This window comes from Pristiophorus japonicus, chromosome 3, assembly GCF_044704955.1.
Source record: "Pristiophorus japonicus isolate sPriJap1 chromosome 3, sPriJap1.hap1, whole genome shotgun sequence".
In the NCBI taxonomy this organism is placed as follows: domain Eukaryota; kingdom Metazoa; phylum Chordata; class Chondrichthyes; family Pristiophoridae; genus Pristiophorus; species Pristiophorus japonicus.
In genome coordinates, this window is record NC_091979.1 from 266,125,581 (window position 1) to 266,197,669 (window position 72,089).

At 42.3% G+C, this 72,089-nt stretch overlaps 1 protein-coding gene across 3 annotated transcripts; it reads right to left on the minus strand.

Annotated features, from left to right (window-relative positions):
* Positions 1–3,740: 3,740 nt before the first annotated feature.
* tial1 (TIA1 cytotoxic granule-associated RNA binding protein-like 1) lies at positions 3,741–39,744 on the minus strand. 3 transcript variants are annotated; one of them, XM_070876658.1, is made up of 13 exons: positions 39,636–39,744; positions 37,986–38,082; positions 32,641–32,760; positions 32,242–32,391; positions 30,739–30,793; positions 26,795–26,882; positions 19,546–19,621; positions 15,039–15,147; positions 11,464–11,559; positions 11,281–11,365; positions 6,974–7,097; positions 6,735–6,877; positions 3,741–5,470 (listed from the first exon to the last, which is right to left on the minus strand). In XM_070876658.1, the coding sequence occupies exons 1-13, from the start codon at positions 39,662–39,664 to the stop codon at positions 5,350–5,352; spliced, it is 1,293 nt and encodes a 430-aa protein (XP_070732759.1). In that variant the 5' UTR covers positions 39,665–39,744; the 3' UTR covers positions 3,741–5,349. The 3 variants fall into 3 exon arrangements, with proteins under 3 accessions (XP_070732759.1, XP_070732760.1, XP_070732761.1); XM_070876659.1 differs by lacking the exon at positions 32,641–32,760; XM_070876660.1 differs by lacking the exons at positions 26,795–26,882; positions 30,739–30,793; positions 32,242–32,391; ... (1 more) ...; positions 37,986–38,082; positions 39,636–39,744 and adding an exon at positions 20,085–20,160.
* Between the last annotated feature and the right edge of the window lie 32,345 nt (positions 39,745–72,089).

Here is a 72,089-nt window from a genome sequence, read left to right on the forward strand (position 1 = left end):
TGTGCCCTCCTCAGAGGAAAACATTTTAATATATTAATCCTGCAGGACACCACCAATGACTTGTATTTATCATGCGAAAATGTGTTTATTTCACAACAGATGTTTAGTGTCATTAGATTTATACGACTCGGTTTATATTCTAAAAGGCCATTTTCAGTTGACAATGTGTTCTGTTGTGATAAAATAATAAAAATGACGTCAAAAACAATTTGATAAAAGATTAAGACAACAAAAACTGAACTATTGTGTTTCAGTAAGTGTATAAAAACTGAATGCTGCAATATTCAATGAAAAAAATTTTGTCCATAGTTGCTAAAGATTACTAAGATGTATTTTTAAGGTGAAGTACTTTCTTCCTTAAATGTTTCACGCGATAAGCATTTTTCTTTTCAGACAATCTTTTAGTTGAAAAGTTGCTATGTTGAACTCAAAATTACATTTCAGTCAAGAGGAAATGAAGCAGACACTACACAATGAGGAAGAATAATCCACATGGAGTATGTAGTAATTAAACAGAAAAAACATGGCCCCTGATTATTTTAAGCACACCAATTAGTGAAACCCAAGGGGAGTAGTTGATATTCTACATGAAGATTCCTCTCGTCTGATCTTGGCAAAATTTACTCACTTCATTGAAATGTTGCACACCTAGGCAAGATGATGGAAAACTATAATGAAGGATTTCTGGTACAGCGTAAATATTTCTACAAGGAAACCAATTCTGTGGGTGGAGGTTAAAAATGTGCTGGTGACCAGACAGTTCCTCACTAGCAGTCTGAAATACAGCTTGGTAGCTCCTCAAAAGCAAAAAAACATAAATCTAAATATGCAGGCAAACATTACATATCTAAGTATGTGACAACAGCTGTCCAGTCACCTTCCACCTGTCAGGTCTGCTCTAAGTTATACTGATAGGAATGTCAAACGCAGGACATGTGACAGGAATTTTGACCCCAGCTCTCATTTGCATGTGTGGTGAAGAGGTGGCTGTAGAGAATGGCACCCCCACACCCAGACTGGAAATTGTGTCAATATATAAAAACTGGTATAATGGTCAGTCCAAAAATTTGAGCCTCAACATGGAGATGTACCTTCATTATGCTATTCCTCCAGATCATGGATTTTTATCACCACAAATATGCAAATTAGTTTAATTCAATTTTTTCTTCAGTTTTACATCTGTCTGGTGTAAGGTTATGGGTTCTCCAGCCATTTGTTCCCTTTAATGACCCCTCCTCACCTTGTTGCCCCCGCTTCCTGAATGTGGGAAATGCTGATGCTCACATCACTCCACCCAACCAACTCCAAGCTCCCATCCCCCTCACGCGCTCAGGGGATGTAGGCCCAGGCCGGCAACAGTTCACTATTTTTGTGGAGCCAGGAGCATTCCTGCTAAGCATGGCTCCAGACATGCGACTTTTAAAAAGTTTTCTGGCCATTTCTTGAATGGCCTCCAGGGATCTTTTTAAAGATAGCTGGTTCGGTCACAAGGCCTGGTGCAACTAGGCAGTTTGCAAGGCACAAACTTGGCAAATTTCATTTAGGGTCATACAGCCAGCGTTTGACCCCGCTTGTTTTGTATTCATTCATGGGATGTCAGGTCGCTGCCAAGGCCAGAATTTCTTGCCCTTGCATATACAAAACTCATCACGCATTACAGGATGGTGCCAGGACACCCAAGAGCTGCTGGCTTCTAATTTGGCAGCTGGCATTTGTCCAGGGTGTCTCGGGTGTTAGAAATTGGAATCTGAAATTTGGACCCATGTTTCAGACCACCAAATTGTCAAACCAATTCTGAATTTCTCCCATCTTTCAACTTCATTAACAGCTGTTTGATATTCTTTATGGAACATGCCTACTACGAGTTTTACTCTTCCTTTACAATTATGTGCAATACTAAATTTGTTTGGAGTACTTCCATGTTTTGTCCAATGCATTCTGTACTTTCTGGGCTGTCTCCTCCGAATCCATTGCCCTTTCTAGTTTGTCACCATTTGCAAAGGAGTTGATGTAAATGAGAAATATCAGTAGTCTTGGGCAGCAATGGTGCTGCCCAGTGAAATTTATTTATATATTTGCTGTATTAGTGGAACAAATTTATCTGCCTGCAAATGGGCAAGGAAAATACAGGGTTTGTCAAAAATTCAAACATTTGCTTCACTGACTCTAGGAAGATCTCTTGCATTTTTCTAAATTTTATGGGGAGATATGCACCTCACTTTCACACCCAGGCAATACTACACATCCTAACCTCGAACACACCGAGCAATGCTATAAAAGATTTTCCAGTATTACAATACCCACACTATTATCAAGGTCAAACTTTGTTTAATTCTGGTTTCCAATCAAAGCACAAGGCAAATTTCTTTCATCCTCAAGCAATGTAATAATTTTTTTTTTTTTTTTTTAATTATAGATTTTCTACAATATGAACATTCACTAACCTTTTTGAGTAGCAAGGAGGAAGAAAAGCATGGTAATTTTTATAAGCACATCCAGATCTTAATCTGCTTAGGGTGGAAAAACAAAATCAATCAATTTACCACTTCCATCTGTTGGTGCTGCTTCTGGTACTTAACAAAATTTTAAATCTAGAAAATAAAATTGAGACTTATTTGGAACACAAAGGGAAGTTATGCTTCAGTTAGAGCCTTGGTCAGATGCCTAGATTACTGCATTCAGTCCAAAGAACTGCACCTCAGGAAGGATATATTGGCCTTAGAGGGTACAGTGCAGATTCAACAGGATTCCAGGGATTAAATTATGAGAACTTGGCTTGCATTCTTTGAGTTTAGACAGTTGAATGGTGATTTAATCAAATTGTTTATTATAAAAAGGGATTAGACAGGGTAGATACAGAGGATCTATTTTGTCCTGTAGGGGAAATGCAGAATAAGGGGGTACAATCTTATTAGAGCTAGGCCATTCAGAAGTGAAATCAAGGAGACACTTTCCACCCCCTCCCCCCACAAAGGGTAGTAGAAATCTGGAACACTCTCCAAAAGGCTGTGAACGTTGGATCAACTAAAAGACTACGATAGATATATAAATCTTTATTGCGCAAGAGTATCAAAAGGATACGGATCAATAGCAGATTGGAGGTACAGATCAGTCACGATCAAAATGAGTGGTGGAACAGATACAGGAGGATGAATGGCCGACTTTGGTTACATGAATTTTTCACATTTAATTTTATAACCAATATGGATTTCCTCATGCAACAAACTTAATGGCAAATACAAACTAATACAATGGAGTAAGTTCTGTAGTCCATATTACTACAGGTATAACATCCCCGATAGCTTTATGGTGCTCAAAGGTAAAAGACAAAACATTTCACAATGCGCGAGATACTGGCTAGCACAACTAAAATACATCAAGTACTCCCAGCTCGGCAATTGCATGAATCAGGTGTAATGTGAGGTTGCCTTTGCTCGAAGTATGCCGTAACCCCAGAACTGCACAAATTCAACAGAATTGTTTCCCACTCTTGACAGATATCCCCATGTCCCCTAAATGAGACAATTTAGCACAAACAGGTTGCATTCTTTTTGAAATATAAAGAGTTTGTACGAAGGTAATAATTTGAATTGTTAGCTGAAAAACAGAAATGAAACCCTTACAATAGTTTCAAGTGATTAAGAGTTCTTATTCTACGTTGATAAAAGGTTAAGCTTTCATATGGTAAAAATCTTGAGCTTTTAATAGGCAACACAAATGGAAACCATATTTTAAAAAAGTGTTTTTAAAATCATTTTATTTATTTTTTTAAGATACAGAACAAAGAAATAATCCAGACACAACTAATGTCAATTTGCTTTCGGCATTTCTTCATAATCCACCCATTCCACACCCAACACTCAAATGAGCTAGCATTAAATTTTTTTTTACAAATGTGAATCGCAGTAACATGCAAACCACTCAAAATTATCTTTAAAATGAAGTATAACTGGTACAGATTTTTGCACTGCACCTTCAATTAACAAATGGCACATATTACTGTTAAAATTAAACAGTTGGTTGACATGATTGTATTTTACATTTTTAATTTTAGACTTAAAAACACTCCATTTGTAGATGGCCTGAAGAAATTATGCAACTATTCAACCTTGCATTAATTTTATATGGTTCAATAAACCTGCATGATATTAACTAAGCACAGTAACAGAATAGGTAGAAAAGCAAAAAAAGAGAGCACTGAAACTATTAATGACTACACCCAAAGCTGTTTGAAGAAATAAAATTTAAGGCTTCAGTTTGAAATTTATTTTGTATAATTTTACATACCACGCAACTGCAGTAGGAAAGATATATTAACATACTCTTGTGAAACACAGCCATACATTGCACATTCTGGGCAACCTGCTACTTCAGTACTGTACAATTGAATAGCTTTTTTTTACTCTTTCAACAACTTCTAACTGACACAAAGTAGTAATTGTGATACCTTTACACTAGAGCATGCCTTAAAAATCATATTGGTGTATTAAATGTTATCTATAGATATTTACACTTGCAACATTCACCCTAATCCCCTTTGTTCAGGTGTATGCATGTATGTAGAGCACACCTCTAATATAACCAAAACATTGCAAGGGATTCCAGCAGTCCAAATATAGCCAGTGTTCCCTCTCATAGTTTCCTGATTTTAGAGTGTAGTGCAACCCACTTTTAATAAAAACCTGTTGCCTTCATCAGGCTTCTTGTTCAATGCATAGGATGGTGAAGCAAAGAAACAATTTGAAGTCGATGTACAGTGTTAAATTTGATGCATCTCAATCTGTGCCAGTGCACTGGCATTTCAGGATGGCCACGAATTAGAACTTCCCTGATAAAACAACAGCCAGTTGGTCCGTAGCAATGTGAAATTCAGTTGTCTTATGTTTATTGAACATTTAGCCTGGCTTTATGATACAAGGCTTTAAAAATCCCTTTACAACAGTATGAAATTAATATCGTGGAATGCTCAACTAAAAAAAAAAGATTGTCAAAAGTCTGGTTGACATTTTCCCACTAACACTGCATTTATTTTTAAATTCAGACACAATAGCACTTCATTTTCAAAATAAATTCATCATTCTCAATTACTTTGCTCTTCAAAAACAAATTAACAGATTATATGCTTCCCCCCTCCCCATCCCAGAACAAAACAAAACAAAAAAAAAGAGAGCAGAACAGGGAAACATTTCACATCCTCCACCATGAGCTCAGCTGTGATAGAATTTTTAAAATATTCAGCTTTAAAATAAATAGTCTATATTTTGTTCATGGTGTCAGTGAACATTTTGATGTTGTCATTAGAAAAATCTGGGCTCCTCTTATTTGTAGGTAAACAGAATGAGTCCCTGCTCATTGCGTCTGATAACCTGCCATCCCAAAGCCAGCTTGGTTAGGTATAACAGCTGTACCCTGCCCTTGGGCTGGCTGAGCACCAAATCCACCTACCCAGGCAGCTGCAGACTGAGGTTGACTGCAAGAAACAAAAGAACACCACAATGAATTTAACTTAAAACTTCTTACTGATTACTGTTAAATGAGTGCTGTGGCCTTAACTATTTACAATCTATATTAATGACTTGGATGAAGGGACCAAGTGCAACGTAGCCAAGTTTGGGATGATAAAGATAGGTGAGAAAGCAAGTTGAGGAGGACGCACCAAATCTACAAAGGGATATAGATAGGCTCTGAGTGGGCAAAAATTTAGCCGATGGACTATGTGGATAAATGCAAGGTGATCCACTTTGGTAGGAAAAATAAAAAGCAAATTATTTAAATGGGGAGGTTACAAAATGCTGTAATATAGAGGGATCTGGAGATTTTGTACATGAAACACAAGAAAGTTAGCATGCAGGTACAGCAAGCAATCAGGAAGGCAAATGGACTGTTGGCCTTTGTTGCAAGGGGGATGGAGTATAAAAGTAGGAACGTCCTGCTCCAATTATACAAGGCATTGGTAAGACCACACCTGGAGTACTGTGTACAGTTTGGTCTCCTTTTTTAAAGGAAGGATATACTTGCATTGGAGGCAGTTCAGAGAAGGTTCACAAGGTTGATCCCAAGATGACGTGGTTGTTATATGAAGAAAGGTTGAGCCAGGACTCATTGGAGTTTAGATGAATGAGAGGTAATCTTATTGAAGCACTGAGGGGGCTTGACAAGGTAGATGCAGAGAGAATTTTAAAACTAGGGATCATAGTTTCAGAATAAGGGATTGCCCATTTAAAACAGAAATTAGGAATTTCTTCTCAGAGGGTCATGAATCTTTCAAATTCTCTACCACAGAGAGCTGTGGAGGCAGAGTCTTTGAACACTTTTATAGTGGAGATAGATAGATTTTTGAATGATAAAGGGAGTCAAGGGTTCTGGGGAGCAGGTGGGGAAATGGAATTGAGGCCAGGATCAGATCAGCCATGATCTTATTGAATGGTAGAGCAGGTTCAAGGGACCAAATGGCCTTCTCCTGCTCCTATTTCTTATGTCCTTATAGATAACTACTTTACAATACATGCATTTCCCAATAATCATTCAAGTACACAAATTAGATTTATTACAGCTAGAATAGTTCAGGGAGATGACTGGGACATGTCGAGGGGGCACATTTACCAAATTCTATTCTTCACACAGTCAAGTCATAGGGGAGTACATATTTGCAGAACAGGTTTCTCCCCAATAAGTTGAAATTTTACTTGACTTCAATAGTCATTTCAAACTGCTTTACCCAGTAAATTACTTACTCTACTCCAAATCCTTGCTGATTCCATGCTTGGCCATACATTCCATAAGAGGGCACCTGCCAACCATTGGCTACATACTGACCATACTGTTGAGCATTGCCATACCACTGGCCCCATTGACCCCAGGGCTGAGCAAATTCCATCTGAATAATAAAAAGAGGAAGTAATAACATTACTACAAATTAGCTGCTCATGATGTTCAGCAGTAAAAACAAGAGTTATTTAGTACATCAAGTTACCTGTTGATACTTGCTGGTGGAATCAGTAGTTTCTTTACCCCAATAGCACTTCACAATATGGCCTTCAATTGTGGTTCCATTGACCGACACTATAGCATGAGCAGCACTATCGTGTGTTGCAAACCTACAAAAATTACAAGAATGTTAACCACTAATTTTCAACATTATTGTACAAATAAAGGTAATGCTCAACACGTGGTCCTGGAGTTCTGGCATTCCAGAAGCCCAGGCAATTCTGTCACATTTATGCTTAAGTTTATTTGCTGAATATACTGAACATGTTAGAAAAGGGCCATTTTGGCACTTTTGCATAAAATGGTGAATAAATTCTAAATAAGAACAAGCCAAGATGTTAATACCAGCAACTTGAGTTGACGTGCAAAATAAATTGGAATATTCATCTAAACGTTACATGTGGCTGCCTAAAGGTCCCTGGTGCCCCTGCCTCTATAGCTCAAAGACAAAATACCATACACCAAGTACAAGGCAGTTTTTGCCATCTAAATTTTCTCTCTTCTCTGGAAGGTACTGGATTGTACTAGAGTTACAGCATTCCAATATCTCATGCAAGTAGCCTTTCTTCATGTGCGAGCCTAGAAAGCATTAGGACACGAATTTCAACTGTGATTACATTATCCTCAATTGATATGCACAATGCTAGTGACTGCTGCTGGAAGATGTGCAGGCTGGAGTTGTTAATGACCCCTGCTCTAAAGTATGTAGTCTGGAACAGGAATTCGGGTCATTTTAGCCCAGGGATAGAAGCTAACTGTAGTTTTCTTTAGTGCAGCCCTATCTCTGGTCAGAACAGAGAGCAATGAAATGAAACTGGGACCTTCTCCCCCTCTTCTACGTTTCCACAGCACCAATCCTGGTAAAGTAAACATATAGGTGACCCGCTCAAAGTCCTCCATGGATATAAAATCAGCCAATAGGAGCATTAATATATTGGCAACTCACCAGATCACAACTGACATCATCATATGGGCAACAGAAGCTACAATTTCCAACTGACTAGAATATTTACTATCTAAATGATAGTTAGTGTGCTTTGGAGGTCCAACATACTGTGCCCCCCATCCATTGTAAAGAGTGTTTCAGCAAGTAGCTCGAGACCTAAACAAAATGGAACAATCCTGCATACTGCCACTAACCCACTTTTAAGCTACTGAAATGGTGCTAAGTTTGTGCTGATCTGACAGTAACAATGTTAACAAATTGACAGTATCTATAGTCAGGTGAACAAAATTAATATACCACAGGCACTGTTGGGACTAGTACACAAAGATTACACAAGTAATCAGTAAAAGTATTAACTGGAGAGGTCATGTCAGCTTTTTACAGTGCAAGACCATGACTCAGGAGATACGTGAGAAAATCAATGAAGCCACGGATTAACCTTGGAGTTTAACTTTATCAAGAAATGCTTTACATTTCAAATAATAGTTTTCATAGAAACATAGAAATTAGGTGCAGGAGCAGGCACCGCCATTCAATATCATGGCTGATCATTCAACCTCAGTAACCATTTCCTACTTTCTCTCCATACCCCTTGATCCCTTTGGCTGAAAGGGCCATATCGAACTCCCTTTTGAATATATCTAAAACTGGCCTCAACAACTTTGTGGTAGAGAATTCCACAGGTTCACAATTCTGAGTGAAGATGTTTCTCCTCATCTCGGTCCTAAATGGCTTACCTCTTATTCTTAGACTGTGACCCCTGGTTCTGGAACTCCCCAGCAATGGGAACATTCTTTCTGCCTCTAACCTGTCCAATCCCATCAGAATTTTATATGTTTCTATGAGATGCCCTCTCATTCTTCTAAAGTCCAGTGGATACAAGCCCAGTTGATCCAGTCTCTCCTCATGTCAGTCCTGCCATCCCAGGAATCAATTTGGTGAACCTTCGCTGTACTCCCTCAATAGCAAGAATGTCCTTCCTCAGATTAGACGACCAAAACTGAACACAATATTCCAGGTGTGGCCTCACCAAGGCTCTGTACAACTGTAGTAAGACCTCCCTGCTCCTATACTCAAATCCTCTAGCTATGAAGGCTAACATGCCATGTGCTTTCTTCACTGCCTGCTATACCTGCATGCCAAACTTCAATGACTGATGTACCATGACACCCAGGTCTCGTTGCACCTCCCCTTTTCCTAATGTCACCATTCAAATAATATTCTGTCTTCCTGTTTTTGCCACCAACGTGGATAACCTCACATTTAGCCACATTATACTGCATCTGCCATGCATTTGCCCACTCACCTAACCTGTCCAAGTCACCCTGCAGCCTCATAGCATCCTCCTCACAGCTCACACCGCCACCCAGCTTAGTGTCATCTGCAAACTTGGAGATATTACATTCAATTCCTTTGTCTAAATCATTGATGTATATTGTAAATAGCTGGGGTCCCAGCACCCCACTGGTCACTACCTGCCATTTTGAAAAGGACAGTTTATTCCAGCTCTCTGCTTCCTGTCTGCCAACCAGTTCTCTATCCCCATCATGTGCTTTAATTTTGCACACCAATCTTGTGTGGGACCTTGTCAAAAGCCTTCAGAAAGTCCAAATACACCACATCCACTGGTTCTCCCTTTTCCACTCCACTAGTTACATCCTCAAAAAATGTTAGGTTTGTCAAGTATGATTTCCCTTTTATAAATCCATGCTGACTAGGACCAATCCTGTCACTGCTTTCCAAATGCACTGCTATTTCATCTTTAATAATTGATTCCAACATTTCCCCCACCACTGATGTCAGACTAACCAGTCTATAGTTGTTTTTTCTCCCTCTTTTTAAAAAAAAAAGTGGTGTTACATTAGCTCCCCGACAGTCCATAGAAACTGATCCAGAGTCAATAGAATGTTGGAAAATGACCACCAATGCATCCACTATTTCTAGGGCCACTTCCTTAAGTACTCTAGGATGCAGCCTATCAGGCCCTGGGGATTTATCGGCCTTCAATCCCATTAATTTCCCCAACACAGTTTCCTGACTAATAAGGATTTCCTTCAGTTCCTCCTTTTCGCTAGACCCTCAAACCCCTAGTATTTCCAGGTGGTTATTTGTGTCTTCCTTAGTGAAGACAGATCCAAAGTATTTGTTCAATTAGTCTGTCATTTCTTTATTCCCCATTATAAATTCACCCGAGTCTGACTACAAAGGACCTACATTGGTCTTGACTAGTTTTTTTCTATTCACATATCTATAGAAGCTTTTGCAGTCAGTTTTTATGTTCCCTGCAAGCTTCCTCTCGTACTCTAATTTCCCACTCCTAATTAAACCCTTTGTTCTCTTCTGCTGAATTCTAAATTTCTCCCAGCCCTCAGGTTTGCTGCTTTTTCTGACCAATTTATATGCCTCTTCCTTGGATTTAACACCCTAATTTCCCTTGTTAGCCACCGTTGAGCTACCTTCCTGGGTTTTATTTTTAATGCAGACAGGGATGTACAATTATTGAAGTGATCCATGTAATCTAGAAATGTCTGTCATTGCCTATCCACTGTCAACCCTTTAAGTATCATTTGCCAGTCTATCCTAGCCAATTCAGATCTCATACCATCGAAGTTACCTTTCCTCAAGTTCAGGACCCTAGTCTCCGAGTTAACACTGTCACTCTCCATCTTAATAAAGAATTCTACCATATTATGGTCACTCTTCCCCGGGGGGCCTCGCACAACAAGATTGCTAATTAGTCCTCTCATTACACATCACCCAGTCTAGGATGGCCAGCCCTCTAGTTGGCTCCTCGACATATTGGTCTAGAAAGCCATCCCTAATACACTCTAGGAAATCCTCCTCCACCACATTGCTACCAGCTTGGTTAGCTCAATCTATACGTAGATTAAAATCTCCCATGATAACTGCTGTACCTTTATTGCACGCATCCCTAATTTCCTGTTTGATGCCATCCCCAACCTCACTACTACTGTTTGGTGATCTGTACACAACTCCCACTCGTGTTTTCTGCCCTTTGTATGGTTAGAGCTGCGGAATACCAGATTCCACATCATCCAAGCTTATGTCCTTTCTTACTATTGGTTAATTTCCTCTTTAACCAGCAACGCTGCCCCACCTACTTTTCCTTTCTGTCTATCCTTCCTGAATGTTCCCAGCCTTGGTCACTCTGGAGCCATGTCTCCGTAATCCCAATTATATCATAATCGTTAATAGCTGCCTGCACAGTTAATTCATGCACCTTATTACGAATACTCCTCGCACTGAGGCACAGAGCCTTCGGGCTTGTCTTTTTAGCACGGTCAGTTAAAATAAAACAAAAAGGTAGTGTTACAAGTAAAACCTACCTGACAAAGGAGTACCCCTTTTCTGGGAAAACTCTGATCTCCATGATTTGCCCAAATGGTGAAAAAGTCTGACGCATAAGCTGTTCTATAAGAGTTGAAAGATTATAAATGTTACAATATACACATGTTGCGTTAATAAATGTTCATCCATTTGTTACACATTTAAATCGATGTTGTCCATACCTGTTAGACCAGATGCGATACCTCCACAGTAGACAGTACAATTTGTGGAACTGGACTGATTGACTACTTCTTCAAATCTCAGATGTTTAGAACTACCTATAAAGAAAATGTCAGTCTCATCAACCTGCAAGCAGATATACATTCATTATGACTGGCCATTTCAAGAGTTTGTCAGAAGGAGCTGGGAGAAAAGATTCCATCATCTAATTGTATGCAAGTTACTAATTGTGCTGTATAGCACAATCACCACATGAATAATTTAATCAAATAAATATGAATAGTCGAAGTGGCTCACGCATGATATTTTGCACCTTCCAAATTGATGATGCAATGAGAATCCTAGTTTGCAATACCACTGGATATAAATGCAATAATGGTTAGCCCTGAGCAATGCTAACTCAGTACAGCAGAATCTAAAAGTTTGATAACAGAATTTTCATAAAAATGACAAATGGGCCATTTGGCCCAATCAGTCCATGTTGGTGTTTATCTGATATATGAGCAGTAGTTCTAATCCCATATGCCCACTCTGTGCCACATCCCCTGTCCTATAACCACATATCTCAACTATTCTTAAATCGTTAGTCTACAGCCTCACAACCCCAGGTAAAAAAAACATTTGTCTTGCTCTCCATCTTAAATCCCGTACATTTAATTTTATCCATGTTGCCTTTCATTGGAAAGTGTTTCTATCTACTCCATTCCTTCATTATTTTAAAACACCAATCACCCCTCAATTCCCTCTGTTCAAATGAACAGCCCTAATTCACTGTCTCCTCCCCCCAATCTTTCTTGGCATTCCTGCTAACAAGCAGCATCTTGGTAAATCAGTGCTGAACCCCCTTAAAAAAGCAAAATATCGAAACATAGAAAATAGTTGCAGGAGTAGGCCATTCAGCCCTTCAAGCCTGCACCACCATTCAATATGATCATGGCTGATCATGCATTTCAGTACCCCATTCCTGCTTTCTCTCCATACTCCTTGATCCCTTTAGCTGAGAGGGCCACATCTAACTCCCTTTTGAATATATCTAACGAACTGGCCTCAACAACTTTGTGGTAGAGAATTCCACATGCCCACAACTCAGTGAAGAAGTTTCTACTCATGAGTGCTTGAAATCGGAGACAAACAGAAAATGCTGGGAATACTCGGCAGGTCAGACAGCAATCGTGGAGACACAGATTTAATGCTTCAGGTAGATGACCTTTTGACAGAACTGGGGGAAAGTGATAAAAAGATAATTAATCCGAGATATTAACGGTTTCTCTCTCGAGATGTGGAGTATTCCCAACACTGTTTTTATTTCTTCACCCTTTCTGGTTACCTCAAAATCCTTACATAGTGTGCAACCAAAATTGCTAACAGTACTCCAACTGCAGTATTAAGGTTTGATATAGATTCACATTGACTTTTTATAGTCTAACCCTCTTGCCACAAAACCCAATATCCCATTAACTTTTTAGTAATGGATTTCCAAACTGTTGTTTAACAGAAAGCTGCTTGTAATACCTTGTGAACTGTAACCCCAAAATCTCGGCTTTTTCATAGTTCTCCTACAAAGTATTTTTTTATAAACCAAAATGTACCATCTCAGAATTTCACATGCCAATTTTTTTGCTCATTCCACCATTTTACTGATATGCTTCCGTTGTGTCTTAAAATTTGGACACCACTTCCTCTAGCCCTATATCCAAATCATTGATGTACACCGAATAGTAACAGTTCCAGAACTGAACCCTGGGGGACAGCACTACTCACTTCCAACCACCCCAAGAAATTGCCCTTAAATCCTAGTTCTTAAATCCAATTTGGTACCTTCCACCCCCGCAATATTCTCTTGTGTGGTACCATGTCAAAGGCTTTCCACATACATTCCCCATTGATCACCTCCTCAAAAGAATGCCATCAAGTTTGTCAAGAACAATCTGAAATCTGCATAGGGCTATCCTAAATCTAGTTATATCTTCTAGATATTTAGTCATTTCACCTTTAAAGATTTTAAAATGCTCCTTGCCACTAACTGGGCTGTAATGACCTGGCTTCATGTTTATAAAAATGGGTATTAATTTGCCATTCTGGCAAATGTACTCTAAAGAACGCCTGAATACAATTTCTGGGGCATTTGCTACTTCAAAGAATGTGGTTCACTTATAGGGCCCAAATTTGCCCAGGAGTTGCTCCATTTTTTTGGGAGCAACTCGATTTCTCTGGAGTATCTTAAAAATCCCCATCTGCACATTTAATTTGCACCAGTGAGTTAGTTAAGATTCTTTTTTGTGTTTTGTTTCCCCCCCCCCCCCCCAAAAGGGTGCGTTACTAGCCACCTACGCCTGTTTTGGCCATTTAAGCCAGTTTGGACAGCTAATAGTTGCTCCAAACTAACTTAGGCCATCGTATGTGGCCAATTGCGGCCGCACAGAAAACTCTTGCGGAGAGTTAAGAAATCAGCACAGGTAGCCAAAGATTTTGGGGGGGGGGGGAAAGAGAAGGGAAGCGGAGAGGACCTGGCAACGGACTAAACACCTTCACAACAACATTCAAGAAGCATAAAAACCATCAATAATAAAATAAAACAAGTCCTACCTTCATAACACGGCCTGGGAAGTCAGCAGGCCTGCCGGTGCGAGAGGCCACTATTGGGGAGAGGTGTGGGTGGGAGAGACACCCGGGCAGGAGTGTGAGCGCAGGTAACTAACTGGCACCACACAGCAGGCTGGGCTCGCAGAACACGGAGATTGCAGGAGTCAACTCAGAGGGACTGGCGGACTACTCTCTCCCCACCCAGCTCCCCTCGCCAATCAAAACACTCCTCATTAAACAAAGCACAACCATCAATAAATAAAAAATAAAACTCAAGTCGTACATCGGCCCGGAAAGTCAGCGGGCCGGCCGGTGCGGGAGGCCACTCGGCCGGGGATAGATGCAGGACTCTCTCCAGGATGTGCAGCAGCCCGGCGCACATTGTGAGGCTACTCAGCCTGGGATAGGGGTGGGACATCAGGTCCCACGCTGCAGAGGAGCTACTGCGCATGCGCGAAACCTCCAGTGCGCATGCATTGAGCTGCCGGCACTATTCAGCGCAGGGCCCTAGCTCCGCCCCCTAATTGAATTGCCACGCTAAGCACAAGGACAGTCGACAGAGTGGAGAGAATACGGGGATATCTTTACGGTGCCGTTTTGAGCGTAGAAAGTTGCCGCACCACACGCGAGTGCCGAAAAAACCGGAGGGCCAAATTTGGGCCCATAGTAATTGGCCATTTTTGTGCAAAAAGTGTTGCAAACAGTTAATAAACCACTTAATTCATCTGCAAAACATTTATACGGCCTCGAATTCATTTCAAAAGGTTTGTTCATTTTTTGTGTGCTTGTGATTTGTTTGTCTTTCAAAGTCATTAATTCAAGTTAGGAAAACTATAGGCGCCAGTACCTAGTTTTTAAAATCACAACATTAAGGGCAAATACAAATTCTCATCAATTCAGTCATTATAGAAACCCAGAAGCTGTTTAATGCCAAAGACAGTAATACTGGGGACCTTCAAGCTTAAAAACAATATAATTAGATTGTGAAACTTACTTTCTGGTGCACTCTTTGGAGCTGGTGGCTTACGCGTTGCCCAGTTTGTTCGAATTTGCCGGCCTCCCAACCACTGTCCACCCATGTGCACAATTGCATTTTCTGCATCCTATGGACAACAGATAAAGAATGTAGAAGTGATGAAAATTCTGCCTCTTGATTATTAAATTCAAGGGCCACTATGCTTCAGACTGGAACAGTATTAAAAAATGATAAAGATAGAAGATAGCATGAGAGTAAACTAGCAAGAAATATGAAAAACAGACAGCAAGAGCTTCTACAGGTATATAAAAAACAGCAAATAGCTAAAGTAAACGTTTGTCCCAGAGGATGAGACTGGAGAATTAATGGGAAACAAGGAAATGGCAGAGACTTTAAAAAAATATTTTGTATCAGTCTTGACAGTAAAAGACATTAAAAATATCCCAATAATTGATAATCAAGGAGCTATGGGGGGGGTGGGGGGGGGGGGATGAGAGAACTTAACAAAAAAAACAAACACCATCACTAGGAGATAAAGTACTAGGCAAACTAATGGGACTAAAAGATGGTTAAGTCCCCTGGACCTGATGGCCTGCATCCTAGGGTCTTGAAAGAAGTGGCTGCAGAGATAGTGGATGCATTGGTTGTAATCTACCAAAATTCCCCGGATTCTGGAGAGGTCCCAGCAAACTGGAAAACCGCAAATAAAACACCCTTATTTGAGAGGGAGACAGAAAGTAGGAAACTATAGACCAGTTAGCCTAACATCTGTCATTGGAAATATGCTGGAGTCCATCATTAAGGAAGTAGTAGCAGAACATTTAGAAAATGGGGAACGAGTTGATGTCGTGTATTTGGATTTCCAGAAAGCATTCGATAAGGTGCCACACAAAAAGTTATCGCACAAGATAAGAGCTCATGGGGCTGGGGGTAATATATTAGCATGAATAGAGGATTGGCTCACAAAAAACAGTGTTGGGATAAATGAGCCATTTTCAGGTTGGCAAACTAACTAGTGGGGTGCCACAGGGATCAGTGCTCAACTATTTACAATTTATATTAATGACTTGGATAAAGGGACCGAAGGTAACATAGCCAAATTTGCTGATGATACAAAGATAGATGGGAAAGCAAGTTGTGAGGAGGATGCAAATAATCTACAAAGGGATATAGATGAGCTCAGTAACTGGGCAAAAATTTGGCAGATAGGCTATAACGTGGGAAAATGTGAGGTTATCCACTTTGGTAGGAAAAGTAAAACAAATTTAAATGGGGGAGCGATTACAAAATGCTGTAGTAGAGAGGGATCTGGAGATCCTTGTGCATGAAACACAAAAAGCTAGTATGCAGGTACAGCAACTAATCAGGAAGGCAATTGGAATATTGGCATTTATTGCAAGGGGGATGGAGTATAAAAGTAGGGAAGACCTGCTCCAACTGTACAGGACGTTGGTAAGGCCACATCTAGAGTACTGCATACAGTATTGGTCTCATTTAAAAAGGGATATACTTGCATTGGAGGCAGTTCAGAGAAGGTTCATAAGGTTGATTCCGGAGATGAAGAGGTTGTCATATGAAGAAAGGTTGAGCCTTTACTCATTGGAGTTTAGATGAATGAGAGATGATCTTATTGAAACATAAGATTCTGAGGGGGCTTGACAGGGTAGATGCAGAGGGGATGTTTCCCATCATGGGGGAAATCTAGAACTAGGGGACATAGTTTCAGAATAAAGGGGTCGCCCTTTTAAAATAGAAATGAGGAGGAATTTCTTCAGAGGGTCGTGAATTTTTGGAATTCTCTACCCTAGAGAACTGTAGAGGCTGGGTCTTTGAATATACTTAAGGTGGAGATACAGATTTTTGAATGACAAGGGAGTCAAGGGTTATGGGGAGCGGGCAGGGAAGTAGAGTTGAGCCCAGGATCAGATCAGCCATGATCTTATTGAATGGTGAAGCAGGCTCGAGGGGCCAAATGGCCTGCTCCTATTTATGTTCATTATAGACAGTGGTGATGCGAATATGAAAACATGCATTCACTTAAATCCCTTATTATTGACATACATGAACACATGTGGATGCAGCATACTGCTTCTGGGTCACTAGATGCTAAACCAGCCCAATTCAATTGCATCAATATGACACTTTGTATGCCACTATTTATATTTTAGTAACTACCTATTGCAGAATTAAAAACATTTAAAGGATGGATTGTGAAATAAATCTACAATGACAAGTATTTACTTTTAGTCCATAGGTCAACACAACCTCCACTTATGTAAATAAATCAAACATTTCACAAAGCCAATCATCTCTTGCTGCTTCAGCATTTACACACAACATACTTGCAAGTCGCCAAATTCTAGGCTACCCAGAGATAATCATTCATAAAAAGTTGGTCAAAGAAATAACGAGATCAGAACCAGATCAGCAGAAATTTTTGGATACAGAATTGCTGCAATTACCTGGAAACCTACATACTTACACATTTGCCCAACAGTAAAAACTTGGGTTTGTCGAATTCAAGTCCAAGCAATTTGCATTGAAAATTAAACTTAGAAATGCATGTTAATATTTAGGGAATTGATCCAATTATTGATAAGCCAAAAGGCATCACATTGCTTTTAACTTGACCAAATGGCCACTTTAGATGGCTTCTAAAATAGTTAGTTAGGTGTTAGCATCGATGTAGAGTGAGCAGAATGGTGGATCCCTGTGGGACTACACTACCAATCTGAAGCCAGATTTTAAAACTCTGTTCTTCTTTAACTAGTCCCTGGCTAAGAGGATGTGCAAAACACTCACGAGAATCAGGCAATACTGTTTTGTAACCTGCCACTACAAGTTGGGACAATGATCCTTCAAATGAGTTTGCTTTTAATGTTTCCTCCCTGCATTCCTGTCAGGAGGCAGCCAACCTACCTACCCATCCAACCCTCCCTCAGCTGAGACCTGAAACAGAGGGACACAGCTGCAAATACAAAATCAGATCATTTTGCATGTTTAACAGTTGATTTATAAAAAACTATTTAAAAAAATGGCAGTCAGCATCTTCTAAACCAGTAAATCACCAAAATTTAGCAGGTACATTTCATGAATAGGCGCTGTATTAAATATAACCAATTGCACCGAATGACTGTTCATACAATTCAAAGTAGTTGCTGATTTAGTTCATTGCATCACTTGAGAAAGCACTATGCAAAACTGTCCTTTAGATTTTACACTTGTAGAAAATTCCGGGCGTACAAATAATTACCTGTGCATAGACCCAAATATTACTGGGAGGAGGTTCAATCAAATTCTACACCTCAATGAATTAAGCTCATTCATCAATATTTTAAGCAGTAGTTGACCAGGGATAGCTCTCTACAGTTCCAAATGTGCGCTACTACTTTTATCTACAACTTGCTTTCACTAGTTTCTACAGGAGATAGCCCACCCAAATAATGTGCACATTTTTCTATTCATTATATCCAAATTGCTAAAATCTTAATTTCTGTATGTTTTAGAAATTCAGATTTTTAAAAAAAATGGATAAATGCACTAACTGGTATGTTAGAACTATACAGGCACAAAAATACACAAATCTTGGTCAGGATGTAGATAAAATACAATTTTCAGTTCTGAGCATTTTAGGCAACAGGTCGAAGGCGCAGAAAAAAATTAATTAGGACGATTTCAGGGATTAGAGGTTTTAGGTATGAGGACACACTAGAGAACTTGTATTTTCTTTTAAAAATTTAGACAAGTGCAAAGTCAAATAGTTGGGGATACAGAACAAGCAGAGGGATTACAGGATTAATGGGAAATACTGAGCAAACCAAATCAGGAAAGATCTAAATAAGCCACTAAATAGAGCACTCAAAACAATGTCTGGCTGCAATCAAGAAAGCTAAAAGGATATTAGGTTGTGCAAGTGGAGTGGAGTGTTTTTTTTAAATAATGAAGGGCTTTAATAGAGTGAATAAGGAAAGACTATTTCTTCTGAATTCAGTGATGAGGTCATGAATTTTAATCTGTCACTAAGTGAGGAGAGGGGGAAAAATTCTTTACATGTTGTTCGACTTTCAATGCTATAAGCTTCTTCGAGAGGAGAACATTAAGGGAGGATATGTTGATGTTTTCAATTAGTAAAGCCCAGGGAAACAATGAATTCGGGCCAACTCAGCTGTTACGGAACTGAACGAAGGAATATAAAGTAAGAGGCAGGATATAAGGAAACATTACTGAGAAAATGGCCAATTTTTGGAACAGCTGACCAAGTGAAGTTGTTTCTTAGATCTCAGACATAAAATTGAACAATTTTTTGAAAAATACACTAATGGATAGAGTGGCTAGGAGAAGAACTGGATCTGTGGCTTATACAGCCGATTTTCTAGGACTTGGAAACACAAACATGGTGATTCAGGCTGTCAGTTGATAAGTGTGTGATATATATCATGCATTTGAAATATTGGTGGAGTTTCAAAATGGAGCACTTTAAATAGTTAAATTGTTAAGCAACAACATTGTAGTCCAGAGAACTTACCAGTTTACTGTAGAAAGATACAAATCCATAGCCTTTAGATTTCCCAGTTGCCAAATCTTTTACAACACGAGCATCCCTGTGTGAACAGATACAATTGAATGAGTAAAAATGTAAAACACCCCTGAACAAAATAAAAAGGAACCACACACACTGTATTGTCAGCACAAGTCAACTTTGAAAAAAAAAATGGGATTTTTATAATCCCACCATAACAAACTAATCGTTCTATCCGGTTACAACTTAACCTTTAGTGCAGTGGTAAATAGAAAAAACATGCAAATTGTAGTATCCTGAACTCTGTTTCACTAATTATATTGAACTGGAAACCATGAACTCTTTAGATTTTAAAAAGACTAACCCTCACTTGCACTAAACTGTGATATAGTCTGTAGTACAAAATACAATTCAGATTCCAATTTTCCTTAACCATGCAGTTCTATATAGAGCCTTTAATAATGTGTGTTCTACCTAGCCACATAAATATTTGAAATATAAAAATTCAGAAAAGAGAAAAAAAATAGGAATTAAAAAAGGCATACATCGCCTGTTAACTGAATTCTTTATTTTTCTTGGTATGGTCAATTCTCTACCCTCTTTTTGGACTGTGGGCAGCTGTAAATTTTGAAAAATTGAGACTTTCAGAAATTTAGAAAATGAATATGAAACTAAAACAATACTAAGCACACCAGTACGAACAACAATTACATAGGATTTGTAAGCACGTCAATAGGATTGGGAATACGAAATTCGCACTATATAGAGCACATTAAAATGTTAACAATCAAGTCTAAGAAATTTATAAAAAAGAGAATAAATAGAAATGAGAAAAAAAAACTACAACTGAGTTAATGAACTTCCAGTGTGCACAGTTCCTTGCAGTTAGCCATGGGGATCCTGTCCATTCTTAACAGCAATTCTGTAAAATAACCAGAATGCTATTACTTTTAATTATGACTTGAACTACAAAAAGCTGCACATTTCTCCATTATTTTCTGTAGCCTGTGTACAAGCAGTCTTACAAGTGCTCTTCTGTTGAATTTACACTAGCTTATTAGTATTTTAGGTAATTGAAGTAGATGAGAAGCACGAAAGAAGCAATACATACTCAACCAATGTCATTACAACACAGGTAGTTGACAGTATAAAGGATACTCAAAAGTGTAGGTTTAAGTGCAAGCAAGCAGAGAATTTTAAAAAAGGTGTTAATTTGTGTATTTGAATACATTGTAATGTAGCATGTACTGAACGTTTCATTTTTAAATATTAATAGAGGTGTCAAGAAACAGCAAACGTTAGTGGATGCAGTGGCCTTAGCATGCATTTTGAATACTAAAAAATATTTCCAAAGTCTGCCAGCAACATCTACTGGTAGAAAACTGGTACTACATATTAATCTATACTGCCTCAACTCATCTGTTGCTGAAACCCTCATCCATGCCTTTGTCACCTCTAGACTTGACTACTCCAACACACTCCTGGCTGGCCTCCCATATTCTAACTTGGTCATCCAGAAATCGGCATCCCATATCCTAACTCGCACCAAGTCCCGCTCACCCACCTACATTGGTTCCCGGTTAAGCAAAATCTCAATTTTAAAATGCTCATCCTGATTTACAAATCCCTCCATGGCCTCACCCCTGCTCCCTCTCAATTCCTTCGGCCTCACAAACACCCTCCCCCCACCTCCTCTTAACCATTGGTGGCCATGCTTTGTGTTGCCTGGACCCTAAACTCGAACTCCCTCCCTAAACCCCTCTTTCCTCCTTTAAGACGCTCCTTAAAACCTACCTCTTTGACCAAGCTTTTGGTCATGTGTCGGAATTTCTTCATGTAAACACTCTTGTGAAGCGCCTTGGGACATTTTACGACGTTAACGGCACTATATAAATACAATTAAGTTGTTATACTGCCCAGTTAGGAGTTAGATGTTGGCCCATAATTTGATGGAAAAATGGAGTGTTTCACGGAGCATGCCATTAGTAGTGCATTAAAAATTCCAGCAATTTATGGCAATGAAGAGATAGACTATCAGTTGCAAATCGTCACAAATTGCTGGACGAGTTGCAACGCTCCATTAACTTCCTAAAAATGGGATCTTGCCGTCAACTTCCTCACGTGTATCAAGAAATTGTTGGATGTGTGCTGTAAATATGATTTAAAACTTGCCGTAGAAAGTTAGGGCTGCTATTTCATGGGGTGATTACTAATCCTGACATGGCACCCACCCTTAGCGGCACAGGAAGAGACCTGAGACCAAACTGCTGTAGCTTCTTTAATTTAAAATTTTTACTTTTTCTGTCTCTTTTCCTCTCTCCAATCTTTCTTTTTCCCCTTTATTGCTCTCTATTGAATTGGACTCTTCATTCACCACATTTTCTTAGTCATTCATTGGATCTTTCTCGACCCCATTCATTCTTTCTTTCTCCATCCTTAAAATTGGTCAAGGTGCACTATTGGTCCAGTCATTCACCTCGCACTCCAGCAATTTGCAGTGCAAAAATATGGAGCCGAAGGAGGACTTTTAAAAAAAAAACCTCCACTCATGTCACTGGCTGCGAGATGCCCCGCTCTAGCAAATTATGGGCCATTTATGTGGTCACAGAAAATAATTAAGGCTAAACTCCAGCATTCACTTCAAGCTTATTTACATGGCAGACTACCTCAATAATAGAAATCTAAGTTAAAAATATAGAAACAAACCATATTGGTATGGCAATTTAAACTACCCAAGCATGGAATCCGTATCAACAAACTGACGGGCCTGGATCACACATTCTAAACAAATGCCCAATTTATCATTGTTCTAGACTTCAGAGCACAAAAGCTTTGCTACACAACCCAATTTGATTTCTAGTAAGGATACCAAGATTGGCTATCAGAGCAGACCACCTACCAAAAGTAGTCTTCCCAGCATCCAGACCAGCTCGTCAATCTCTGGAAATACTGAATACACACAAACTGCTGGCTGGTTTCTCTTATTTGATTTGAGCACATCTTTTTGCATGCACAATAATGTCTACTGAATTGCACTGGCTGAGTTTCATCCTCAGCCCGATCTCCTCCTCCTTCCCTACCCCCAAATCAATTACATTCAGAGTCTCACAATCCCCAGCAACCACAAATGGCCTGGGCTCAAATCCAGCCTCAAGCATAGCACTTAAAATGCAACCAACCATATTCTGTTAAACTAGATTTAAAAAAAAAAAAATTGTACAGCATGTTTCAGTACAATTCCCTACTCTTGAAATCAAATTGAAAGCAATATAAATTTAAGGCAACTTAATTCCCAGCTTATGATTAAGCTTCATAAAAACATATGCATGCACATTGGATGAATTGATGACAATTTTAAAAGTAAATAGGCACAAGTTGTGCAAATCAAGTCAACCTGGAAAACAACCAAGATTGTTTTCAATCACCCAGATTTTCACAATACAAAAAAAACCAAATGAAACAAAACCCACATAAAATGCTTGTAGCATACATGACCCACCCCTGTGATTTCCCTTTCTCTTCAGTCATTATTTAGTGACCTATTAGCTCAGCATCTAATGGCCTAAAAATGCTTTCCTTTTCATTTCAAAACTTCAAAGACAATAGCCAAATAATAAGCAATAAGCAGTTAAGTCATAGAATAAGTACAAGGCAAAACCTGAATAATAAAACAATGCAAGACACAAAATGCAAACAGTCCACTTAAAATTACATCAGTTAACAGAGAATCAGCTATGGAGCTTACAAACTCAATTCTTAAAACAGTCTAATTTGTTGGTAATATACTTGGCCCTGAATATTTTGAGTTGTTTCAATTTTAGGCACTAAGTGGTACTACATCTGGAGCATATTTGATGAGGCGGAATGGTAGTTACTGTTGTACTAGCTGCTCACATTGCTATTGACCAGGAGAAAGCTAGTGCTGTGTAACCTAAACTCTCCTTACCAACATCAAGCCATTAAAATATCTATTAAAACAGCCATCGTCACAATCATTACAAATGAACAGTGACTTCAACCAGCCAATGGAGGTTTTAAATTTTTTTTTTAATATAGTTTTGATGTTTAAATACTGACTGCATATCAGCCGCTGTTAAAATTACAATCCCAGCTCAATAGTTGTACCGAAGATACACCATTGACTTGACCTGTAAATAGATGGGGTACTTACAAAACAAGAACTTCTACATTAAGAGCTCCAAATAAAAACTATTTTTAAAAACCACGATAGACAAACATTTCACACTAAACTATTCCCTATGCAAGCATTAATGTGGGAGGCTCACTCTGAAAAAAGATGCATTACAAAATATGCACATTTTCAAAAGAAGCTCTAAATGTGAACTTTCTGAACAACCAGATCACAGAAATCAACACAGGTTCAACCTCCCAAATCCATTGTTTCAAAATACAGAATGTTCCAAAATCCTGACATCAATCTGATCCGTGGAGGGATCGTCTGAAATGTGCGCTTTTAAAATTTCTTTTAATAAATGGCGCAATACAAAATAGTTGTCCGAAAACCAGACATTTTTTCCCCAGTGATCATAGCTGCTCAACACTCACCATTAAACAGAGCATTAGAAAATATGGAATCGGTTCCCAAAACTGGCCTTTGCTTTCAAACCATGCAAATGCAATACCCCATGACCCCAAATTGGAAAATACATCGTACATGAAAGTCAGCCGGCTAAAGGTTTCCAAAATCCAGAATTATCCGAACCTCGGTCCCAAGGTTTCCGGATTTGGGAGATCGAACTTGTACTTCAAGCAGTAATCCCAATTAATTTAACCACTGTTCAAGCACCCACAGACTGTGACTAAAAATCTACCCATGTACATCAAATCCGTATGTTCTACTACAGTTGACATTATTGGTAAGTCAACAAAATTCCTAAACTCAAAATTAGTGCGAATACAAAAACATGCACTTTAGGAAAACCAACTCCTCATACTAATTTACTAAAATCAGAAAAAAAAACAAGACCATAAGAAATACGAGCACGAGTCGAGCCTGCTCCACCATTTAATATGATCATGGCTGATCAGATCATGGACTCTGGTTCACTTCCCTGCCCGCTCCCCATAACCCCTTCTTCCCTTATCAGTTAAGAAACTGTCTATCTCAATCTTAAATTTATTCAATGTCCCAGCTTGCACAGCTCTCACAGGCAGCGAATTCCACAGATTTACAACCCTCAGAAGAAATTCCTCCTCATCTCAGTTTTAAATGGGCGGCCCCTTATTCTAAGATTATGCCCTCTAGTTCTAGTCTCGCCCATCAGTGGAAACATCCTCTCTACATCCACTGTGTCAAGCCCCCTCATAATCTTATACATTTTGATAAGATCACCCCTCATTCTTCTGAATTCCAAATGAGTAGAGGCCCAACCGACTCAAGCTTTCCTCATAAGTCAACCCCCTCATCTCCAGAATCAACCTGGTCTCTGAACTGCCTCCAAAGCAAGTATATCCTTTTGTAAATATGGAAACCAAAATAGTAGCCATCATTAAGAAATATAAGCAGGAGTAGGCCATTTGGCCCCTCCAGCCATTCAATGAGATCATGGCTGATCTTGGCCTCAACTCCACTTCCCTGCCACTCTCCATAACCCTTGAATCGCAGTATTTGCATAAACTGACTTTACAGTGCAAACATTATTTCAAATCCTTGGCAGTTATATAAACAAATTCACGATCTGCCATGAGTGAACATTGGCATGGACTTACAGTATGTATGGCATTATAGATACAGCATGGTTTACATAAATTGAGGCCTAGTTCTATTTGACTTCTATATACCACGGATATATCAAAGCTTTAGAATAGAAGGTTAACTTCTTCCGATATAACTGAAATAGGCAACACAAATGGACATTTTTCCTCTTGGGACAGTTTCTCTTGGAGCCGATCTGGATAAAACAACTCCAGCTCAAAACAAAAATATATCATCTTTCACATCCATGGACATGTTTCTTGAAATAACCCTTAGAATCACTGAATCCAGGACAAATGACGGAAAGCTGCATTACTGGTGTGCATTTCTGAAATACCTGTACAATTGAAAAGGGCTGTCTTATTATAGCAGTGAAAAACTAAGATTCTGTACAGATACAATGCAGGTGAGGTGTATTTTAGTACCAGGAGCTCAGGGATCACCAAAACAGGTCTAAAGTAACTCCAACCTTACCTAGGGTTCCAATTCAAACAAAGACTTATCTATTTCAAATAGACTTATGAATTAGCACTACACCTATTCCAGCAAATATAAGTAACAAATACTCAAACTGCTACCAGTCAATCTTCCCCCAATTTTGTTTTGAGGTACATGAATTCAGAAAACCATTGTTTATTTGTCCAAATATTGGGTAGAAACAGAATGTAAAATTTAGGCACATTTTAAAACCTTACCGTACTTGGCAATTATATTTATGGACATAAATCACTTGAGGTAAATAGAGAAACCTTAGACCACCTACTTCCATCTCTTTAATATCACCCATCTCCATCCCATCTACTGCAGAAACCCTCATCCATGCTTTTGTTAACTCCAGACTCGACTATTCCAATGCTTAGGCCTCCTATCCACCATAAATTTGAGCTGATTCAAAACTGTGCAGCCAGTATTCTAACTCGCACCAAGTCCCTTTCTTGCCAACCTATATGTCCTGTCCAACAACTCCTCGAATTTAAAATGGTTGTGTTCAAATCCCTTCACGGCTTTGCCCCTCCCTATTCCTGCAACCTCCAAGCCTCCGAGAATTCTGCCTTCCAGTGTATCCAAGATTCCCTTCATCCCACCAACATCGGCCATGCCTTCAGCTATCTCGGCCCCAAGACAGACAGATCTTTTTTTAATCTATGACCGATAACTGAAAACCGACTCAAAAAAAGGTATCCCTTCCCCTTTAAACAGCTCAAGTTTTGAAATGGTTACATTAGCTTTTTGTTATGCAGGTGACATGTTACTGACTAGTCCATAGCAGATCCTACAAGACAGATCTCCTGCCTATAGATATTAATTGAATAAGTTTCTTTTGAGTAAAAAGGCTTCACCAAATAACGGGAAAAAAGCTACTGCATTTTCCTTACGCAAAAACGTTTAAATCCTCTTCAACTGTGAAGTGACAGAACTCAAGCGGGGGTATCCAGTTTCAGGCTGAATTGATTACTTTTTCTTTTATTAAAAAAAAGCTCTGAAATGAAAATGCTCAATGCACAATGTTTGAATTTTAAAGAACTGGAAAATACTTACGATATTCTACCAAAGGGGGCGAATGCAGATTTTAGATCCTCTGTGGTTATCTCAGGACTTAAGTCACCCACAAACACATGAAAATGATCTGAGAAGACAATACCAAACAATGAATGCAATCCTACACTTTTTTTCCTGTAATCTTAGATCATTAAACCATACACTGATGTGATTTCATTTTGTATAAGTATTCATTATTACCTGCCACTATCAGAGCCTTAACTTTATAGAAAATAAAAGCTAAAAATATTTTGAGAACAGTGCAGCTACAAGCTAGACACTAAAGGTCCTGTAACATGCTATAAACCAAATTTGACAGTGATGCACTGCTTAGAGAACAGAAGTCAAAGGAATAGTCAGCAAGAATTTAAAACAAACTGTTGTAATTCTGGGTGGACAATTAACAGAGTCTGATACTTCACTTGGATTTTCAAAAGGCATTTTGATGAAGTTTTACATAGAAAATATTTAAATAAATTTTGTGCCAAATTAGCTAGGAAAATGACTAAACAGGAAGCGATTATTAATTGAAAAAAATCTCTGCTCAGGGGTGTAGACATCTCTCTTGGGGCCCCTTACTATTAGCACCTTTGATTCTTGCACTGTCAAATTGTGTTTGGTAGCGTGCCTGGAGACATTTTACTGAAGAGGCTAGAAAAATACAACTTGTCGTAATATTTGCTTGATAACCAGTGGTGTGCTTGCGTGAAAAATAAGCAGTGCTAAAAGTAGATTTGATATATGGAACAAATAGGCAGAGAAGCAAAGTAGACTTTCCTATGATGAATATTAAATGAACAGAACAGTGAAAGGAAATATGTATAACAAAGTTGCATTATTCTGAAAAATCCATCAGATAAATATAATAGGGAGTAGGCCATTCGGACCCTCGAGCCTGTTGCGCCATTCAATGTTCCTCAACTCCACTTTCCTGTACTATCCCTATATCCCTTGATTCCCCTAGACTCCAAAAATCTATAGATCGCTGTTGTGAATATACTCAACGACGGAGCCTCCACAGCCCTCTGGGATAAAGAATTCCAAACATTCACCACCCTCCAAGTGAATTTCTCCTAATCTCAGTCCTAAATGGGTGAATACCCCTAGTTCTAGACTCCCCAGCCAGAGGAAACATCCTCCCTGCATCTACCACATCAAGCCTTGTAAGAATTCTGTATATTTCAATGAGATCACCTCAGTCGTCTAAACTCTCGAGAATATACACTTAGTCTCCTCAATCTCTCCTCATAGGACAATCCCAAGAATCAGTCTGGTGAACTTGCATTGCACTCCCAATGTGGCAAGTATATCTTTCCTTAGGTAAGGAGACCAAAACTGTACACAATACTCCAGGGGCGGTCTCACCAGGGCCCAAAATAATTGCATTAAGACATCTTTACTCTTCTACTCAAAACCTCTTGTAATAAAGGCCAACATACCATTTGCTTACTTAGTTGCTTGCTGTACTTGCATGTTAACTTTGTGATTTGTATACAAGGACACCTAGGACCCTCTGAACACCAACATTTCCCACTCAAAAAAACCTCTGCTTTTCTATTTTTCCTACTTAAGTGGATAACTTCACACTTCTCCACATTATATTCAATTTGCCATGTTCTTGCCCACTCATTTAGCCTGTCTATATCCCCTTGAAGCCTCTTTACATCCTCCTCACAACTTACATTCCCACTTAGCTTTGTATCATCAGCAAAGTTGGATATTGTACATTTGGCCCCCCTCATCCAAATCATTGATATAGATTGTGAACAGCTGGGGCCCCAAGCACCGATCCTTGTGGTACCCCATTAGTTAGTGTGCCAACCTGAAAATGGCCTGTTTAGTGTGCTAGGAACACGACTATAGGTTACAGGGATGGTCAAATACACCATAGGAGACAAGTGTTCCTGTACGGTTGGGTTCGGATAGGAGTTGTGTTTGTGATGTACAGCAGACCAGGGTTGATTAATGGAGATAGATGAATATTTGAGTCTTGCTGGGTTACCTTTGAGATTCAAGGTATATTTACACACAAGGCTCTTCAAGAGATTGTACAAGAGGGGCAGATTGCAGTCTGTGGAAAGAACAGGCTTGGTCAGCCAAATGGCCTTCCACATTCCATGTTTTATGTCCTAAATCACATGACTAAAAATGTAACTGCATAAATTGCTTTATCCAACTATGCACAATATATTTACATTAACTCCAATGCAATACTAATTTCATCAAGTTTTCTTTTAACTACTAGTTGTTAAATAAAACCTTGGGTGGCACTACAGGGTAACTTTTTACTTTGGGGGATTAGAGTTCCAATTTAGCCCAGGATTTAGGGATTGAAGTACCTTCTGTCCACAAGTCATAACTGTCCTATGCAAAATGAATTTAGGCACTCAACCGAATGCCTGGCTTGCATGGATCCACAGCACAAAATTGGCAGTCTAATTCCAGGGTTTTTTTTTGGGGGGGGGGGGGGGGAAGAGACAGGGTCGCAAAATTGGGTGGTTTGGAAAGGAGGAAAATATAATTAATGTTACAGAAGGTGTTCTTCTAAAATGGAGATTGAGCCGCAGAGAACTAGTTGCTTTACTGTGAATCTTGACCTGATGCCAACATGGATGCCTAAAAAGTGGAATGCATCTTCCAATATGGTACATCCCAATTTGCAGAGTTACAAAATGTTTAGTTTGAAAAAAATAATTAAAACCTTCATACACTCGAGTGTCTTTTATTGGAGCAAGTAAATAATGCTTTTGGACAATTGTGAACTGAAATCTGGGTTACAACTGTGTTCAACACTGAAATGCTATTCCAGTAAAGGATTTGAAGTTAACCAACGGAAAGGTGTTTTGAGGCAGTCATTCATATCTGCATAGTTGGACCAACTACTTCTAGAAAACATTTAAAAGGTTTCAATTAAAAAAATAATGGAAAACAGCTTCCCTCCGTTGATGAAACCACTGCAGTTTACATCTTTCATACAATGTCTTGGAACTATTCATTCTCCCATACAGAGCATTCAGTAAATGTACATAAATAGGTCAGCCTCTCCAATGAAGCACCACAGAAATACTTGTATGACCGGTTTACGAGTTCTATGGACACCAAGAAGTTTTTTTTTTTTAAAAAGCCATCAACCTACTATTTCTTGCTGGTTGAATTCCAGAACCAAATATTTATACATTTCCATTATACATCTTGAATTAACCATATAGTTTAATTTCTTACTAAGTATCAAGCTTTCAGGAAACAGCAAACACAACTCCGAGAAAAGGAGTAATGAAACAGGAAGTTTTGCGTCAATTCAAATGTTACACAATAAATACATTTGCATTAATAATTTACCCAGCATGTAAAGGAACAGAAGCTGCTGTCGGAACCATTTTCATCTTCCTTTCGGATAACCAAGTCCCCACCTCCCCCCACCCATAGAGAAACCAAAAGTGACAGGAAATAAAAGCTTTCAATTTGGTCAAACGAATTTGACTCAATATTCATCTGGAAATGCGGAGTCCAAAATTAGAAATTTCAAATTAGAAGGAAAAGTTTTTCCATATCAAGTAAACGTATAAAATGTGGCTGACTTATAATGCATTACTGGATTTAACATCTGCCCAACTCGAATCCCAAAATTGGAAAGCTCAGCTCTTGAACTGACAATTACAATTTCCCTCCATCTTCAAGACCTTTCAGCACTACACCATTCTTCAGTAGAGGCTTTTAGTTTAAGTGGTAAAAACTTGGATATAAAACTTTAAAAAAAGATGCAGAGTGCTCCATAGCAACTGGATTACCCAATTTACTTCAAGTGAGGCAAAGGGTTAAAAACACATTATTTCAAATGTGCAAGTGCACTGGACCATTACAGCATTGCTATACATGCGTAACATTCTATTTATTGAGAGATTAACCTTCAACATGCTGACATAAAAAAAAAACATAGCACTTACTAGTTGTATCTTTCTTCTGGCTGCTTGGTGTTGTTGCCCAGTTTACTTTGACCTCCTACAAAGTAATTTTAAAAAAGTGAAGCACTTCATTAAAATCAGCAATTACAATTGGCTTATTCTCACATTAAAACAAAAATATACAAGCATTTGAAATCTTGAACATTACACAGTTAAAAGATATACATAGTTTTATTCCTGCATATTAAAAGATGGAACCACCATGTAAAAATGTCTTTATATCCCACATGGAGTTCACATTAGCTGTATAAATAGCTTAATAGGTGTTTACTGTATTTACATAGAATTTACAGCACAGAAGCAAGCCAGTCAGCCTAAATGGTCGATGCTCGTAATTATACGCCATACAAAACTCTTCCACCTCATTACTTCTTCCAGCCCTGCCCTCACATCCCTCTATTCACTTCTCCCTCATGCATGCATCAAGCTTCCCTTCAATGTGTTAATGAGGAGTTCAACCACGATGGCAGCAAGTTCCACATTCTTGCCACTTTAAAGTCTATGTTATAATTATGGCCCCTTGATCTATCACCCACAAGTAGAAAAAGTTTCTTCACATCCACCCTTACCAAACCCCTTCATAATTTTAAAGTCCTTTATCAGGTCTCCTTCCAGTCTTCTCTTTTCCAGAGAAAGAGAGCCCACCCCTGCTCAATCTTTGCTGCTAGTTGTATCCTCCAAATTCTGATAATATCCTCAGAAATCTTTTGTAGTATGGCGACCAGAACTGCTCACATTACCCCTTGCTTGTATTCTATTTAGAACTTTGTTTGCACTCTTTATGGCCTTATCAATTTGTGTATTTGGAGTAAATATGTTTTGGTTACAGAATGTTCAAATTAATTTTGGCCCAAACCTTAGATTGTCCAGATTCACTAGAAGATTCCTTTAGTTTGTATTGACTGAAAACTGGAAATTTCCTGCCCCATACTAAAAACACTAATCAACCTGCAGGCTACACAAACTAGTATATTAAGACTGGTTGAAAAATCAACAGCTATGTTTTAGAATAGTTTAAGAAAAACAGCTCTACAATTCAAACCATTATTCCTGGAGGTCCCTTCAAAAACACATTTCCCAATGTTATATTAAATAGTCTGAAAAGAGCTCTTTAGCATTTTACTCACTCAATTACAGTTATTAGAGTTTATTATAAAATTTGGTACTTCACACCATCTTCAGTTTACAGACAGCTGAGAACCATTGGATTATTTTTAAAGTTAAAAAATGTCTGATTTATCAAATGATATTACAAGAACATTGCATTTTCTGAGGGGGTTAAAGCGATGGTTAAAATTTCACTAGAATTTTTTTTTACGGGCAAATAGGACTCCTCAAAACTGCAAAAGCAAGCCAATTTCTTCTACTCCTAACTAACCAAGGAATCAGACAGACACTTTTTCCAAATATTACAGCAATTATTATAGTTTACATTTTGCCAGCTTAAATGCTCTCCTCACTCACCCTTTAGATACGATAGCTTACCTTACCCATTATTTTACGGCCATTCATTGCAGCCAATGCAGCTGCTGCATCTCTATGCTCATAGAATTCCACAAAGCAATATGGATCATTGCTTGAATGCTGCAAAACAGAAAATCCAACAGAAGAGTTCACCCTTCTGCTTGCGGTTTGCTGAGAAGAAAAATTCATGAAAACTTAGTACAATGAAAACAAATGAAATACTTACAGATCTACATTATAAGCCTTTAACTTTTATAGCCAATCTGTCCACGAACAAAAACAATTCAAATGGAAATTACTGAAAATTTAACATTTCTGAACATTTTTAATGTAATACAGGGCTTCCCCTGGCTTTTAAATATAAAGAAAAATCAGTATTTTACTAGTTGAACCCTAAAATCATTAGTAAAAATTGCTAACCTGTTGGCTAACTTCCACAGCCAATGTTTTGTGCGGCAAAGAATAGCAAATATTGGGAGGGTTTAACTTTTGCAGAGATCTGCTGCAATTGCTGTGACACTGATCTTTCCCGTCTGCAATCTGTAATCAGGAATGGAGCTGAAAGTATGTCTTGAGTGAAGGGGGTTATTTTTTTTAATCTGGGAAGAAGGTATGGATGACTACTGCCACATGAACATCATCAGTTTTGTTTTTTTTTTAAAAAGAGTAAAATCCAATTTACAGGTAAATAGTAAATAGAATATCAAACAGGCAGGTGAAGCAGCTTAAGAGTTCAGTAAATGTGTCCATGCAAGATGGTACTTGCTCACAAACTTGAATTCATAATAGGAAGAAATTCTACTAGATCATTAAGGTGACTTGACGATTAACCCTGAGCTCTGACTATGAACTTTAATAAATGTGTCTACTTCTTCCCCCATGTATATAAAAATTACAAAATAGATGAAAAGTAGGAAACTAAACACTTCTCACATTTGAAAACTCAGATTATATTACATGTTGCATTTTGATTCAAAAATGCTACTGCAATTTTCAGAGGGCTAAAATGAACAGTGTGATTGGATACATTACCCATCATAACACCAAGTATGCACAGAGGATGCTTGGCTTAGTAATCAGTTGGTTACTGGAAATCAACATGCTCCCAAGTTGAAATGCATGCAAGTCTCCAAATTAATGAAACCCTCAACAGTTAAAGCCAAGTACTCAGCAAATAGGTGGACGCATAAATGACTTTGCGTCTTCAACGTTTGAAGAATTGGGCAATCATAATTCTCGGTTTTGCACCCACTTTTTGTAAGCTCTCAGTGAAGATTTTGGTTTTTGAAAATGCAAGTACCTGTACATGTAGACACACTAATAGATCATTTTCAAAAAGAACACCTGAATGATGTTTCAAGCCCGTTAAAAATTAAGCTTGCAGCAAATTTAGTTTCGACCTCAACACAATGGGCCGCATGGTCGGTGCTTCAATGCTGTGTTGAAATAAAGTCAATTCAGCACTGGTGTACGGATATAAAGTCACTCGAGGGGACTCAAAGGGCTTTGCTTTACAGAGATTCACGACATTTCTCTTCCTTAAAAATCAGTGACATAAATTAAGAATCCACATGAGAAAATACATTAATAATTTTTTGACAAAAAGCGAGCGACATCAAACCTTAAGTGCATCCTGATTTTTTATTGCATTAACTAAAGGGTTTACAGTAGAACTATCAGATCATAATCCTTGAAAAAGACTAGCGTGGTTGTAAAAATTTACATAAAGTACATTGAAGATTGCATTTTTTTTTTAAACGATAGAAATGACTAATGTATGGCTCCATACAAATTCAGGAATACTCTGTGCAACTACACTTTGGGGTAGGTGTGGGGGCGAAAGAGAAACACAAATTTTCAACCAACAGCAACTTTCTACAATACTCAATAATCTTCCACTGCATTAGATCAGGACCGTGCAAGTGTGTACACTAGATATAACATAACTTAGATAGGGAAATGAATTAGCACAAGCTGACATTACTCATATTTCTACATTTTGTGCAGCATGAACTGGTGGCAGGCTGCTGCAGTTTTGCATAAATTGCAAAGGCAGTGAAAATATCTGCTCTGGAGTAATAAATAACTTAGTGCCAAATCACATTCCAATTATAGGTTTAATCTGGAGCATTTTTATTTCCACTGTGTAGTAAGTGGACAATATGGTTCAGATGTAGTTAGTAGCTTCTTCATAAACTAACATTAATCTATTTGTTTTTAATAGTGTTTAAAATTAGATTCTGAGCAGCAAGGAATATTAATCATAAAATTACTATGGCAATTGAGTCATAACTTCTTTCTTGCACAGTCCACAATATTCAGTGCACCCCCCCACACACACACACCACCTCAGGAGACAAGAAATTATAGCAGCGGAAGCCATTCTGGCCAATGTGTCTGTGGCAAGCTCTTTTGCTAGGGTAATCCAAAACTAATCCCATTGCTGGCTTTCTCCCCGCCAAACTAAATCTTCCTCAAGTTCAAATATTTCTCCAACTTTTCCTCAAAAATATGCTATGGTCTCTACTTCAACTGCTCCCCATGACAAAGCAATTTGTGCACCAACAATTCTGTGTAAAGAAATTTCTTCTAACTCCCCCGTCCTGCAGATTTTAAGTTGACAATCCTGCATGGCCACTCCCTGACGCCCTTCCCTATCAAAACCCATTGAAATATAAAAACTTCTATTCAATCTCAAATGTTCTCTGCTTTAGCAGAAATACTCCCATTTTCTCAAGTCTCTCCTCAGTTAACTTATCATCCCCCCCCCCTCCCGCCCAAAGGTCTTCCTGAAAGCAAACCACACAATAGAAAAGTTAGTGCTACTCAGGAAATTAGCATAAGACATATCCCAAACTCCTCCACTGTCTTTTCAAAATAATAACTGCATAATATTTCATGACAGTTCAGATAGGCAAGAAATCATGGATTGGACGAATAGTTAATTGGAAGAGATAACTTGAGATCAAAAAAGTCTCTTCAGACTGCTGTTAGAATTGAAGGATTCATTCCATGGTACAATAGCTAAAGCTACTTAAACAACATGAACATAAATAACTGATAACAGGCAGCTACAAACATCTGAAGGCCAAGAATGGCATGCCTGACTCCAATCTTGGGAGGCTGACCGGAGAGATGGGCCTTCAGAAAGTATAAACAGGAAAGACATACGAAGAGGAGGGTTTCACCCATGAGTTGAGACAAAGAACTTGAGCCATTGGGCACCCTAGTTTGGGAAGAGCCCTTATCAGTTAAATGGTCCTGTCCATCATTTTAGCCCAAGCCCATCCCCCCCCAAAAATAAAAAAGGTATCTAAAGAGCCTTTAAGGGCAGACGGTGCAGAAAAGAGCTGTGTGTGCCCAATCGGGAGTAATACCAGCTACTTGTCAGTCGCATATCTATTATGTCTATCCTGATTGCGTGTTGTGCTTAACTATATTTGAACTACTGCTCCTTAATAAAATGCCATACTAATAATCATCTCATTTCAAGGTTAAGATGCTGCACTGAAACGGTCCTGGTTATGTTCCTTTAGCTATGCTCAAGTATCTATTTTGCAAGAACGGATATAAAAAGCACAAATAACTGAATTGGAAAAATGCTTCAAGATGACTGGGTGAGGTGACTGAATGGATTCAAACATTATTTCTATTCATTACTATACAGCAAATTAACATACCCAGTGAAACAATCAAATACCAAAAATGGGATTCAATATGTAGCAATGCTCATGAGAGTTCAACAATTTCAGATCATATCTTTCTCCCATTTTTTTGGACAGCATCTGATGATTCGGATATTCCTATTTACACCTCCTCTTTTGTTTCTTCAATTTCCCATTACCATCTCCTTTCACTTTGCACCATCATCCCTTGTCATTCAATCATTCCAGCCACTCTATCATAGACCTTCCTTTCTGTTCTGTACTTGCTGAAAATGTGTTTAAGTCTCTAATTTTTTCCAGTTCTGACAGGTCATCAACCTGAAACATTAACTCTTGCTTCTCTCGCCACAGATGCTGCCTGACACATTGAATATTTCCAGTATTTTCTGTTTTTATTTTGGATTTCCAGCAACTACAGTATTTTGCTTTTGTATTCGCCATGATCAGTGTTCAGCAGGCTAATAATATCGAAGTATTTTAAATTTAATGTACCAAAGTACTGATTGAGGGTCCCATCCAAAACATCAAGCTTTCTCTTTCAAACTGACATACTATGCAACATTCATGAGCATATCATTCATACAACCAATTTTTTGAAATAATATTTTTGCATATTAATCAAATCATTCTTGTACTTGCTGGATTACACACCCATTGGTCTTCAGTAATGAAAAAAGATAGATTTTTGGATACGAAGGAAATCAACTGACAAGCAAAAAGAGCACAGGAAGGTGGAGTTAAGGTACATCAGTCATGAATTTATTGAATGGCAGAGCAGACTCGAGGGGCCAAATGGCCGAAGCCTGCTCCTATTTCTTGCATTCTAAAGACAGTTCAATACATTCACCCAGATGACAATATAAACTAGATGTAAATGCGTTCTTCATTCCTTTTTGGTTCAAAAGGTACAGCAACTTTTATCCATGGTCAACCATCATTCTGTATTTGATAAAAGTCAGTCAACTCACATTTTGAATAGCTAATTAACTTGAAATAAACAAAGATTTCTCTCCCTGCAGTTTACCAGGAAGTGGCACCAGCTTTAGGATGGACTAATGTATCCAAACCATCATTTGTGTAGTCAACAGAATATTTTACTAACACATTTGGTTGACAACCTTTTAGCTGTGAGAAACCCAACATGTTTCTGGACCAATGAAGCAACAATTTATTGTCCATAAGCAGACAAACTAAATGAACACGAATATCAATTGTTGGGGGAGGCAGAATCTAGTTTAATACATGTGATAGCATAATAGAAAGTGCAGCGATGGTGATGATTGGAGCATCAAAGGAATTATGAATGTCATCTACCATAGTGCCAAGATGTTGACCTAAATCGTGCTGCTCTAGCAAGCAGCCAAATGAGCAAAAGACACTTGTGCATGGGGAGTGGAGGGAGAAAAGTTGTCCCTTGGCTATCATGAAAAGCTTTCCACCAGCCAGCTCAGAGCAGCACTGCATGCTCTCATCCTCAGGGGTATGTGGCCCTCCAGCAAAAATTTGGTGTTTGTTATGTGGCTCAGAGAGATGAGGAGGATTTCTAACTTACACCAAAAATAAATTATTGCAAACCATCGGCTTTTCTTCCCCCAGTGAACACATCTGCAATGTTCACACTATGAAGTGTCCCAATTTATTTTAAATCATGCAACTGAAACAGTTAAGCTTTAACAACCAGCTGTGTAAACTACAATTATTTCCACGACAAAGAATTTCAGTTCAACATTCTACTCCTCCCTGAAGAGTTCACTGTAAATGCCTACAGCTTTAGCTGTGTATGCAACTGGTATTTCTAGTGGTGTATAATTCAAAATAAATGAACTATCATGGTTATGAGTTTTTCAAGAAACTGTATTGTACTTGAAGCCATTCCTCAAAACATGAAAAACTATATGGTGAACATTTTGAGTCTTGCACAAAGTCAATGCAGAACTTGGCTCCATTTGTAATAGTGATATACTTTTGGCTACTAATAAGTGCAGCAGAACCGTTTAAAAAGGAAGAAAACAAGCTTTCACAGTAGAAAAGAACTCTGAATAATCACTGACACAATATATGGTTCTTGGGAGTGTATGTGTAATAATGTTGTGTTCTTACCTCTGTGATCATTTTACAACTTTTACATGGACCAATCTGACTAAAAAGTTGAAGTATAAGGGCTTCCGTCACATCTCTAGAGAGGTTACCTACGTAGCTGAAAAACATTACACATTTGAATGTCAGTTACTATTGTTAGCAATTTTCACATTAGATTATTTCTGTACCTTTAAAAATGATTTAACTGAGAAGAATCAATTAGGCAGGTTATGATTGTTACTAGCCAAATGAAAGATCATGTGGTGCATGCACTTTAGTCCATTTCATTTACTTTTGCTCTTTAACAAGTGGTACAACAGCACAACTGGTAGGATTCAGATCACCATATCAAAGAGTTCCATCTTCCAGTTCATAGGCAACAATCTAATAAAATGCTGTAGAACAATTCTTCCAAAGTTTTCCTATAGTTGCTAATTTGGAAGGGAGACAGGCTTGAAAGGGAAAGAAATCTAAAACTAGTAAACCATTTTGAAATTTCCAAAAGACAGTACTATTAAAAAGATACAAGCACCAAAAAGTGTACGTGTGTGCAGACACAAATAAAAGGGTGCTTGCTGGTCAAGTTGAGTCAACTGTTTAAGTCTATTAATTCTTCAATCAACTTTTGGCAAAAGTTACATCAAATCTATTTTCACACTGTTTACAGTAGACTCCAGACACCAGTTTGAATCAAGATGATAAAAACTGAAAAGTTAGTAATGGATTCACAAGTTATTTCCAGCAGAAAAATCGGATTCATAGCAGCACAATTATCAGCGGCAGCATCTCCAGAGTCCTAACTCAGATCCAACAAGGGAATTTTTCCTGATCCTCCAAAACAGTAAATGTTATACACAACTAGACCACGTCTACTAATAACTTTGCAAAGCCAATACAAACCGTTTTGGAAAAAAAAAATCTTATACCAGGTGGGAAGGAGAGAGGATAAATAAATATGTACACTCCCTGGCCACTTGTTTACCAGGCTAAAATGGACACGTGCACCTTTTATTACATAAAACCCAAAAAGACTAGACAATATGAAAAAACACCAAGCAGTTAAAAAATTACGTAATCAAGAGGAACAAATGTCTTTGTAAACCATAACTTAAAGCTCATCCCAAATTACAACCATCTGCTCCCTCCCCTTAAAAAAAAAGTACATTTTTATTAAAATAGTTTTAATTCCTCTCCCGAGGCACAATATGTGGCGTCGTCTGCTCCGGGTACGGGCGAGCGGCAGCTGCGTGTTTTATTTGTTGGCTCCTCATTACAAAATGGACTCACTCCTGTCCCCTCTTAAGAACAGCCGAAATCACATCGAGTTTCTTCCCCCCTCTTTCTCTCTCTCCCCCTTCCTGCCTTCGATCGATCGATCGACGGGACGAATGTTACTCGCTTCCTTCGGCCCGCCAGGCCAGGATTGGATTGACCTGGACTAACCCCGCGTCGTGTTGCACCGGGTTTGCGGCCTTTAACCGGGACTGGCGGGGAAAAGCCCAACTCCTCGCCTTCTTCAGCCGCCAAACCGTCCGTCCGTCCGATCCCCCCCCCCCATTTTCTTTCACACGCAACACACAAAAAAAAACTAGTTTTTTTTTCTTTAAAAATGAAGAGCCAAGTCTTCGATCGAGTTGGCGGTTGTTTTTTTTTTAAATAAAAATCACTCACAGGGTCCGCGGGTACGAGTCGTCGTCCATGTCTGCGAGCCGCCGGCCGCTTGCTCCGCGCCGAGTCTGTGAAGCCGAAAAGGAGCTGCAAATGGCGGAGCCCGGTGAGTCAGCCCAGCTGCCGCGCCTGCGCACCTCCGCCCCACTGACTCACCCGCTGGCTCGCCGCTGACATTTTATTCCGCCTTCAAAGTTTTATATTCGATCAAAACATCTCAATTCCGACGTTGTTTTCCTCAAGAATCACCCTTCCCGTGTGAATTCTTCCATCTAAGCGATTGTCTAACCTGTTCCATAATCATGTAAGTGCTTTTTTAAAAAAAAATAATTCCTCCAAAATGTTGTGCGCAGCAACCGATCTCTGCAGGCCCTCTGGGAGGTGTAGTTTTAAGGGGTGGACTTCGTTCATTTTTTTAAAACTACAATTCCCAGATACACACTCCTTCAGATTTAAACTGGGCACAAAAAGCAAAGTACTACTGGATGCTGGAATAATCTGAAATAAAAGCAGAACATGCTGGAAATACTCAGCTCAAGTCAGGCAGCATCTGTAGAGAGAGAGAAACAGGGTTGAATCTTTCAGGTCAACGACCTTCCATCAGTTCTGGGATTCACCGGGTCCATCTCTGATGGAAGTCCACAGGCCTGAAAGGTTTCACTCTGTTGCTCCCTCCACAGGTGTTGCCTGATCTGTTTCCAGCATTTTCTCATTTTTAATTAAATAAAAAGGAGATATCTGTGATTAGGTGGAGAGCAGGCAGATGATCAACTGACAGAAGTGATGATGGTGCAAAGCAAAAAGGAGGTGATCAGTACGTTTCCGGCCCAACGAGGAAGGAGGCATTGCTGGATCTGGTTTTGGGGAATGAGGTGATTCAGGTGGATCAAGTTTCAGTAGGGGAACATTTAGGGAACAGTGATCATAGTACCATAAGGTTTAGGTTAGCAATGGAAAAGGACAAAGAGCAATCTAGAGTCAAAACATTTAATTGGAGGAGGACTAATTTCAGTGGGTTGAGATCAGACCTGGCACGGGTAAATTGGAATCAATGACTGGCAGGCAAAACTGTAATCGAACAAAGGGCTGCCTTTAAATAGCAGATAGTTCAGGTATCGTCGAGGTACATTGCCACGAGGGGAGAAGGTAGAGTAACCAAAGCCAGAGCTCCCTGCATGATGAAAGAGATAGAGGGCAAGATAAAGCAGAAAAAAGGGGCGTATGACCGATGTCATCTTGAGAATACAACTGAGAACAAGACTGAATACAGAAAGTTCAGGGGGGAATTGAAATAAGAGGGGCAAAGAGGGAGTATGAGAACAGACTGGCACTTAACATTAAAAAAATCCAAAATTCTTCGACAGGCATATAAATAGTAAACCGGTAATAAAAGGAAGGGTGGGACCAATTAGGGACCAAAAATGAAACCTATACATGGAGGCAGAGTGCATGGCTGAGGTACAAAATGAGTACTTTGCATCTAACTTTACCAAGGTAGAAAATGCTCCCAAAGTAATAATGAAAGAGCATGTAGTTGAGATATTAGATGGGATAAAAATTGATAAAGAGCAGGTACTAAAAAGGCTTGCAGATAAGTCACCAGGACCAGTTGGGATGCATCCTAGAATGCTGAGGGAAGTAAAGATGGAAATTACAGAGAAGATTTCCAATCCTCCTTGGATGCAGGGATGGTGCCAGAGGACTGGAGAATTGCAAATGTTACACCCTTGTTCAAAAAAGGGTGGAAGGATAAACCCAGCAACTACAGGCCAGTCAGCTTAACCTCGATGGCCGAGAAGCTTTTAGAAACGATAATCCGGGACAAAATTAACAGTCACTTTGACAACTATGGGTTAATTAAGGGAAGACAGCACGGATTTGTTAAAGGCAAATCGTGTTTAACTAACTTTGTTGAATTTTCTGATGAGGTAACAGAGAGGGTTGATGAGGGCAATGCAGTTCATGTGGTGTACATTTACTTCCAAAAGGTGTTTGATAAAGTGCCATATGATAGGCTTGCCACAAAGTTGAATAAAAGGGACAGTGGCAGCATGGATACAAAATTGGCTCAGTGACAAGAAACAGAGAGTAGTGCTGAACAGTTGTTTTTCGGACTGGAGGAAGGAATACAGTGGTGTTCCCCAGGGGTTGGCACGAGGAAAACTGCTTTTATTGATATATATTAATGATTTAGACTTAGGTTTACAGGGCACTATGTCAAAATTTGCAGATGACACAAAACCTGGAAGTGTAGTGAACAGTGAGGAAGATAGGGATAGACTACAAGAGGACATAGACAGGCTGGTGGAATGGGTGGACACGTGGCAGATGAGGCTTAATGCAGGAAAGTGCAAAGGTATATCATTTTGGTAGGAAGAATGAGGAGGCAATATAAACTGAAGGGTACAATTCTAAAGGGGGTGCAAAAACAGAGAGACCTGGGGGTATATGTGCACAAATCATTGAAGGTGGCAGGGCCGGCTGAGAAAGCGGTTAAGAAAGTATATGGGATCTTGGGTTTCTTAAATAGAGGCATAGAGTACAAAAGCACGGAAGTTATGATGAACCGTTATAAAACATTGGTTCGGCCACAACTGGAGTATTGTGTCCAATTCTGGGCATGTGAAGGCTTTAGAGAGGGTGCAGAAATGATTTACAAGAATGGTTCCAGGGATGAGGGACTTCAGTTACGTGGATAGACTGGAGAAGCTGGGGTTGTTCTCCTTCGAGCATAGAGGATTAAGAGGAGATTTGAAAGAGGTGTTCATAACCATGAGGGGTCTCGATGAGAGAAACTGTTCCCATTGGCAGAAGGTGGAGAATCAGAGGACGCAGATTTAAGGCGATTGACAGAAGATCCAAAGGCGACATGAGGAAAACATTTTTACGCACCGAGTGGTTATGATATGGAATGCACTGCCTAAAAGGAGGAGGCAGATTCAATCACGGCTTTCAAAAGGGAATTAGATAAGATTATCTAGATTTTCAAAAGGCCTTCAATAAGATACCCCATAATAGACTGATGAACAAGGTCAGAGAATGCAGACTTGGGACAAGTAGCAGAATGGATAGCGAGCTGGCTTCAAGACAGAAAGCAGAGAGTAGGGGTAAACGGTAGCTATTCACAGTGACAGAAGGTAGGTAATAGAGTTCCACAAGGATCAGTACTGGGACCACTGTTGTTCACAATTTATATCAACAATTTAGACTTTGGAATCAAAACACAATTCCTAAATTTGCAGATGACATCAAATTGAGAGGGCTAATTAATACTGAGGAGGACTGCAACAAATTACATGAGGACATTAATAAACTTGCAGAATGGGCATATAATTGCCATATGAAGTTTAACACAGATAAATGTGAGGTATTATATTTTGGTAGGAAGAACAGGGAGATCACTTATTACTTGGAGGGTGTGAGTCTAGGTGGGGAAGAGGTACAAAGGGATCGCATAGAGTACAAATACACAAATCATTAAAAGTTGCGACACGGGTTAGCATGGCCGTAAAAAAGCAAACCAAGCACTAGGGTTTATTTCCAGAGGTATAGAATTGAAAAGTAGGGAAATTTGCTAAACTTGTTTCGAACCTTGGTTAGACCACACTTAGAGTACTGCGTGCAGTTCGGGTCACCATATTATACAAAGGATATAGAGGCACTGGAGAGGGTGCAGAGAAGATTTACAGGGATGATACCAGAAATGCGAGGGTATACATATCAGGAAAGGATGAACAGGTTGGGTCTCTTTTCTATTGAAAAAAGAAGGCTGAGTGGTGACCTAATAGAGGTCTTTAAAATTATGAAAGGTTTTGGTAGAGTGGATACAGAGAAAATGTTTCGACTTGTGAGGAAGAGCATAACTAGAGGTCGTCAATATAAGATAGTCACCAAGAAATCCAATAGGGAATTCAACAACAGCAACTTGTATTTATATAACGCCTTTAACGTGGTGAAACGTCCCAAGGCGCATCACAGGAGTATTATGAGATAAAAAATTTGACACCGAGCTGCATAAGTAGAAATTAGCGCAGGTGACCAAAAGCTTGGTCAAAGAGGTATGTTTTAAGGAGCTTCTTGAAGGAGGAAAGGGAGGTGGAGAGGCGGAGAGGTTTAGGCAGGGAGTTCCAGAGCTTGGGACCAAGGCAACAGAAGGCACGGCCACCAATGGTCGAGCGATTATAATCAAGGATGCGCAAGAGGGCAGAATTAGAGGAGCACAGCCATCTCGGGGGTTGTGGGGCTGGAGGAGATTACAGCGATACGGAGGGGCGAGGCCATGGAAGGAATTGAAAGTAAGGATGAGAATTTTGAAATTCAGAAGAAACTTCTTTCCCCAAAGAGTGGTGAGAATGTGGAACTCTCTAATATAGGGAGTGGTTGAAGTGAATAGTTTAGCTGCATTTACGGGGAGGCTAGACAAGCATATGAGGGAGAAGGAAATAGAGGGTTATGCTGATAGATTTAGATGAGGAAAGACGGGAGGAGGCTCGGGAGGAGCATAAACGCCGGCATGGACTGGTTGGGCCAAATAGCCTGTTCTTGTCCTTATATCCTATGTATTTCTATATAAGTGTTGCCTATGCAATAACTCAATCGGCTTAGTACTGTGAACTCAATCAGGTGCGACCTGACTCTACTTTATTAGCTCTTAAAGTGAGGATTAAACATGGAGGCTTTCTTTATATACAAGGGCTGCACGTGTGTGTCTGTGGCCCAGTGACCTCCGATGGTTGCACCCCCGGTGGCAGATAAGCCCAGGCATGCATACATTACATCATTCCCCCCAAGATCTTGGTATTAGTCCTATTTACAAATTGAGACGGTCCGGGGCTTTCCGTTCCCGAGTTGATCGTCTCAGTTCAATTCCAGATCTGGGTGAGCTCTCTGAGCCATTCATGACTTGAGGCTGGATAGCCGATCTAATGGGAGTGGCAATGTCCATGTTGGGGATTGAAGATCCAGATTCATTGACAACAGCAAGATCTTCTGATGGCTGAATATGAATCGGTTGGTCATTGATGGTGTCTTCTTCAAACTGTTCCGGTTTGTTTGTGTGCCACAATTTTGTCTGATTAATGTGCCTCCTCATGTTTGCCCATCAGTGAGCCTGACAATAAGCACCCTGTTACCCTCCTTGGCCGCAACAGTGCCAGTGACCCACTTGGGGCCTTGACCATAATTTAGCACATACACAGGATCATTAATAGAGATGTCGCATGACACGGCAGTGCGATCATGATGCCACTGCTGATGTTGACGTCTGTTTTCGATGCGATCGTTAGGATCAGGGTGGACAAGCGAGAGCCTGGTCTTGAGACCTCTCTTCATCAACAGTTCAGCAAGGGGGACCCCGGTAAGCATGTGGGGTCTCGTCCTGTAACTAAGCAGTATGCGTGACAAGCGAGTCTGCAAAGAACCGTGAGTTACATGTTTCAGGCTCTGCTTTATGGTTTGGACGGCTCGCGCCGCTTGACCATTGAACTCGGGTTTGAATGGTGCTGACCTTACGTGCTTGATACCATTGAGTCTCATAAACTCTTGAAACTCCAAACTCGTGAAGCACGATCCATTGTCGTTCACAACGGTGTCGGGCAGAGCATGAGTGGCGAACATGGCACGAAGGCTCTCAATGGTGGCTGTGGATGTGCTGGATGACATGATTACACATTCTATCCATTTGGAATACGCATCCACCACCACCAAAAACATTTTGCCCAGGAAAGGACCCGCATAGTCGATGTGGATCCTTGACCATGATTTGGATGGCCACAACCACAGACTTAGCGGAGATTCCACTGGTACATTGCTTAACTGCATGCAAGTGTTGCACTGATGCACACATGATTCCAAATCAGAATCAATGCCAGGCCACCAAATGTGAGACTTGGCAATGGCCTTCATCATCACAATACTGGGATGGGTACTGTGTAAATCCCGTACAAATCTCTCCCTGCCTTTCTTGGGCACAACAACACGATTACCCTATAGCAAACAATCAGATTGAATGGATAGTTCATCTTTGCGACGGTTGTAAGGTTTGGTCTCATCACACACTTCCCTGGGAATGGCCGACCAATCACCGCTAAGGACACAACGTTTTACAACCGATAAGATCGGATCCTGGCTGGTTCAGATCCTAACTTGTTGAGCAGTGACAGACGACCCTTCACCCTCAAAGGCATCCATGACCAACAGTAGGTCTGCGGGCTGTGGCGTTTCCACCTCCGGTGTGGGCAACGGTAAACGGCTCAATGCATCGGCACAATTCTCGGTGCCAGGTCTATGGTGAATAACATAATCATAGGCAGATAATGTCAGCGCCCACCTCTGGATGTGGGACGACGCGTTGGTATTGATACTTCTATGCTCTGAAAACAAAGATATGAGCAGCTTGTGATTGGTTTCAAGCTCAAAACGAAGCCCAAACAGATACTGGTGCATCTTTTTAACCCCATATACGCAGGCCAAAGCTTCTTTCTGCTTTAGACATGCTTCTCGACGCGTACGCAATGGGTTGTTTGTCCCACTCATTGGATTGTTGGAGCATGCAACCAACCCCATGCGATGAAGCCAATACTAAACGCTTGCACGGGTCATAATGTACCAGCAATTTGTTGGAACAAAGCAGATTTCTAGCCTTCTCGAAGGCCTTGTCTTGAGGTACACCCCAAACCCAGTTGTTGCCTTTTTTGAGCAGCATGTGCAGTGGATCTAATAAAGTGCTTAATTTAGGTAAGAAATTACCGAAGTAGTTGAGAAGACCAAGGAACGAACGCAGCTCCGTCACATTCTGGGGTCTGGGTGCATTTTGATGGCCTCTGTTTTCGAATCCGTAGGCTTGATGCCATCTGCAGCAATCTTCTTTCCCAGGAATTCGACTTCCAGTGCCATAAAGACGCACTTTGAACGTTTCAGCCTGAGCCCCACTTTGTCCAGATGACGTAGAACCTCTTCCAGGTTGTGCAGGTGTTCGGCAGTGTCACGACCTGTGACCAGAATGTTGTCTTGGAACACCATGGTTCTAGGGATGGACTTCAGTAAACTTTCCATGTTTCTCTGAAATATGGCGGCAGCCGAGCGAATTCCGAAAGGACACCTGTTGGAAATGAACAGCCCTTTATGCGTATTGATGCACGTAAGTTTCTTCGACGATTCGACAAGCTCCTGTGTCATATAGGCCGACGTCAGATCCAATTTGGTGAACGATTTTCCCCCGGCAAGCATTGCAAACAGATCATCAGCCTTTGGTAATGGGTACTGATCCTGTTTCAAAACTCGGTTGATCGTAACCTTGTAGTCTCCACAAATCCTGACAGTGCCATCATTCTTCAGCATAGGAACAATGGGACTAGCCCATTTGTTAAATTCGACCAGTGAAATTACCGCTTCACGTTGGAGTCTGTCGAGTTCGATTTCGACCTTCTCCCTGATCATGTACGGGACCGCCCGGGCTTTGTGATGGACGGTTCTTGCATCTGAGTCCAGGTGGATCTGCACCTTGGCTTCCATGAAGTTGCCGATGCCCAGTTCTAACAGCGAGGGAGCTTTGCTCAACACTTGAGCACACGAAGCGTCATCCACAGATGACAAAGCTTTAATATCGTTCTAGTTCCATTTCATTTTTTCGAGCCAACTCCTGCCGAACAGCGTTGGATCATTGCCTGGAACGATCCACAGCGATAGATCATGAACCGCCCCATCATACGACACCTCGACTGCTGCACTGCTCTTTGGTGTAGGTATGCAATTTTGCATTTACTGGACTCAGCTTGGGTTTCACGGCCTTGGTGTCCCACAACCTTTCGAAAGTCCTCTGGCTCATAATTGACTGACTCGCACCCGTGTCTAATTCCATAGATACTGGCACGCCATTCAATTTTACTTCAATCATTATCGGTTGGCTCTTTGTCAGGAACGAATGTACAGGATACATTTCCTCCTCGGGTATCTCTGGTTGCATTGCCGGATCCGCTCCGGATCATAGAAACATAGAAACATAGAAAATAGGTGCAGGAGTAGGCCATTCGGCCCTTCTAGCCTGCACCGCCATTCAATGAGTTCATGGCTGAACATGCAACTTCAGTACCCCATTCCTGCTTTCTCGCCATACCCCTTGATCCCCCTAGTAGTAAGGACTTCATCTAACTCCTTTTTGAATATATTTAGTGAATTGGCCTCAACAACTTTCTGTGGTAGAGAATTCCACAGGTTCACCATTCTCTGGGTGAAGAAGTTTCTCCTCATCTCGGTCCTAAATGGCTTACCCCTTATCCTTAGACTGTGTCCCCTGGTTCTGGACTTCCCCAACATTGGGAACATTCTTCCTGCATCTAACCTGTCTAAACCCATCAGAATTTTAAACTTTTCTATGAGATCCCCTCTCATTCTTCTGAACTCCAGTGAATACAAGCCCAGTTGATCCAGTCTTTCTTGATAGGTCAGTCCCGCCATCCCGGGAATCAGTCTGGTGAACCTTCGCTGCACTCCCTCAATAGCAAGAATGTCCTTCCTCAGGTTAGGAGACCAAAACTGTACACAATACTCCAGGTGTGGCCTCACCAAGGCGCTGTACAACTGTAGCAACACTTCCCTGCCCCTGTACTCAAATCCCCTCGCTATGAAGGCTAACATGCCATTTGCTTTCTTAACCGCCTGCTGTACCTGCATGCCAATCTTCAATGACTGATGTACCATGACACCCAGGTCTCGTTGCACCTCCCCTTTTCCTAATCTGTCACCATTCAGATAATAGTCTGTCTCTCTGTTTTTACCACCAAAGTGGATAACCTCACATTTATCCACATTATACTTCATCTGCCATGCATTTGCCCACTCACTTAACCTATCCAAGTCGCTCTGCAGCCTCATAGCATCCTCCTCGCAGCTCACACTGCCACCCAACTTAGTGTCATCCGCAAATTTGGAGATACTACATTTAATCCCCTCGTCTAAATCATTAATGTACATAGTAAACAGCTGGGGCCCCAGCACAGAACCTTGCGGTACCCCACTAGTCACTGCCTGCCATTCTGAAAAGTCCCCATTTACTCCTACTTTTTGCTTCCTGTATGACAACCAGTTCTCAATCCATGTCAGCACACTACTCCCAATCCCATGTGCTTTAACTTTGCACATTAATCTCTTGCAAATCTGATAAGTCCCGGCCGGTGAAACAAATTGGGCAAGGAAGGCCAGGTATTGGCTCATGAGTGGACAAAGGGAAGGAGGGATCACAAAGGATAGGGTGAACTGAATGTCCCTCAATTGTATTATGTACTGAAAGTGTTACGTACTGAAAGGATCGGTCATCATCATCCATGTGGTGTGTCACAGCATGCTTGCTGAGCTGCGGACACATCCGCTGAAGGTTCCCCATTTTCGCACAAATATAATGTCTGAAACGGCACTGGTGAGGCCGATGATTGCCCCCACAACGCCAACAGGTGAAATCGGTTTCGTGCCCAATGGCGGACTTCGAGCAGCTACAGGTTTCGCAAACACAGTCGGGTAGGCCCTGCCAGGTGCAGCTCTGCCAACCGATGACACAATCTGGTGCACACTATTTGCTGTGGAGTTCCGACTCTGCGAGGATATCTGCTTTGTACTATCGACCGTGGTCAGGCAAGCCTGGGCAATCGTGATGGCCCTGCTCAGATCCAGCGTTTCCGCAGCCAGCAGCTTCCGCAGGATCACCTCGTGGTTTGTGCCTATTACAAAGACGTCACACAGCATGCCTTCCAACATGGTTCCAAACTTACACAGCCCAGCGAGACGTCTCGGGTCGGCAACAAATTCCGCCACATCCTGACCCTCAGAATGAACATACTTGTAAAAGCGATATCTTGCGATAATGATGCCTTCTTTAGGTTTGAGATGATCCCGAATCAGAGTACACAATTCTTCATAGGTCTTTTCCGTTGGACGGCAGGTGAGAGCAGATTCTTTATGAGGCCATAGATTTTTGGACCACAAACCGTGCGGAAAACCACCCTGCGCCTAACTGCATCAGCATCTTCATCCATCTTGTTGGCCACAAAGTACTGGTTGAGGTGATCTGTAAAATCCTCCCAGTCTTCTCCCTCCACAAATCGCTCCAGGATTCCAACGGTGCTCATTTTTTTTATGCATGAAAGTTTGTATTGTGCCTCGTCGCCAAATGTTGCATATGCAATAACTCAATAGGCTTAGTACCGTGAACTCAATCAGGTGCGACCTGACCCTACTTTATTAGCTCTCAAAGTGAGGATTAAACATGGAGGCTTTTTTTATATACAAGGGCTGCACATGTGTGTCTGTGGCTCAATGGCCTCCAACGGTCGCACCCCTGGTGACAGGTAAACCCAGGCATACATACATTACAATAAGTACCTGAAGGAAAATTATTTGCAGGTCTATAGGAACAAGGTGGGGCATTCGGTCTAGCTGAAGTGCTCTTGCACGGGTTCGATGGGCCGAATAGGTTCCTACTGTGCTGTAACGATTCTATGATTCTATAATGATAGAAATCAGAGAAACAAACATTTGTGTCCAGAAGAGGTGTTCATGGTTACAGCACAATCGCAGAGAGAATGGAAAATCTAGTAAATGTAACAAAATCTCAAGGCCCAGGAATGTGGCTGAAGAAAGGCAGAGGTGGACCATTCCACTGGCTGTGTACCAATAGGTTCCCCATCCCAAAGATCAGCCCACACCGTACTCATTTGCAGTAGCTCTTCTGCACCCATCTTCCATTACCATCACCTACTGTCCGAGAGACAATGGGAGTGATGGTTAAGATCTAGTGAAGTTGTTAAAGTCAGTGTTAAGGCCAGAAAGCTGTAAAGTGCCTAGTAGAAAGATGAAATGCTGTTCCTTGAGCCTACATTGAGCTTCATTGGAAAAAAGAAACATAGAAAATAGGTGCAGGAGCAGGCCATTCGGAGTGTAGGAGGCCAAACACAGAGGGGTCAGAGTGGGCATGGGATGGAGAATTAAAGTGGCAAACGAGCAGAACTCAGGGTCCCACTTGCGACAGAACAGAGATGTTCCGCAAAGCAACTAATCTGCGTTTGGTTTACCGCATCGTGAGCAACGAATACAGTATACTAGGCTGGAATAAGTACAAGTAAATCACTGTATGACGCGGAAGGAGTGTTTGGACCCCGGTATGATGGCAAGGGAGGAGGTGAAAGGGCAGGTGTTCCATCTCCTGCTCTTGCATAGGAAGGTGCCAATGGCGGCAATGGCGGAGAATGATTCATCGAATGCAGAGGCTTTGTGGGATGGAAGTTGAGGACCCCATCATGATTCTAGGAGGGGCGAGAAGGGGTGAGGGCAGAAGTGTGGGAAATTGAATGGACACAGTTGAGAGCCCTGTCTACCAGCTGAGGAAAAGGAGGACATTTTTGAAGCTCTGGTGTAGAAGGTGACATCGTCTGAGTAGTTGTGACAGAGATGGAGAAACTGGAAGAAGGGAATGGAGTCCTTACAGGAAGCAGTGTGGGAAGAGGTATAATCAAGATAGCTATGGGAGTCAGTGGGCTTGTAGTAGATATCAGTGGACAGCAAATCCCCAGGGAGGAGGAAAAGAAGTTGAGAAATGGGAAGAGTCAGAGATGGACCATGTGAGGGTAAGGGAGGGGTAGAAGTTACCCCTACCCGCCAGAAATTACTTCATTACCTCCTCCACCCACGCCTCACCCACAATATTCTTCAAGCCGACACGAGGTGGCCCCTGTTGGGCAGCGACCGAACGGGAGGTGGTTTCTCTGTGGTGATGAACCATGTGGACATTCTTCACCTCTCTGCTAAAATGATCATTTGTAATCAATAAATACTGGTGGCTCCCAACATCAATCATTTAGTGACTTAGACTATACCATTCCGAATTTGGGATTTGGGCAAGAAATTGTCGTAGGTTAAAATGACTCAGAACGGGTTTCGTTACAGCAGTGGGAAGTTTAAAATGCTCCCCGTCACTGGGTGTATGGGTCACAGAAGAGGAGATGTTCTACTTTTATCCTGTGTTCCGAGCGGAAGTGTTCAGGAGATTCATCTTCCATTTTCAGAGACTCCCGGACAGTTACTGTTATATTGATTAATCCTATAAACTACCTGGATTAATATCCTAGGAGCAGGATCGAGTGTTAGAAGGATAAGTATAGTTTAAGATTAATGTTGTTTTAATGTTATGGTTCCTAAAATGATGGGACTACAGAATTACATGCTGACAATGCTTGAAACAGTACCCCGCAGAGGATGTGGTAGTTAGGTGTGGGCCATGGTTGATGGAGCCCCAAAAGAAATGTTTCCAAAAGTGAGGAGCAAACCCATCTTCTGATACCAAGAAACCTTTTCATTTGCAGCCAGGTGCAAGGAGCAAGGGTTGCTGCATGGACTTGGCTACCAAATACCTGTTTTGCAGCTTGTACTTGTGCATTTACTGGAGGATGACCTCCAGCCATAAATAGGACCACCCTCATGTTGTCCACATTGTACCCTCCGTTCAAGATCAAAGAGAGCATTGTTGATCAGATGCCTCCGCTGTGCCACTGTGAACAATCAATCCATTTTTCTATCACCACCACAACTTCCTCTTTAATGGTGAACTGGTGTCTTGCTTGACATTTTCACTCCCAGCAAGTGTGCTGCAGGCCAAGCTTTTCATGTGCCAGTCACTTACTCAACTTAGGGAGGGATTACCATCACACAAATCAGTGCTACCCATGGGCGAGCTGAAATCCATTTTTGCTATTCCCACCAGGGCTTATATGTCTTCAGAATGAAGAATACTTCAAGTCCTTTCTTGTTCGGGCCAACTGGCCACCCTTTCCCTCCTGACTGGACCACTGCTTTAAAAGCCAGGTTTCCTCGGGTGGCAACATTGGGAGGCAGGAAAATGGACAAAGAAGCCCTTGGCCATAGTTTGTGGCCACAGGCAGCTTCAGCAAACAGGCAGGGAATGAGCTTTGGGCAGCAAAGCCATAAAGACCAGGCTGGTTTAAACGGCATGTTGTGACATCAGGCCATATACAACTGTGGGAGGTACACTGACTTCAAACAGTGACTGGCAATCCATAATGTTTTTGCAAGAGGCTCAAGTTGCTCGTGATTCATGGAGGAATGTTGTCTGTGTGGGAGAGATGCATCCTGGAATTGTTGTTTTTACCCTGATTTTTGCTCAGCTGACCCTTGCTATCACCGATGGCTTGCGTGTGTGGTCTTTTCTCATTCTCTACTCATCAACTACGGTGTCTCTTTTTGGATTTTTTTTCTCTCCGGCTTGAGTTTTTCTTTCCAGCTTTGCATCTTCTTGCTTCCCCCAATTTCTTCACTTCAGCCCAGTGTTTCGTTTCCTCAAGCTACTTACTCCAACCCTGGTTCAGTAGCACTATTGATGTGTCAGTTTGATTGGAGCCTTTTAGTCATGGTACAACACAAGTAATTGGGGTAAGGTGCAACATAAGTCAAATTCAGAATTCTGGATAAAGTGGACCGTATTAGAAATATTCACGGAGAGGGAGATTACAGTTATTAGGACTTTATGCAATTCTTTACAGCAGTCATTAAATGTTAATATTCTGTATTATTACATTATAAAATGCCCAGCAAATTAAAGATAAGCAGAATTTGAAGGGTGGCTCAATATGAGTGAACTTCCGCACACCGCCGCACGGAGTGATAGGATATAGGTTTGCAGCTGTAATTTCCTAACATGGTGAGTACCTGATCTTGCTCTGCTGATTTTCAGATGCTGCTATTAGAAAGAAAGTCTTGCATTTATATAGCACTTTTCACAACTTCAGGACGTCCCAAAGCTGTTTATAATCAATGAAGTACTTTTGAAGTGTAGTCACTGTTGTAATGTAGGAAACCCAATTTGCACACAGCAAGGTGGCACAAACAGCAATGGTGACAATGATCAGATGATCTGTTTTAGGGATGGTTGAGGGACTTCCCTGCTCGTCTTCAAATAGTGCCATGGGACCTCGGCTCATCCGAAAGACAGGAGAGAGAGAAATTCTGGCTGTGGGAGAGAGTTGTTTTTACTCTGTTCTTGTGGAATGCAACCTTTGGATATACTGTAACAGCCGGGCACAAGCGGTGCAAAAAACATCAAAAATAAAAATATTCCACATCAACAATAACTCTGAGAGGAACCACAAACTCACTGTGGGAAGTACAACAACAACAAAAATATTTTATAATGGAACAAGAAGTGTGGAGGAGGGAAGAAAATAAAGAAAGTTACTTGCAGCTTAACCAATTTTTGTAAACTGATAGGTAATTAGTGTTACACATATAACTGTGATTATTTTATCTTTCAGTATCAGTAAGGTATAAAATTACATTGTGTCAGGCATGTTACACATTACTTCAGTAAATTTGCTGCATATCAGCAAATGGGTAAAACTACGATCATGCTTAAACTGCAGTGGGACCCACAATAAATATCATAACCTGTGCTCCATGAGCAAAATCACAGGAGATCGACTCGTGCTGATAAATTATGCTTAAAACTTTAAAATGTATTTGCAAGCACTAGCAATTGTTTTAACTTTCTAATAGTCTTCATTTTTCTGATATTTGTTTTTATCTTTGATGTGATGTTTTAATAAAAGTATTCGACAAAAAGACACAATAAGAACTTTCTTCTTGTGTGGGATTGGTATCACCGCCTGGTGGCCTGGCTTTGCATAAACAATTGTCTGAACATTGAAAAGCAGATTTTACATTCACCAAAACCACATTGACCCCATCTAATTTTGTTTTCATGTCACTAATTATACATGCAATGCAAGTTCCCAGCCCAGTTTTGGCCAATCAACCGGAGCTCCCCACACTGGGTAAGCGGGTATTGCGTCATGCTGTTATCAGCCCTTAAAAGACTGCAGGGCATAATTAAAGACTTGTGGCCACATAAGAAAGAAGAAAGAATTTACATTTATATTGTGCCTTTCACCAACTCAGGACATCCCAAAACACTTTACAGCAAATTAAGTACTTTTGAAGTAATGGAGGAAATGCAGCAGCTAATTTACACACAGCAAGGTCCCATAAACAGCAATGTGTTGTTAAAATAAAATAATGATCGGATAATCGGTTTTATTGATGTTGGTTGAGGGATAAATATTGGCCAGGACATCAAAGAGAATTCCCTTGCTCTAGTCATGGGATTGTTTTACTTCCAGCTGTTTTAACGGTCTGGATTTTGAAGGGGTAATGACGGTGAAACTGTCAGCATTCGCCATCATTACCCCTCTGAAACTGACAGTAACTTCAGGATTTAGTGCATGTGCAGATAAACCTGTCAATCCTGAAGTTACTGTCAGTCATTCCCTGCTCCGCCACAGGTTGCTTTGTGGAACTCCCCAGAGCTGGCAATCAATTCAAATCAGTTGAACTGACGAAAGCTTCCCCTTTTATGATGCAATATCGCTGTTAAGAGCCCCCTAAACATTAAGCCATGTCGAAAGTGGTATAACTTGGATTTTAATGGTGTGCTGACTGCTGAACAACCGTTCTGGCCCTGAAAAATTAATTTTATATTTGTGGAATTACAATTATTTTCATTATTATGATTAAGAATTATAAAGAGCCGAAATTGGTGAAGGCCAAGGGCCACCCAAGTGCCGCCCAAAGGACCGCCAATGGCCACTGGGATACCTGGCGATACTTTGGGCGGTAGTTTCGGCAAAAAGTCCTTTGAAAGGGCACCCGGCGGCAAAAGAGGGACTTACACCGTCAATCTGGGTGGCACGGCCAGGAGCTCTCATTCTCGGCGGCAAAGGCATTTGCCGCCCAAGTGCCGCCGAGGATAGAGTCGGGCCCAGGGAGGGTCGAATAGCTGGAAATAAAAATAATTAAAAAAAAAAACATCAGAACACCTTCAGGGGACCCCATCCAGGTAAGTCGCTGTAAAGAAAATTAAAAAAAAATATTTACTAACCTTTTCTTGCAGGTCTTCATACCTACCATCGGGGATAGACCAGCTTCATGGCAGCAATCCTTCCCTGTCCTGGCGCCGACTCCCGCCCGCACCAATCTGGCATCTCGGTGGGCGGGAGGTCACTTGCACCACTTGGCTGTTTGCTGACATCAGCGAGCGGTTCCCGAGAGTTCTCCCCTCTGGCCCGCTCCAGACCAAATGGAAACTCGCACAGGGCGGAACCCGAGGAGGAATGTCGGCAGATCTCGGCGACAGTGGATGGTAAGGCCATCAATTTTGGCCCCCGAGTTTTTAATATAATATATTTTTAAGTTGTTTGTGATATTTCAACTTCTACCTTAATCCTCTGTGTATGTCCCAATCTTATTAAAAGCAAATTATAATCTGTGCATTTTACTTCCTGGTTTGCTGCCTATGAGAATTTTTTAATGTGATTGGCTGCTTAGCCAGCTTGATTATATCACTGTTGCTGGATGCTTAAGATTTGTTTGATTTGGCACTAGTTTCAAACAAAGGCCAGAAGAGCTGAAATTGATCCCATGGAGATTGCTAGATCTTCGTGGCAAGCTTCTTCAAGGTCAGCAGCGATCCCCATTGCTTCGTCACTGACTGCAAAATTCCGGGCCATTGTCTTATCCAAAAGACAACACCTCTGTCACTGCAGCACTCCCTCAGCACTGCACTGGAGTGTTAATCTGGATTTTGTACTTAAGTTGCTGAAGTGGGATTTGAACCTACAACCTACTGACTCAGAGGGTGAGAGTGCTACCAACTGAGCCAAGACGGACAGTAAATCTAAACTCAGCGTGTGGTGAATCTTTGGAATTCTCTACCCCAGAGGGCTGAGGAGGTTGAGTCGTTGAATATATTCAAGACAGAGATCGATAGATTTGTGGATGTTAAGGGATATGGGGATAGTGCAGGAAAGTGGACTTGATGTAGAAGATCAGAAATGATCTTATTGAATGGCTGAGCAGGCTCAAGGTGCCGAATGGCCTACTCCTGCTCCTATTTCTAATGTTCTTATTTAAAATGGACAGTATCGCACTGGTCTTCCTTTCTAAGTCGATGAAACTGAATATCGGGAATTGTGTGGTTGGAAGGGTGAGGGGCAGGGCAAGTGGCAAACCCCCCCCCCCCATAATGTTACCAGCATCAGGCCTGGGCAATTTTAACTCCCAAGATTCATTCGAATAAGGTTAACAGTCTACCCAACCAATCGTGGGGAAATGGGCAGTCTTCCCAATTTGTTAGGGAGACAGAGGGAAGTAGAATGGGGCCAGAAGCAAAAGATAGAAAGAAAAAAAGTAAAAGTGGAGGGCAGAGAAACCCAAGTCAAAAATCAAAAAGGGCCACATTGCAGCAAAATTCTAAAAGGGCAAAGTGTGTTAAAAAGACAAGCCTGAAGGCTCTGTGTCTCAATGCGAGGAGTATTCGTAATAAAATTAACTGCACAGGCTGCAATTAATGAATATGGCTCCAGGGTGACCAAGGCTGCGAACTCAGGGGTAAATAACATTCAGGAAGGATAGACAGAAAGGAAAAGGCGGGGGGGTTCGCATAGCTGGTTAAAGAGGAAATTAACGCAATAGTAAGGAAGGACATTAGCTTGGATGATGTGGAATCTGTATGGGTGGAGCTGTGGAATACCAAAGGGCAGAAAACGCTAGTGGGATTTGTGTACAGACGACCAACCATTAGTGGTGAGGTTGGGTACAGCATCAAACAAGAAATTAGGGATGCGTGCAATAAAGGTACAGCAGTTATCATGGGCAACTTTAATCTACGTATAGATTGGGCTCACATAACTGGTAGCAATATGGTGGAGGAGGATTTCCTCGAGTATATTAGGGATGGTTTTCTGGACCAATATGTCGCGGAACCAACTAGAGGGCTGGCCATCCTAGACTGGGTGATGTGTAATGAGAAAAGACTAATTAGCAATCTTGTTGTGCAAGGCCCCTTGGGGAAGAGTGACCATAATATGGTAGAATTCTTTATTAAGGTGGAGAGTGACACAGTTAATTCAGAGACTAGGGTCCTGAACTTAAGGAAAGGTAACTTCGATGGTATGAGATGTGAATTGGCTAGAATAGACTGGCAAATGATACTTAAAGGGTTGACGGTGGATAGGCAATGGCAAGCATTTAAAGATCACATGGATGAACTTCAACAATTGTACATCCCTTTCTGGAGTAAAAATAGAATGGGGAAGGTGGCTCAACCGTGGCTAACAAGGGAAATTAAGGATAGTGTTAAATCCAAGGAAGGGGCATATGAATTGGCCAGAAAAAGCAGCAAACCTGAGGACTGGGAGAAATTTAGAATTCAGCAGAGGAGGACAAAGGGTTTAATTAGGAGGGGGAAATAGAGTATGAGAGGAAGCTTGCCGGGAACATAAAAACTGACTGCAAAAGCTTCTATAGATATGTGAAGAGAAAAAGATTAGTGAAGACAAACATAGGGCCCTTGCAGTCAGATTCAGGTGAATTTATAATGGGGAATAAAGAAATGGCAGACCAGTTGAACAAATACTTTGGTTCTGTCTTCACGAAGGAAGACACAAATAACCTTCCAGAAGTACTAGGGGACCGAGGGTCTAGTGAGAAGGAGGAACTGAAGGATATCCTTATTAGGCAGGAAATTGTGTTCGGAAAATTGATGGGATTGAAGGCCGATAAATCCCCGGGGCCAGATAGTCTGCATCCCACAGTACTTAAGGAAGTGGCCCTAGAAATAGTGGATGCATTGGTGATCATTTTCCAACAGTCTATCGACTCTGGATCAGTTCCTATGGACTGGAGGGTAGCTAATGTAACACCACTTTTTAAGAAAGGAGGGAGAGAGAAAATGGGTAATTATAGACCGGTTAGCCTGACATCAGTAGTGGGGAAAATGTTGGAATCAATTATTAAAGATGAAATAACAATGCATTTGGAAAGCAGTGACAGGATCGGTCCAAGTCAACATGGATTTATGAAAGGGAAATCATGCTTGACAAATCTTCTGGAATTTTTTGAGGATGTAACTAGTAGAGTGGACAAGGGAGAACCAGTGGATGTGGTGTATTTGGACTTTCAAAAGGCTTTTGACAAGGTCCCACACAAGAGATTGGTGTGCAAAATTAAAGCACATGGTATTGGGGGTAATGTACTGACGTGGATAGAGAACTGGTTGGCAGACAGGAAGCAGAGAGTCGGGATAAACGGGTCCTTTTCAGAATGGCAGGCAGTGACTAGTGGGGTGCCGCAGGGCTCAGTGGTGGAACCCCAGCTATTTACATTATACATTAATGATTTAGATGAAGGAATTGTGTGTAATATCTCCAACTTTGCAGATGACAATAAGCTGAGTGGCAGTGTGAGCTGTGAGGAGAACGCTAAGAGGCTGCAGGGTGAGTTGGTTAGGTTAGGTGAGTTGGCAAATGCATGGCAGATGTAGTATAATGTAGATAAATGTGAAGTTATCCACTTTGGGGGCAAAAACACGAAGGCAGAATATTATCTGAATGGCGGCAGATTAGGAAAAGAGGATGTGCAACGAGACCTGGGTGTCATGGTACATCAGTCATTGAAAGTTGGCATGCAGGTACAGCAGGCGGTGAAGAAGGCAAATGGTATGTTGGCCTTCATAGCTAGGGGTTTTGAGTATAGGAGCAGGGAGGTCTTACTGGGCTTACTGGGCAATTGTACAGGGCTTTGGTGAGGCCTCACCTGAAATATTGTGTTCCGTTTTGGTCTCCTAATCTGAGGAAGGACGTTCTTGCTATTGAGAGCGTGCAGCGAAGGTTCTCCAGACTGATTCCAGGGATGGCAGGACTGACATGAGGAGAGACTGGATCGACTGGGCCTTTATTCACTGGAGTTTAGAAGGATGAGAGGGTTTCTCATAGAAACATATAAAATTCTGACAGGACTGGACAGGTTAGATGCAGGAAGAATGTTCCCAATGTTGGGGAAGTCCAGAACCAGGGATCACAGTCTAAGGATAAGGGGTAAGCCATTTAGGACTGAGATGAGGAGAAACGTCTTCACTCAGAGAGTTGTTAACCTGTGGAATTCCCTGCCGCAGAGAGTTGTTGATGCCAGTTCATTGGATATATTCAAGAGGGAGTTAGATACGGCCCTTACGGCTAAAGGAATCAAGGGGTATGGAGAGAAAGCAGGAAAAGGCTACTGAGGTGAATGATCAGCCATGATCTCATTGAATGGTGGTGCAGGCTCGAAAGGCCGAATGGCCTACTCCTGCACCCATTTTGTATATTTCTATGGGTTTTTGTAGTCAATTTTGGGTGGGCCACACCCAAGGTATATTTAAAGTGGAATTTCTTCACTCAGGCATTGTGTATCTTTAGAATTCTCTGCCCCAGAGGGCTGTGGATGCTGAGTCTTTGAGTATATTCAAGGCTGAGATAGATAGATTTTTGGACACTAGGGGAATCAAGGGATATGGGGATCGGGCGGAAAAATGTAGTTGAGGTCGATGATCAGCCATGATCTTATTGAATGGCGGAGCAGGCTCGAGGGGCATATGGCCTACTCCTGCTTATGTTCTTATTCACTATGTTCTTATTCACATAATCACTATGCTGCTCTACCACACAGGGGATGTGTAAGATGCCAGAACTGGAGGAACACAGAGATCTCGGAGGATTGTGGGGCTGGAGGAGGATACAGAGATAGGGAGGGATGAGGCTTTGGGGGGATTTGAAAATATTTATGCATATATATGGAAAAATAAAATATGGGTTTGTATATGAATGAGCATTATGCATAGTATATAATGGTAATGTATCTAAATGTCAGCGAATACATTATATTCATACAATACATTCCACTTCATCTTGGTCTTAAATGGCCTACCCCTTATCCTGAAACTATGCCCCCTAGTTCTAGACTCTCCAGCCAACGGAAGAAACCACTCACCATCTACCCTGTCAATCCCTTTCAGAATCGTGCATGTTTCAATGAGATCACCTCTCATTCTAAACTCCAGCGAGTAGAGCCCTATTCTACACAATCTCTCATCATAGCACAGCCCCTTCATCACAGGAATCAATCGAGTGAATCTTCGTTGCACCACCTCCAAGACAAGTATATCCTTCCTTAGATAAGGAGACCAAAACTGTGCAGTGTACTCCAGCTGTGGTCTCACCAAGGCTCTGTACAATTGTAGCAAGATTTCCTTACTCTTGTACTGCAACCCCCTTGCAATAAAGGACAACATGCCATTTGCCTTCCTTATTGCTTGCTGTACATGCATGCTAGCTTTCTGTCTTTCTTGTACAAGGATACCCAAATCTCTGAACACCAACATTTAAAAGTTTCCCACCATTTAAAAAATATTCTGTTTTTCTATTCCGACCAAAATGAATTTCCCTACATTATACTCCATCAGCTACCTTACTGCACACCCACTAGGTCTATCAATTTCCCTTTGCAGACTCTTTGAGTTCTCCTCACAGCTTACTGTCCCACCTAGCTTTATATCATCAGCAAACTTGGATACATTACACTCGGTCCCTTCATCTAATCCATTAATATAGATTGTAAATAGGGGGTCCTGGTACAGCAGAGGAGCGGGAAGGTCGTAGCGGACTTGCGACGAGTGATCGGGGCAGAGGAGTGATGAGGGATCAAGGCTGAGATTTGGTGGGTGATCATGACGGAGGTTCGGCAAATGTTTGGTGCGGAGGGAGATTGTGGCGGAGGTGGGTGCATGTTTGTGGCGGAGAAGCAGCAAGAGATCGTGGCGGAAGTACGATGAATGAGGGTACAAGGCCCAGAAGAGCCGAGGGCCCACGATATGTGTGTGCACTTGGTCCGTGCAGCAGAGCAGGTCTCCAGTTGTCCTGGTTAACCCTTGCCACTGGATAAAGGCCTAGCTTTGTCAAGCCCATGTGGTGGCTGGTGTGCAACAGTCACCACACGTTAAAAAAAATCCACGCTCCGGCATCTTCCACCCCCTCAATTGGAGTTCAGGACTGAAACATCAGATCCTTCATTGAAACATCTGTGAACTCATGTGGAAGCAAGTCATCCTCGTTCGAGGGACCGCCTATGATGATGATGATGATGATATTTAAAGCGGGAATGCACCTATTCAACGGGGTTACATTTCCTACTTTCAGATTCCGTGCCAACACTGGACACAATTCTGTAGGATAGTTGGAGGGCTGTACCTAGGTATTCTGCTGCCTATCTGGAGGTCCTAATGGAGGAGGTGAGGGCAAGGACTGAAGTACTGTTCCCCCAGAGCTTGCAGGAATTTACCCAGTATAAACATCCAGCAGGCCTGACCAGAGATAGCTGAGAGGGTCATTCCAAGCAGCAACATCCCCAGGATCTGGGTCTCTATTAACAACACCTGACAACACCTCTTTCACCCCCTCTCCCAACACCCTCAATGATTTCATCACATCCTTCAAATCTAATCACAAGGGCACATTGCTCTTTCTCATTCCAAATACACCCACCTCTTCCTTTGCTTTCTTCGTCCCACACACTAACAGCATTCTCTTCTCACATCCAAGCACTCACTTCACATTCCACATACTTGGCTATACATTCCTCACTTCTGCATCCTGATTGCATCTTGCTTCTTCCGCAGCAGATGCACGATATGCAGAAGCTTTACACATCTCCACTTTTCTATAGCCACCCACTAATTCTCACCCTCTCTTCCTGCAGCACAAGACAGTACACAATGCAAGGGAGAGGAGCAAGACTTGGGAGGATTACTTGACATCATGGCCCCCACCCAAACGGAGCAGGAAGCCTTACATGAGTATGCCAGCAAAAGTCACGAGCATTGGGGAAGGCGAGGCCGGTGGCTTATCTGAGCAGGGTTTTAAAATATTACTTGTAATTCTTCATTCACCTCAGCAAATCGCACATTCAGCCAGCTTGACAACTTTTGGATGCATTCTGAAGACTGTCGGTTGCTAATATCCAACCTCTCGGTGTCATCTTAACTGTTGTTCCTTTTCTCTTTCTTCTGGGTCCTTCTCAGCACCTGGACTTACAGAAGAAGGCAACTCAGAGGAGGACAATCCACTTGAGGATACACCACCAAGCACTGCATCCCTCCCAAGCACCAGACCAGAGATTGGCACTCCACGTGGGTTAAATAGTGAGCTAGAGGGATCTGCACATGGCGGAACACGCAGCATGAGTAAGCAGCAACAGGCACTGATGGTAGGGACAGCTCAGAATACAGCTCACTGGAGGGCGAGGACCTCTCCCAGCTAAGGACAGAGATGAGGACTTCAGAGGCCCACATATGAAAAGAACACTGCTTGACAAGCAATTATGCCAGAAGGCTTACTGAAGAGTTTCAGAACTACAGCTGAAAATATGGAGAAGTCCACTCTTACTCTCTGGTATCATCTCGAATTGCATCCACATTTTGCAGTCTACCAAGGATGCTGCAGTGTGCCATCACAAACAGTCAATGTCACCAGCCTTTGCAGCTTTAATAGAAGTTCAAACGGTTGTCATGCAGGCTCTGGGTTCCACCTTGGAGAGTTGAGTATTACAAGATAGCGTTGTGACAGCTGCCTAGTGCCCTGATGGCAACATAGGTGCAGCCTACGATGCCTTGGACGTGAGGGAAGCCAGCCGCTGCTGCAGACTGGTAGATGTCCTCTGGAATGAGCCAGTGGCAAAGAAGTTAAAGGCTGTGGTCACATTTGATACGTCCTTACTATGCAGTATAAATGCACACGAGGCCCATGCTTGAGAGAAGGTCAGTCTGTGACCTGTCCTTTATTCCTTAGCATTCAAGTGATGAAGGTGGGTGGAGCTTCCCCTTTTATACCTGAAGGTCCAGGTTAGGAGTGTCTCCCACCTAGTGGTCATTGTTCTCACAGTGTACAACTTAGGTCAGATTATACATAAGAACATAAGAATTAGGAACAGGAGTATGCCATCTAACCCCTCGAGCCTACTCCGCCATTCAATAAGATCATGGCTGATCTGGTCGTGGACTCAGCTCCACTTACCCGCCCTCTCCCCGTAACCCTTAATTCCCTTATTGCTTAAAAATCGATCTATCTTTGACTTGAAAACATTCAATGAGCCAGCCTCAACTGCTTCCTTGGGCAGAGAATTCCACAGATTCACAACCCTCTGGGAGAAGAAATTCTTTCTCAACTCGGTTTTAAATTGGCTCCTCCGTATTTTGAGGCTGTGCCCCCTAGTTCTAGTCTCCCCCACCAATGGAAACAACCTCTCTGCCTCTATCTTGTCTATCCCTTTCATGATTTTAAATGTTTCTATAAGATCACCCCTCATCCTTCTGAACTCCAAGGAGTAAAGACCCAGTCTACTCAATCTATCATCATAAGTTAACCCCCTCATTTCTCGAATCAGCCTAGTGAATCGTCTCTGTACCCCTTCCAAAGCTAGTATATCCTTCCTTAAGTAAGGTGACCAAAACTGCATGCAGTACTCCAGGTGCGGCCTTACCAATACCTTATACAGTTGCAGCAACACCTCCCTGCTTTTGTACTCCATCCCTTTCGCAATGAAGGCCAACATTCCATTTGCCTTCCTGATTACCTGCTGCACCAGCAAACTAACCTTTTGGGATACTGGCAGGAGCTGGAGGCCAAGGTCGCCGCTCGCCTAGGGCGCTGGACAGGACTGCTCCGAGTGCTGTCCTACAGGGGTCGAGCGCTAGTCATAAACCAGCTGGTGGCCGCAATGTTGTGGTACCGGCTGGTCACTTTGACCCCTCCCCCTGCGTTTGTCGCCAAGATACAGAAGAGGCTGGTGGACTTCTTCTGGAACAACAGGAAGCACTGGGTCTCTGCTGCGGTCTTGAGTCTCCCGCTTGAGGAGGGCGGTCAGTCGTTGGTGTGCGTTAGCGCCCAGCTCGCGACTTTCCGTCTTCAGACCCTGCAGAGATACCTTTACGTCGAGCCCCCTCCTAGGTGGTGCGCTCTGGCGACGTATTTCTTCCGCCAGCAGCACGACCTCAACTACGATACGCAGCTCCTGTTTGTGAACTTAGGGGGTGTCAGGACCACCCTCCGGGAGCTGCCTGTCTTTTACAGGGACCTCATCAGGGTCTGGAACAAAGTCTCCACCAAGCGCAGCTCTCCGCCGGCTGGAGTGGCGGCTGTCCTGCAGGAGCCGCTGCTCGGGAATCCGTACCTCCACGACCGAGGTTTTATGTGGCGGTCGGAAGAGAGGGCTGTGGCTGGTGAGGTGACCAGGGTCAGGGACCTGCTCGATGGCGGAGGAGCGGGCTGGATGGCGCCAGGTACGCTGGCGTGGCGCCTAAATTCAGCCGACATCCGCCGCGCGGCCGAATCCATCGAGTCGCTAAAAACAGCTTTGGGCCCTGACTCTGTTAGGTGCATCGAGGAGGCTCAAGCACGTGGGGAGATCCCGTCCGAACTGACCCCCCGTCCGGACGGAATTCCTCATTGGCGCCAAATCCCGGAACCTCCCTCGGGGGCCGGCGCCTCACAACTTGAGCCGCCTCGGGGAAATCCCCTCCGTGCCTTTCAGTTCCGCGCGGAGGGGTTTCCTGTACGGGCTGCTCCTGCACACTCTCATCTTTGCCATCCTCGCCGGCCGTCCGGACACGCCATGGCGTACCATCTTGCCGTCCGGAGGAGGCGGGGGTCCCCGATGGAGGGCACTCTATGCGGGAGTCCTCCCACTATTCATCGGGTACTTGGCCTGGAGGGTGGTGCACGGAGCAGTGCCGTGCAACAAATTGTTAAGCCGGTTCACGGACTCCCAGGCCGCCTGCAATTTCTGCGGTCTGGAGGAGTCCGTGTTCCATGTTTTTACTGAGTGCACGAGGTTGCAGCCCCTGTTTCATTATCTAAAGGGGCTGCTCCTGAAATTCTGGCTGCACTTCCTGATCTTTGGGCACCCTGTGCGGAGGGGAGCGGGTAGGTCCGAGGGCCTCCTCGTAGGACTGCTCCTGGGCACGGCCAAGGGTGCTAACAGCTGGTCCAGGCAGCGGGCGGTCGAGGGGGTCGTTCAACCTGATTGCCTGCCTCTCTTCCGCTCTTACATCCGGTCCAGGGTGTCCTTGAAGATGGAGCACGCGGTGTCCACCGGTACGCTCGCGGCCTTCCGCGAGAGGTGGGCACCGGAGGGACTGGAGTGCATCATCACGCCCGGCAACCAAATTTTAATTTGATTTTACGTTTTAAAGTTTAATTTGTTTTAATTGCCGGTGCTTTTAGTGTCCCCCTCCCCTTTTATAGGGGGCACTGGAAAAAATCTGATTTTAGCGCCCAAAAAAACCAACAAAAAAACAAAAACACAAAAAAAAACCACAAAAAAGAAAAAAAGGGCCTTGTAAATGTCTGCTGTGTCATCCAGGGCGGGTGGCACGGTTTAATGTTTTATGTTTTACAGGTAGACTCTAAAAGAGTTTCATGCACAAGGACCCCCAGGTCCCTCTGCACCACAGCATGTTGTAATTTCTCCCCATTCAAATAATATTCCCTTTTACTGTTTTTTTTCCCAAGGTGGATGACCTCACACTTTCCGACATTGTATTCCATCTGCCAAACCTTAGCCCATTCGCTTAACCTATCCAAATCTCCTTGTAGCCTCTCTGAGTCCTCTACACAACCCGCTTTCCCACTAATCTTAGTGTCATCTGCAAATTTTGTTGCACTACACTCTGTCCCCTCCTCTAGGTCATCTATGTATATTGTCAACAGTTGTGGTCCCAGCACTGATCCCTGTGGCACACCACTAACCACTGATTTCCAACCGGAAAAGGACCCATTTATCCCGACTCTCTGCTTTCTGTTCGCCAGCCAATTCTCTATCCATGCTAATACATTTCCTCTGACTCCGCGTACCTTTATCTTCTGCAGTAACCTTTTGTGTGGCACCTTATCGAATGCCTTTTGGAAATCTAAATACACCACATCCATCGGTACACCTCTATCCACCATGCTTGTTATATCCTCAAAGAATTCCAGTAAGTTAGTTAAACATGATTTCCCTTTCATGAATCCATGCTGCGTCTGCTTGATTGCACTATTCCTATCCAGATGTCCCGCTATTTCTTCCTTAATTATACTTTCAAGCATTTTCCCCACTACAGATGTTAAACTAACCGGCCTATTGCCTTTTGCCTGCCCCCTTTTTTAAACAGAGGCATTACATTAGCTGCTCTCCAATCCGCTGGTACCTCCCCAGAGTCCAGAGAATTTTGGTAGATTATAACAAATGCATCTGCTATAACTTCCGCCATCTCTTTTAATACCCTGGGATGCATTTCATCAGGACCAGGGGACTTGTCTACCTTCAATCCCATTAGTCTTTCCAGCACTACCTCCCGAGTGATGGTAATCATCTCAAGGTCCTCCCTTCCCACATTCCTATGACCAGCAATTTTTGGCATGGTTTTTGTGTCTTCCACTGTGAAGACGGAAGCAAAATAATTGTTTAAGGTCTCAGCCATTTCCACATTTCCCATTATTAAATCCCCCTTTTCATCTTCTAAGGGACCAACATTTACTTTCGTCACTCTTTTCCGTTTTATATATCTGTAAAAGCTTTTACTATCTGTTTTTATGTTTTGCGCAAGTTTACCTTCGTAATCTATCTTCCCTTTCTTTATTGCTTTTTTAGTCATTCTTTGCTGTTGCTTAAAATCTTCCCAATCCTCTAGTTTCCCACTAACCTTGGCCACCTTATACGCATTGGTCTTTGATTTGATACTTTCCTTTATTTCCTTGGTTATCCACGGCTGGTTATCTCTTCTCTTGCCGCCCTTCTTTTTCACTGGAATATATTTTTGTTGCGCATTATGAAAGAGCTCCTTAAAAGACCTCCACTGTTCCTCAATTGTGCCACCGTTTAGTCCTTGCTTCCAGTCTACTTTAGCCAACTCTGCCCTCATCCCACTGTAGTCCCCTTTGTTTAAGCATAGTACTCTCGTTTCTGACACAACTTCCTCATCCTCAACCTGTATTACAAATTCAACCATATTGTGATCACTCATTCCGAGAGGATCTTTTACGAGGAGATCGTTTATTTTTCCTGTCTCGTTACACAGGACCAGATCCAAAATGGCTTGCTCCCTTGTAGGCTCTGTTACATACTGTTCTAAGAAACAATCCCGTATGCATTCTATGAATTCCTCCTCCAGGCTACCCCGTGCGATTTGATTTGACCAATCGATATGTAGGTTAAAATCCCCCATAACTACTGCCGTTCCTTTTTCACATGCCTCCATTATTCCCTTGATTATTACCCGCCCCACCATGAAGTTATTATTTGGGGGCCTATAAACTACGCCGACCAGTGACTTTTTCCCCTTACTATCTCTAATCTCCACCCACAATGATTCAACATTTTGTTCATTGGAGCCAATATCATCCCTCACAACTGCCCTGATATCATCCCTTATTAACAGAGCTACCCCACCTCCCTTCATGGGTTACAGTGCTGGTTGAATACATGACATCACCTCCCCCCCCCCGCCAAAGTCTTATTGGGATCACAGGTTGAGTCTCTCTGGTGGTTTATGCTCTCTTGTAGAGCGCCTGAGTTGGGGCTCCGGTTGTTGGGCGCTGGCCTGAGTGTCTGCTGTTTGTGGTGCCTCAGGCCTATCCAGACAGCCCACAGTGATTGGGCTCTCCTTCCTTTGGTTCCGGTGTTCGGTCACCTGTGGTGGAGTGAACTCTACATCGTGTTCTTCCTCTGCTTCTTCTATGTGGTTGCTGAACCTCCTTTTTGTTTGATCCACGTGTTTGCGGCAGATTTGTCCATTGGTAAGTTTAACTACCAGAATCATATTTCCCTCTTTGGCAATCACAGTGCCTGCGAGCCATTTGGGCCCTGCAGCGTAGTTGAGGACAAAAACAGGATCGTTTACATCAATACATCGCGCCCTCGCATTCCTGTCATGGTAGTCATATTGTGGCTGGCGCCTGCTCTCGACAATTTCTTTCATGGTGGAGTGTATAAGGGATAGCCGGGTTTTGAGCGTCCTTTTCATTAGCAGCTCTGCGGGTGGAACCCCTGTGAGCGAGTGTGGTCGGGATCTATAGGCCAACAGGAGGCGTGATAAGCGGGTTTGTAGGGAACCCCCTTGAATTCTGAGCATCCCCTGTTTGATTCTCTGCACTGCTCGTTCTGCCTGGCCGTTTGAGGCCGGCTTGAACGGTGCCGTTCTGACATGGTTAATTCCATTGCCTGCCATGAAGTCCTGGAATTCAGTGCTTGTGAAGCACGGGCCATTGTCGCTGACCACGACGTCCGGTAGACCGTGGGCGGCGAACATTGCCCGTAGACTTTCTACCGTGGCAGAGGCTGTGCTTGAATTTAAAATGACACACTCGATCCATTTGGAGGAGGCGTCGACAACAACCAAAAACATTTTTCCCATGAAAGGACCTGCGTAGTCCACATGGATGCGTGACCAAGGCTTGGCGGGCCAGGGGCTAAGGGGGGCTTCCCTGGGCGCATTGCCCAGCTGGGCACACGTGTTGCACCTGCGAACACAAAGTTCCAGATCTGCGTCTATCCCTGGCCACCAAACGTGTGACCTGGCAATTGCCTTCATCATGACAATGCCCGGGTGCTCATTGTGGAGTTCTCTGATGAACACCTCTCTGCCCATCTGGGGCATGACTACGCGGTTTCCCCACAGTAGGCAATCAGCCTGAATCGCGAGTTCATCCCTGCGCCTGTGAAACGGTTTAAATTCCTCAGGGCATGCCCTGTACGTGGCTGCCCAGTCCCCATTCAGGACACATTTCTTGACTAGAGACAATAGCGGGTCTCTATTTGTCCAGACTTTAATCTGACGGGCTGTCACGGGTGAGCCTTCGCTTCCGAAAGCTTCAACAGCCATGACCATCTCAGCAGCATGTTCGGTAGCCCCCTCAGTGGTGGCTCGTGTGAACCTGCTGAGTGTATCGGCGCAGTTTTCGGTGCCCGGTCTGTGCCGAATTGTGTAGTCACAGGCGGCTAACGTAAGTGCCCACCTCTGTATGCGGGCTGATGCGTTTGCATTTATGGCCTTGTTGTCGGCCAAAAGGGACGTTAGGGGTTTGTGATCTGTCTCCAGCTCAAATGTCCTGCCAAACAGGTACTGGTGCATTTTCTTTACAGCATATATACATGCAAGCGCCTCCTTTTCTACCATCCCATAACCCCTTTCTGCCTGGGACAGACTTCTGGAGGCATGAGCTACCGGCTGTAACTGACCCTTGACATTGACATGCTGCAACACACACCCGACACCATAGGACGACGCATCGCACGTTAACACAAGTTTCTTACATGGGTCGTATAGTGTTAACAGAGTGTTGGAACATAACGCGTGCTCTATTAAAAGCCCTTTCCTGGCTGTCCCCCGAGTCCCATTCGCGACTTTTGCGTAGGAGCACATGTAGCGGCACTAGCAGCGTGCTCAATTTGGGAAGAAAGTTGCCAAAATAGTTCAGGAGCCCCAGGAACGAACGCAGCTCCGTCGTGTTACGGGGTCTGGGTGCTCTCTGGATCGCTTCTGTCTTGCACACAGTAGGGCTGATCCCGTCTGCTGCTACCCTCATCCCCAGGAATTCTACCTCTGGAGCTAGGAAGACGCACTTCGCCTTTTTCAGTCGCAGCTCTTCCCGGTCCAGTCTGCGTAGCACCTCCTCCAGGTTGTGGAGGTGTTCTTCGGTATCGTAGCCCGCAATGAGGATGTCGTCCTGAAAAACCACCGTCCCTGGAATCGACTTGAGGAGGCTTTCCATATTTCGTTGGAAGATCGCGGCGGCCGAGCAAATCCCGAACGGACATCTGTTGTACTCAAACAACCCCTTGTGTGTCGTGATGGTGGTAAGCTTCTTCGACTCACTCGTCAGCTCCTGGGTCATGTAAGCTGAGGTCAGGTCCAATTTTGAAAAAGGTTTGCCACCAGATAGTGTCGCAAAGAGGTCCTCCGCTCTCGGTAGCGGGTACTGGTCTTGGAGTGACACCCGATTGATGGTGGCCTTGTAATCACCACATATCCTGACCAACCCATCCGCCTTGAGCACCGGCACGATCGGGCTCGCCTAGTCACTGAATTCGACTGACGAGATGATGCCTTCCCTCAGCAGGCGGTCCAATTTGCCTTCTATCTTTTCCCGCATCACGTACGGCACCGCTCTAGCCTTGTGATGTAATGACCTGGCGTCCGGGTTTATGTGAATCACTACCTTGGCCCCCATGAAAGTGCCGATGCCGGGTTGAAATAATGAGTCAAATTTGTCCAGGATCTGTGAGCATGATACTTGCTCCACAGATGTAATTGCATTGACATCGCCCCATTTCCAGTTCATGACAGCAAGCCAACTCCTCCCCAGTAGTGCGGGACCGTCCCCTGGGACAATCCAGAGTGGCAACCTGTTCTTCGAATCTTTGTGGGTCACGACTACCGTGGCGCTGCCTAACACCGGAATGATCTGCTTTGTGTAAGTTCGTAGCTATGCGTCAATCGCCGATAATTTTGGCCTCCTGGCCTTGGATGCCCACAACTTTTCGAACTGTTTGATACCCATCAGGAACTGGCTGGCACTCCTGTCTAGCCCCATTGATACTGGGATGCCATTGAGGAACACTTTCATCATTATCGGTGGCGTCCTGGTGTATGAACTGTATACGTGCTCCACGTGAACTTGCTGAACTTCAGCTTCCAGCGATTTCCCCCAGCGTTCACTTCTGCAATTTCTGCAGGTATTTTGCTCATCTCTGCAAACTCCGGCTGAGTGTGTGCCTCCATGCCTCCAACATGAGCTGTTGTTTGAAACAAAAGATTCCTTGCCAATCGATCATCCCTGACTGCCCCTGTGACTGTCCTTGAATGTGCCATTAACAGGTGTTGATGGCCCCATTACTGGCCGCATTGTCCCTTGCAATGGCGTGAATCGCCGTTCAGCTTGCCATTGTCTCTGTCGAACTCCTCCTCTGGGTTCGACGACATGTTGGGGCATGCCCAATTGCCCCTGTCTGCCTGGAGAACTATGTACTGCTTTAACAATGTTGAATCTCTGTCCCAACCATTCCTTAACACAGTACCTCTCGTCTGTTCTGCTAGTGGCCATGCTCGCGTGGTTTAAATCCCAGTTTCTCGTCGCCATTGATACGTCCTTACTATACAGTATAAATGCACGCGAGGCCCATGCTTGAGAGAAGGTCAGTCTGTGACCTGTCCTTTATTCCTTAGCACTCAAGTGATAAAGGTGGGTGGAGCTTCCCCTTTTATACCTGAAGGTCCAGGTTAGGAGTGTCTCCCACCTAGTGGTCATTGTTCTCACAGTGTACAACTTAGGTCAGTTTATACATGGGTTACAATGCTGGTTGAATACATGACAACATTGACAGCCACTGGCAAAGCATGGCTCGCTGGCCCAGCAGGCAGCACGTCCTGTTGCAGAGGTCTACAACAGCCTGCCTGGAGAAGTGCGGCCTCGTGAGACACTGCTCCTCAGATAGATCCAAGAAACCGACTCTTGGCTGTTACAGCCGGTGTTCCGGGTGTAGCCTCCTACAAGTAGGCCC

Bases quoted from the DNA above. Each gene is read 5' to 3' on its own strand.
- tial1 (XM_070876658.1), bottom strand. From the start codon at position 39,664: ATGGACGACGACTCGTACCCGCGGACCCT. The intron at 38,083-39,635 runs GTGAGTGATTTT...AATGTTTTTCAG, and splicing joins GACTCGTACCCGCGGACCCT to CTACGTAGGTAACCTCTCTA. The intron at 6,878-6,973 runs GTAACTTGATGT...TTTATTATTCAG, and splicing joins CCACCAGCAAGTATCAACAG to ATGGAATTTGCTCAGCCCTG.